The 50,915-nt window shown below is 38.8% G+C and overlaps 2 protein-coding genes across 5 annotated transcripts; one reads left to right on the top strand and one right to left on the bottom strand.

Moving 5' to 3' along the window:
* Positions 1-210: 210 nt before the first annotated feature.
* LOC111565870 (vascular endothelial zinc finger 1-like) lies at positions 211-41,549 on the top strand. Of its 4 annotated transcripts, XM_023266163.3 has the most exons (7): positions 211-344; positions 16,849-17,603; positions 30,681-30,750; positions 31,375-31,543; positions 34,951-34,992; positions 35,662-35,727; positions 35,907-41,549. In XM_023266163.3, exons 1-7 carry the CDS (start codon positions 312-314, stop codon positions 36,269-36,271), a joined length of 1,500 nt encoding a protein of 499 aa, XP_023121931.1. In that variant the 5' UTR covers positions 211-311; the 3' UTR covers positions 36,272-41,549. The 4 variants fall into 4 exon arrangements, with proteins under 4 accessions (XP_023121931.1, XP_054868107.1, XP_023121933.1 ...); XM_055012132.1 differs by lacking the exon at positions 34,951-34,992; XM_023266165.3 differs by lacking the exon at positions 35,662-35,727.
* Positions 20,235-20,690, bottom strand: LOC111565866 (WD repeat-containing protein 20-like). Its single transcript, XM_035946395.2, has 2 exons — positions 20,347-20,690; positions 20,235-20,242 (listed from the first exon to the last, which is right to left on the bottom strand). Exons 1-2 carry the CDS (start codon positions 20,672-20,674, stop codon positions 20,235-20,237), a joined length of 336 nt encoding a protein of 111 aa, XP_035802288.1. The 5' UTR covers positions 20,675-20,690.
* Positions 41,550-50,915: the final 9,366 nt, after the last annotated feature.

Below are 50,915 nucleotides of genomic sequence, written 5' to 3'. Positions count from 1 at the left end.
TATATGTGTGTGTGTGTGTGTGTATATATATATATATATATATGCATATATATATAGATAGATAGATAGATAGATAGATAGATAGATAGATAGATAGATAGATAGATAGATAGATAGATAGATAGATAGATAGAGAGAGAGAGAGAGAGAGAGAGAGAGATAGAGAGATAGAATGCTTAACTATTCAAAATAAGTGTCCGCTGGACTTGGTTCAGCCCTGGGGGTTACAGGAAGTTGTCGCTGCCATGTTTAGCTGCTTTGTTGTAGATTCCTTGTAGGCTTCCTGCAGATTTTAGCGTTTAAGTGTTGCAATGGAACCGAGCTGGAGTACGTTTTTATTCCAAGTAAGTGGCACTACATAGCAGTAGTCTGGGAAATTGCTTAAGCGTTTTCAAAACAGTGTTGCCATTTTTCCTCAAATCCTATATATCACTTTATGAAACGAATCAGAGTTGGCCAAGCAAAACAAAGGTGTTAGCAATAGCTTGCTAGGTAGCTTCGCTATGTGGGTTCCTGTAGCAAACTGCTAAGCTGCTTTATCGAACCCGAGACCAAGACCGCCGGCTCTGTCGAGTCTACCGATCTACAGAGACTCCACAGAGCCACTATCTTGGAGTAGTTTAAATGGTCTGAACTCTGTTTTACATCACAATTATGGATTTGTATCAGTTGGCACGATAAGTTGCAGGGAAGCTGATTTTTGGTTCCATCGTTGTTGCTGCGCGCGCGCTAGCAAGTTAGCTAGCAAGTCGAGCTTTTGCTGTTACATATAGGTATGCTATGGTAAGCTAATTGGCTAACAGGTTAGCTAACTAGTTACTTTTCTCGTCCGCGCCACAGCAATCATCGCCGCAGTGCAGATAACAGTAACAGGTAAGCAGTGCTTTATCGTGAGTTCCAGACTCAACATTGTGTGAATCAAAGCAGCTGCAGAGATTTTAACCCATTTACCTGCCCGTTAACGTGAAGTTGCTAACATTGTAAATAGGACGGTACCTAGCACGCGGACAGAAGCAATTAAATCACACAGATGCAAAAAACTTTCCTCATGTACCACAGATTTGTAGCTGCAGATAGCAAACAAGAATAGAAATTAGGCGAATCGTCATTTACTGTGGACCCGACACTCCTTTACGCTTGCTATAATTTAATTTGAAAACTAAATGTGATCTTTTGTTTTGCAAAGCATAATATAGCATCGGCAATTTGTTTTCAAAATCACGAGCAGGCACACATCAGTTTGACTGCATCCTGTAAACAAACGTTAAGTGAAATGTTACAGATATGGCCCGGCATTGCAATGTGTCTGCAAAAGCTGTGTAAAGTATTTCAGGAATACAAAGCGGTGGTGAAGTGTTGATCTACTAAACTATGGGCAGGGTCAAACGACTTAAAGTAAATAAAAATTCCGTAACGTCAAGTACATCTTACTTTAGTCACCATTTGCTTTAATGGCGTTTTGGTAGAAATACTGCCTCTGACATAGGCCAGCTGCTTGTGTGACTGAAAACTTTACAAACTGTTTAATTGCATATTGACAATAGAGTGTAACTTGCTACATATAAGGCGTTTGGGCAGTCCAAGTGCGTCTCTTGTTCTGTCACTGATTGAGAAATTTGCCTCCAATTTAGTTAATTAATGAATTGCATAGTATTGTACAAATGTAGCAATTTATTTCTAGCACTGAATGTAAACTTGTTTGAAAGTCGTTGAATTTCCCAGAAACATCTAATGGTAAAAATAGCATTACCTGCTTCCTGATGTGTAAGAAAATAAAATGATAATAGTTGTGAATTTACTTTAATTGGAAACAGTAATATTAACAGAGAGTATGCCATCTTTATTATAGTATATTAGTAGATTATGTCAGGTCCTTTGGCTGTACAATATTGTGTACTGTTCTTGAAAACTTGATTCAATCTCTTTACATTTTATAAGATCCAAAATAATGAAATCCTCATTAAACTCTGATTAAAGCATAGCTGAACCATAGCCTGATGTGCACCTCCCCAGAAGTGTAACTTCAGGCACCAGAGTCACTTAACTTTTCTACAATCATTCCAGAATTCTTTAGAATAATTCAAGAATTTTAACTATTAGGCTGAATGTTCATTATGTTTCTGTGTAATAATTGAAATTCTTGAATTCATCCAGTGAATTGTACAAAACATCCCACATAGATTAACTTCAGTGGTGGCTTAACATGGAAGAATGTCAAGCTGTGTGATTAGGGTTGTGCTGTTCAGAAATTGTAGGTTATTTCTTTCCTGAAGTTGATTTATATACAGTCTTGAGCCTGACCTTGGTTTCAGATATGGTTAAGGATTACAACAGACATAACTGCTCTTAATAGGCTAATATTTAAAGAATATATGCATCTTCTGTTTCTATGTGTTGATAGGTTTTAGTGGGGTAAAAATATCACTTGCATTGCTATTTCTGAAAAAAACTCTGTCAACAAACCTTTTAATAACCAGATTGCCACATGTTTGTACATACTTAACCAGTGAAGTTTCTTGTTGCTTCAAGTCTTCATATTACTGTCTATTAAAAATCAAGAATATGTTATTATATGGTAATGCAGAAAGTGAAAGTATATTTTAAACTGAAATTGAAATTCTGTTTTCACTCTTCAGACTGTTAATCTGACTACAAAACACAGGCCTGTAGACTCCCATGACTGTAATTTCATGAAGTTTCAGTTGCCACTGCATTTGTGGTACTTATGTGGCAAGGCTTGCCATGTGTAGGCTGCTGCTTTCCTCCACTGTTACGAAGATGCAGCTGTTAGTGGTTAGCATTTGTGTTGTGACAGCTTGGTTTCATGGCAGGCTCGGCCAGAATACCTGGAGCTGGCGTGTAGAAAACTAATAGACTTATTATTTCAGGTCCAGTTCATGTGATAATACATTTAATGAGCTGGTAGTCTAACAAGACAGTATCTGACAGTGTAATTCAGATTTGTAGACATAGTATTCTGTCAAAGGGGACTGCTATGGTGAATTCAAAGCCATCAGCTACAAATGCAATGTCTTAGTTTCATTAGGGTCCAAGCACCAACAGTGCGAGAACCCTCTTGGAATGCAAGAAATTCTTCTTAATATACTTTTTTGGCGGGCAAAACAATCTGAATTTAGAAGGCCTAAAAATCCACGTGAAAATTGGCACATATGTCAGGGCTGACGAAAAATTTTATATTTTAGGGGAATTGCACACACGTGTAAAATGGCTCGAGTGCCTGCTGGAAACAATCAAACATTTACTACAGCCAGTACATGTCAACTACAGCGATAAAAATGGAAGGAAGTGCTGTCTAACCAGCCTGTACACGCTCCAGTTTGCATCAAACTTTACATATGTGATTGGAGTCCAGCCCTCATCACATCCATAGGCCGCTATACATTTACAGTCATAGTGCCAGCTGGTGGACATGCTTGAATTAGCTGACCAGCAAGAATGCGAGGACCCGATTAATGCTACTTGAGGCTTTAATTTGTGTTTGTTATTTTCCATTCCCCTAACTCTTTCAGCACTTAGAAGCATCTTAGAAGTAACATCACCTTTACAAATCATCAAAAGCTGCTTTCCCTGTATTTGCTGTGAAAGACAGAGCACAGTTGACTGTGTCAGACTTCCATACACTAAGAAAAATGCTATTTGCAATAGTGATTGTAGTCTGAGAATTGCCATAGTGTGGCAGGTATAAAAGCGAGTCGACAAACTGTGAAGGCCCCCATCTTTCTCCACCACACTAAAACACACAGCGTGGCCCCACCCCTCCTCCTTCTTCTAGTCCTCCTGCTCCTCTCCAAAACCAAAGGCCATCAGTGCTTGGATTTTGTTGTTCATAGAAGAACACTGAATAAAGCAGCGCTGGGAATCCTGGCCCCCTCAGCTCCTTCGCCCCCCTCCTGACTGACCGAGTTGGGATGCTTGGCTGAACCTGAAAAGCCATGGGTCAGGTCTTTAACCCTGCCCAGTAGTGAGTACAGAAAGGAACAAGGCTGTCTCAATCACCACATCACTAGGCTGACCTGTTGCAAAGCTTCTGGTTACAATGTGAATCTCTGCATTCTCTGTAGCTGATATATTCCCCCTTGCCCTCCCTCTCTCTGTTCATCCTATTCCACTGGGGATCAGCCATGACCAATTGGACAATGCCTGCCAGCAGCTGCAGACTTAAGATGTCTTCTGTACAGTTTTTTTTAAACTGCTGTTGGCTGCATTCTGTTCCAGTCATTTCTCTTTTTTTATCTACAGAACTTTGTAGAGATTTGCTGAGGTGGTTTGTGCTAAGATCAGGCTATACAAGTTGGAAACTGCATTGTAAAACTTAGTTTTGAAATGAGAGTACAGTATTGCATATTCTTTTATTTCTGTTGTCAGAGAATGGAACAAGTATTAAATAGTCACTGACGTGACTCACTGAGAACACATCTTAACCCTTCCCTTCATAGGCAATTTCCATACTGGTGAATTGTTGTTTTCATAAACAGAAAGTAGTCTGACAAAATCATCATACACGAAGCTTAAAACCAAAGCTCAGCTATATTTACTTGTCTTTAAAAATCATATTTGGGAAAATATCTCCATCACTGGTAGAAGATTTAGTTTGAGATATTATTTTGAGCAGGGCTAAATTGTTGATGGTTTAACACAGAGGGAGTCAGGAAGTATTACTAATGAAGGTTGGTTGGCATTTTGATTTAGTTGCAATTTGAGACGGAATGGTCTTTATTTTTCCAGTAACTTAAGTAGATATTTCTCTGCCATGTCGTTGTCTGGTGCAAGATCTGTACATGGTTGAGCATATAGGGTGGTATTTAATTCACTAAATAAAACATTTGGATTAAAACTTTTTAAAATATTATCTCTGAAAAATATCCTTATCTTTCATCATTTACTGCTTTCTGGTAGCATTTCGTATATTTCTTAAAAGTATTTTGGGTAGTTGCGTTCCTTGTTTCCATTTCTGTTGTAGTTTTCAACATTTTTGTTTCAAGTGTGATCATTTAGTGAGGGAAGGCTGTTGGACCTACTTGTCTAATATTGAGTTGGGCAATACGGTCAAGAATAGAGAGATGGCAACTTCCAGTGGCACGACAATGAAGATGGCAATCTAAAGTTTCAGCTCCTGACTGAACCACCATGAAGAAGATGCAGGCTGTAGCGACCAGGCTATGCTAGCAGAAACGGTCACGTGAGCCTCCATTCGTAACACCGTAAACGTAACCATGGCCAAAGCCATGTCTGGATTACACAATATTATTTCCAAACAGTAAGAGCACCAGATCATCTTCCAAGAGGATATTACAAAACAGTTTGTCAAGATGAGAACAGACATCCACCAGAAGTTGGAGGAAACTGCAGGGAAAATAGAGGCTACTTTACAGAGACTCAGCAAAGCCAAGCAGCGCATCGGAGAGGTGGAAACATTTGGTGTGGAGATACAGGAGTTTTAACCCAGATACAGAAAATCCCCATATACACACGTCACAATAATATTCAGATGCTTGGTATCAAAGAAGGAGCTAAGGGAACCTCAGTGGTTCGCTTCATGGAGAACTTTGTAAACCTTGAACTGGGTGAGTGTACCAGCTTGAACAAACTCAACATTGAACATGCACACAGGGCAGCTGAACCTAAACCTGCTGAGACTGCTCCTCCGAGATGGACGGTAGTGAGGTTTCTGAAATACATCACCAAGGAGAAGACAATGTGCACGGCGTGAAGGAAAAAAATCATCCTGGACAGAATAAGGGTGCTAGAGGACTGCACAGCAGGTGTGATGGAAAAAAGGAGGGAGTACATATCAATCAAAGAAGTGCTGAATGAAGACACAATAAGAGTCCAAACACCAATGACTAAAATGCATGTTTTCCTGGTGTCAGGAACAGTCACGTATAAGAGTGCAGACCAAACTGCCAAGGATCTACGAGCAAGAGGCCTTCTGATACCACCGACCCGCAAGGGCAGATGGAAAGAAGCACTGCCAACGAACCCCTGCTGGGAAAAGGTGAAGAGCAACCAGCACAGAGTCGGAGGTGAATATCAGCAAAGGATCCGAGACAAGCTTGTTGGTTCAGCCGACTAGCCAAAACAGACAAGGCCTGTCAATTAATTTTTTTTATTTGTTTACCTGAAACGGCAGTGATAGTAAGCTGCATCATATGACAAAGGTATCCGAATCCTTCCTTATTGTATTTCCATCTTTAACCCAAACTGTTAACATTGTTTGAACACTGCTAGGATTCAGAGGAATTTTACTGATTAACTCTGGCGTATTTTAATTTAGGAACAAGGTAGTCAGCCTACAGAATTTGAATAACAGCCACCCACACAAACAACCTAAAGGGCCCCACCACCCCGTGGCTGGAACGACCCCTTATACAAGAGGCCCACAGACAGCCTCTTTGATGGAATCCCAGTTTTTATTTACTGACCTTTTTCACTGTTGCAGCTGTTTTGTGCTCATTGTTCATAGAAATTGTTCATTGTTTTTGGATTGTGAGCATGTTTGAGAGAAGTCAGGTTAACACATGCATAACAAGGAATGTAAGGTTATCATTCTTAATGTTAATGGTTTGACTAGAGCCATCAAGAGGAATAAAATGCTATCTAAGGTACACAGAGAGAAGGCACAAATTATATTCTGGCAAGAAACTCACTTAACAAGCTAAGAGTGTGAAAGATAAAGAAAATGGGTTTTAAACACGCTTACCGTATTTTCGTGACCATAAGGCGCACCGTATGAAAAGGTGCAGTCTCAGTTACGGGTGCTATTTCTGTATTTAACACATACATAAGGCGCACCGGATTATAGAGCGCGGGCATGGTAAAACATACCGGTATGCTAGCTTAAAACATGCATGCTAGCGTGTGTTTTAAAAAAGGCAGCGGAAGCAAAACTGAGTTCAGTTGTACTTTATTGAAGTATTTAGCAATGTTTTCACATTGTTTTTTGATCAATCCTCATTCACAAATCCATCAAAGTCCTCATCTTCTGTATCCGAAATGAACAGCTGGGCTAGTTCTCCATCGAACACGCCAGGTTCCCGCTCGTCATTGTCAGAGTCAGTCTTGTTGCCGTGCGGCTCCTCATAAATGATGCCGGCTTTTGCGAGAGCTCGAACAACAGTGCAAGCAGACACATTAGCCCTAGCATCCGCAATCCATTCACAAATTGTGGCGTAACTCGCCCGGCGCTGCCTCCCAGTCTTAGTAAAACTGTGTTCGCCATCTGTCATCCATCGCTCCCACGCCGTTCGCAACTTCACTTTGAACGCCCTGTTTACACCGATGTCCAGCGGTTGGAGTTCCTTCGTCAAGCCTCCCGGAATGATAGCAAGCTCCGAGTTCATTTGCTGCACTTGGTTTTTCACAGCGGCTGTGAGATGGACGCGCATGGAGTCACAGATCAACGGGGACGGTGACGTGTGGAAAAAACCATCTGGTCTCTTTACGTACACCTCACTCAGCCACTCTTTCATTTTCTCTCGTCCATCCAGCCCTTTTGATTGGCCTTAACGATGACTCCGCTCTCAATCAGTCAAGCGGAGCGCTCATCAAAGTCACACAACAACATTTACAGATTTTGGAACTCGGTGCACACGTAAGGCGCACCGCATTATAAGGCGCTCCGTCCATTTTGGAGAAAATTTAAGACTTTTAAGTGCGCCTTATGGTCGCGAAAATACGGTACTAGTCAACTTTAAAACAGGATTCAGAAGGGGTCTATCTGTCCTTCTGAGCTTCTGCCAGAAACCAAAGATAAAGAGGGTAGGATCATTATGGTGAAGATGATAAAGAGGTGATTTAGCTAAGTGTCTATGTGTGTCCAGGTAGCAACAGTGTGTACCTTCAGAAATATTCTAAATAATTGCATTTAAAACTGCTGAAGTTTTGATTGGCACACGCAACTTTAACATGATTTCAAGTCCAAAACTGGGCGTGACAAATCAAAAAAAGGAAAACCACTAACATTGAACGATAGTTTAAAGTCAAGGATCTTGGTTTGATAAATGTCTGGAGAGACTTTCAAAACCAATTATACATTTTTGTCAAATCGACATTATGCCTATTCAAGGATTGACTATTTATTTATGCGTAAGTCAAAGAGCCATAGGTTAAAAGAATGTGAAAAAGTCATTGAGACATATCAGATCACTTCCCCGTCCACTTAAAATTACACTGAAATAGTGGATAGAAAACAACAACATGGAGATTAAATATTAGTATGCTAAATAACCCTGGCTTCAATGAAAAAATCAAGAATGAACTAAAAGCATAATCACAAGATGTGACAAAGTGGAGAAAAACTTAAACATACATTATGAGGCAGGCTCTAAAGCCTCTAAGATATTAGCCTGGGGGCTGAGAAAAAAGCAAACGCACAATACAGTCTATAAAATTAAAGATCCTAATACTAAAAAGGTAACATAAAAATTAGAAGGGATACAAAAAGCATTTGAGAAATTTTACCAGGCTTTGGACACTGAACCTACAACATTTGAGGCATGCAAACCTGAAGAATTCCTAAGCCAGTTGGACCAGCCCTCTCTGTGTAAAATTCAAAATGACAAATTTAATACCTTGTGGAAAAATTGATAAGGTTATCTCCTCCCTCAAGTCCTGCATGTCTCCTGGGACTGACGCATCACTCAGGGAGGAACTAATACCATTATTACAAGAGTTTCAATTACACTTTGAAGGAGGGAGATATTTCCCCATCTTGGAGGGAGGCCACTGTCTCAGTAATTCCAAAAGAAGGTAAGGACTTAAGAGAATTCAGAGTGTATAGACCCGTCAGTGTCCTGAAACCTAGTGCTCTTTAACATATTTATCTAGCCACCATTAGGCAAAACCTAGGTCTAGAAGGTATCATAATGGAGTACAAAATATGCCTTCGTACGTATGACGTTTTGGTCAGCCTCAAGAACCCAAGTCTGGACCTCCTAGCTAAATGGATTTGTTACAGACATATGGAACCTTGTCAGGCTATGCTCTTAATATTGGTAAGATGAAGGCTTTTGTGTTTAATTTTACTCCATCACCAGATCTTAAAAAGAGTATAACTTTAACTGAGATTCTGGTTCTTTTAAATATTTAGTGTAACATTCACAAAGGACATATCCTGAAAAGGATTTGCATAGTAATACATACAGTCAGGTCCATAAATATTTGGACATTGACACAATTTTCTGCATTTTGTCTGTACACCACCACAATGGATTTGAAATGAAACAATCAGAAAGAAAGAATGCACTGGTGAGCTCAACAACATCAAAAGACTTGGAAGACCACAGAAAACAACTGGTGAATGACAGAAGGATCCTTCCCCTGGTCAAGAAAAACCCCTCACAACAGCTGGCCAGATCAAGAGCACTCTCCATGAGGTAGGGGTATCTGTGCCAAAGTCAACAATTAAGAGAAGACTTCAGCAGAGCGAATACAGAGGGTTCACCACAAGATGTAAACCATTGGTGAGCCTCAAAGACAGGAGGGCCAGATTAGAGTTTGCCAAGAATTGTCTACAAGAGCCTGTGCAGTTCTTGAACAACATCCTGTGGACAGATGAGACAAAGATCAACTTGTACCAGAATGATGGGAAGAGAAGAGTTTGGAGAGGGAAAGGAACTGTTCAAGATCCAAGGCATACCTGCTAATCTGTGAAGCATGGTGGTGGTAGTGTAATGGCATGGGCGTGTATGGCTGCCAATGGAACTAGTTCTGTTATATTTATTGATGATGTGACTGATGACAAAAGCAGGCAAATTAATTTTGAAGTGTTTCGGAAACTATTATTTTCTCATATTGAGCCAGATGCTTCAGAACTCATTGGACGGTGCTTCACAGTGACACAAAGCAGCTGTGAAAGCAACCAAAGAGTTTTTTTTAAGGCAAAGAAATGGAATGTTCTGCAGCGGCCAAGTCAATCACCTCACCTGAATCCAGCTGAGCTGCATTTCACTTGCTGAAGACAAAACTGAAGGGAAAATGCACCAAGAACAAGGAGGAACTGAAGACGGCAGCCGTAGAGGCCTGGCAGAGCATCATCAGGGACCAAACCCAGCATCTGGTGATGTCTATAGGTTCCAGACTTCAGACTGTCATAAGGATTTGCAACCATATATTAGAAATCACAATTTGATTCATGATTATGTTAGTTTGTCCAATTACTTTTGGTCCCTTCAAAAGGTGGAGGGCACATATAAAATGTGTTGAAATTCCTCCACCTAAATACCCTCAAATTAAAGCTGAAAGTCTGCACTTGAAGCAAATCTGGATTGTTACATTTCAAATCCGTTGTGGTGTACAGAGCTGAAATGCTGAAAATTGTGTCAATTTTCAAATATTTATGGACCTGACTGTATATAAAAGAGGACCTTGATAGGTGGGCCTTTCTGTCCCTGGAACTTAGTATCAGAATAATGATGACAAAAACAAATATTTTACCCAGAGTGCTTTACTTGTTTCAGTCCTTACCCATTCATATCCCAGACAATCAGTTTAGAGAATGGGACAAGGTGATTTATCAGTCCATCTGGAACGGTAAAGCTCTTAGAGTCAGATACAAAAATTTGCAGTTGCCAAAACCTAGTGGAGGGATGAAAAGATTATTGGAGAACATACAGGTATATAGTTGACATAAGAAGCCACTCAAATTATGTAAAGGCAAAATGGGAAAAAGAATGGTGGATTGTGATTGCCCCTGAAAAATGGACACACATCATTAATACACAAATCACAACTGCAGCTTCTCGTACATGGAGGGATTCTCATGGAAAAACTGTATTAGATATTCTGTAACTCCACAACAAAAGTCCAAACAGACTGGTACTCAATCCAGATGCTGGAGAGGATGTGGCCATTGTGAAGTAGACCACCCACATATTCTGGGTATGCTCTATTCTTAAACTGTTCTAGGACAGTGTTCATGAAACTGTCTGACAAGTCCTGTGTTACCATATTGAATTCGCTTGGATGTCATATTATTATGACAAACTTATCCAAAAGTGACAAGGTACCTCCTAAAAATCTTTATGGCAGTGAGTAGAAAGGCTGTAACAAGGCAATGGCTCTGTAGGGAACATCCTACTGTCAACTAATGGGCAGCCACAATGACATATCCAGTGTACAGAATGTATGACTTTCAGTTTAAGACTACAAAAGGACAAATGCGTTCCTGTCTGGGAAAAATGAGACACGTACCTCACAAAAAGAGGTGATAACCTGCTTTGTTTTTGATCTATGGTCTTTGAAAACAGTATTGTCATTTTATTGACTCTGTTGGTAGGCTCCTATCATCTCAACTGTTGCTGTTTATAATATTGCTATCTACTTTGTAAATGTGTGAATTTGTGCTTTGTTTTGATATAATGATGCAGTATATATATATATATATATATATATATATATATATATATATATATATAAAAATAAAATTAGTACACAATTCTATCACTATTTAAGTAATAATTTTCCTATTGTGTAAAAACAGTCTCCTTGGAAAAATAAAGTTTAAATTACAAAAAAAGACTGGAGAGACAGTGAACAATTCATCTGAATTCTGGGGAGACGTAACGGGAAAAGATCACCCAGAAAAACTTTGCTGAATTCCGTTGTAGAGGCAAACATGTCAGACCATGTGATGCATGATGGAATGAAGTTTTAAAGCAGAAGAGGGAAGTGGAGCTCTGAATATCACAGCTTTGTGGCCCAATACGTGGACATCAACAAACAAAAGGTTGTCTGGTCAGTAGCCCGAATAACCACATAGAGAGTATAACCTAAACTCTTAAACGTTGTGGTAATAGAGAAGTTGATATCCCTTAATGCGTATTGAATGTTGAAACTATGACTGCTTAGACACTGTGTGTGTGTGTGTGTGTGTGTGTGTGTGTGTGTGTGTGTGTGTGTGTGTGTGTGTGTGTGTGTGTGTGTGTGTGTGTGTGTGTGTGTGTGTGTGTGTGTGTGTATATATATACACAAACATACATGAGTTAAATTTGGCCTCTATCCCCTTTGAAGTAATTTTATTTTGCAATGATACATTGGTTGCTTAGGAACACTCTCTGAAGCTCCTGTTGTGTAGCATATGTATGCACAAGTGTGCAGAATCGCCTCTATTGTGTCAAAATGCTGACCCTTACACTTGAATGTAATTTTCAGTAAATGGTTGCATCAAACCAAATCTGACAAGTTGGTCAGCTGGAAAGAGACAACTGTGTTCATGTTGCCAACAAGCCTGAGCATTTTTAATATGCTGTGAGGCATGCATTGCAGCTCTAGACTAACTTTTTAAACTGGTAGCACTGGTGCAGGTTGTGGTAGACGCTGCAAGGTGGCTTCAGTACTCTCAAACAGGTATGTGAGCAGATACTACTTTGAAAAGATTAAAATAAGGTTTTGTTAAGCAAGATGAAACCCAGTGATTTTTAACTACATGTGCTGTTTTTATGAGACAAGTTTTTTTTTTTTTAAATCAGCAGAATGCGTTTTAAATGTACATACCGCAGTTGATTGTGTTCATATGATAGTGGAAGGCCCAAATCATGATTGTTAAAAATATTCATTTAATTTTGCAGCCCTACCACTACGTTAGTCATTGTAATTGAATGTATTATTTTTTCCTGCACTGGTTTAATATCTTCCTGCCTGCACCTGCTCTCTGATCATCAGTTGTTTCTGTTTCGGACCTCCCCCTCTCTGCCTCCTCTCCACACAACAGCTCAACTAGCTTGTTTTATACATCAGGCAGGGAAGACTACAGAGCCATGGAAGAAATAAAAGTTGTACTTTCCACTACTGTGGTTAACGTAGTCGCTACCCACAATGGTTAGAGTGACACCAAAACAGCTTAATGATCATCATTTTCTCACCCGAATAAGACCACTTGAATTCTTAACTTGCACGCTCAGAAAAAGAGGCACATATGCGACCACCTTGGTCGCAGTCTGAAGCCCTACGCTGGCACAATGGGACGTGCCACAGTTTCGGTTGCTTGCTCTTATGGTATGTATCCACAGGATCTCTCTAACGCTTTCCTTCATTGTCTTCATGAAATGCCCCGCATTGCATTCTGGTAGTGGTGTGTTGCATTTCAAATGACAGGGGTCATTTGACTATTCGGATCTCAAATATTCGGATACCACCGTAACAACTGAATATTCGGATGTTTGGGTCCAGCTCTAATTAGAAAGCAAATCTCATCAGTCTAAAAAAAATTTACATTATGTCCTTCACAATTTTGCTTTTGTTGTATAAATTTGGCAGATTATATTCTTTTTGTATTGGCCACATACAGATATTCCCCGTTCCTCACTGCAAAGGTATTTCCAATCGTTAATTTCAGTATTTACATTTCCTCGTGTTCTGGAGCTACACATTACACAGTCTGAAGTTGGCCTTCATTATATTTGTAAAATAGTATGTATTGTTTTGTATGTGTGTGTGGAGAGCATGGGGCTGGGTGATATAGCTTAAATGTTTTACATCTGTCAATATATTCGAGAATCATCGATAACTTTTAAATCACCCGTTTTTCATAATGGGTAGGAGAGTTTTGTTTTTTTTAATTTTAAGCACTTCATCCTATTAAGTTACACAAGTTAGGACTGGGTGATATAAATGAAAAGTGTAGGAAAGAGTGTTTCATTTCAATAGCAGCATATTCTTATCAATTCAGTAGCAACTGCATGGGTTATGTCCTTGTACCATTTGGATGTTTGTCATATGGTATTGTTGGTGAGTACGTCTCCGTAATGGATTACATGTGGGATGTTTCTTGAAATGTGTGTCATGTCTGGTAGCATTTTGCGTACTCCAAAGGGTAGAAGCAGTTAGGATGATCAGTAAGTTTGTTGTAGTCCTGCTTGGGATAATTATCATAAAGATTTGTACAAACGATCGTATTACTCTTACCAATGTGAATTTCCCCTGGCGTGGGGAGCAGTAAAGGATTATCTTATCTTAGTACTTCTTATTGATGTGGTACTTTCATGGTATTTTTCTTGCTTGCATTTGATAAACATCATGATAAAGAAAGATTTAAGATTGCTTTAATTTCTCGTAGGTGCTGCTGTTTATCAGTTAACATTTGTGAGCTCTACAACTGCATTATTTTGAACAAATCACTAGTATATTCTAAAATGCGGTCACTGACATGTCAAACAACATCATTATTTACAGCAGGTTTTTGTAAATACTAATTCAATTTCAATTCAATTCAATTCAATTCAATTCAATTTTATTTATATAGCGCCAATTACAGTCAAATTGTCTCGAGACGCTTTACAGAACCCATATGCCTGACCTCCAGAGCAAGCCAAAAGGCGACAGTGGCAAGGAAAACACCCTTTTAACAGGGAAAAAAACCTCGAGCAGAACCCGGCTCTAATGTGGGGGGACCCAGCTGCCTGCTGGCCGGGCGGGTTGAGAGGGACAGAAGAGGTAGAAAGGTAGAGATAGAGGGGTAGAGGTAGAGATAGAGGGATACAGATAGAGGGGTAGAGATAGAGAGGTGGGGGGGTGGGACACAAGGACCATAAAACACAGCCACACATCTGAAGCATCCAGCATCCAGCTCTGGGACCAGGGAAACTTGGAGAAAGGACACAGAAAGAAACAGAGTGAATGTAATGTAATAATGGTATATATAGTAAATACATAGGTAGTTAGAGAAGGGCTCAGTGCATCAAGAGAGGTTCCCCAGCAGTCTAGGCCTATAGCAGCATAACTAGGGGCAAACTAAAGGGACGTCAAGAGGGGAAGTCAGTTTTGCAAATGAAAACACCAGCTCACCCCGTCAGGATCACCCAGTCAGCCCTAACTATAAGCTTTGTCGAAAAGGAAGGTTTTAAGCCTGGTCTTAAAAATAGAGAGGGTGTCCGCCTCCCGAACCCAAACTGGGAGCTGGTTCCACAGGAGAGGTGCCTGATAACTGAAGGCTCTGCCTCCCATTCTACTTTTAGAGATTCTAGGAACAACAAGTAAGCCTGCAGTCTGAGAGCGAAGAGTTCTGCTAGGATAATATGGTACTATCAGGTCTTTAAGATATGATGGAGATTGGTTGTTAAGAGCTTTATATGTCAGAAGAAGGATTTTGAATTCTATTCTAGATTTAACAGGAAGCCAATGAAGAGAAACCAATATAGGAGAAATATGATCTCTCTTGCTAACTCCCGTCAGTACTCTGGCTGCAGCGTTTTGGATCAGCTGTAGATATTTCAGAGAGCTATTGGGACAACCTGATAATAAGGAATTACAGTAGTCAAGCCTAGAAGTAACAAATGCATGGACTAGTTTTTCTGCATCACTCTGAGACAGGATGTTCCTGATTTTCACAATATTTCTCAGGTGGAAAAAGGAAGTCCTACAGATTTGTTTTATGTGCGAGTTAAAGGACATGTCCTGGTCAAAGATAACACCGAGGTTCCTCACAGTAGTACTGGAGGCCAATGTAATGCCATCCAGAGTAACTATATGCTTTGAAAGCAATTCTCTAAGATGTTTGGGGCCAAATACAATGACTTCAGTCTTGTCTGAATTTAGTAGTAAGAAAGTATAGGTCATCCTGGTCTTTATGTCCTTAAGACAAACTTGCAGTCTAGCTAGCTGGTTAGTTTCATTTGGCTTCATAGATAAATACAATTGAGTGTCGTCAGCATAACAATGGAAATTAATACAGTGCTTCCTAATAATGTTGCCTAAGGGAAGCATGTATAATGTGAACAGTATTGGTCCTAAGACAGAACCCTGAGGAACGCCATGATTAACCCTAGTATGCTCAGAAGAGTCATTGTTGACATGCACAAACTGGAACCTGTCATGTCATGGTGATGGTAATGTCAGAGCACCATGGACAGGTTTTGCTCCCAAAATAAAACCTTATGCATTGCATTTGATAAAATTGTCCAGCATTATACCTATGATGTAGGTGTAATGCCATAATTAAAAGCTTAGGCTTAGTTTAGGGTTTCAGCGATAAACTTTCAAGCTAATCTTTCAAACTGCATTTCTTCACCTGTCTGTGTCATACAATGTGTAACAGATCGCTCATGTTTCTCCTCTTACATGCAAATGACTTGTTATACTTGGAGCAACGAACATTGTCTGCGTAATTGCACTTTTGAACATTTACTTCAGAATCTCTGTGGACTACATCAAGCTGCAGATGTGTAACAGAGCTGCTCTGCCCTGCAGACACAAAGCCCTCCTCTGAATTTCGAAAGTGAAAATGCATCATAGATGAAGACTGATTGTGCAGCATAATATTCCTCTTAATTTCTGAAATACCAACAGCAGGACTGTTAATGTCCGTGCTTATTGGTTGTCAGGTAAAATTTAGCTCTGTTGCTCGTTTGATACAGGGGTTTTGTACTCATCCCTAACCCCCACCCTTGGTCTGAACAATTTTCGTTCAGTTTCCGTTCAGTTTCCACATAGCAGTGTTTTAATCTCAGTTAGACTTTAAAAACAATAACAACAGACATACTGGCGAGTTGACACGCCTCTGCTCCTGTCTCACATGCTGATAGTGCAACTGACAAACTACTTGTTTAATGATAGACTGTTATCAATAATATGATCTGCTGTATAGGAGGCAAGTAGGGAGCACGCATCGAGCTTGTTTATGCAACTGAACTTGCATACATTTTGTTGTAGTTTATTCCCCAGTCTCAGAAGAGAGTATCTCTTAAAAGTAGTATTCCTCCTGTCCTGATGATCAGTCTTTGACTTTTAAGGGCGCACACTTAATCTTTCCAACTCTATTGGTCCAATCTTTCTTTTTTAATATGAGGGTGTGTAATAACATCATTTTACATGCCACCATCTTTGTCATTACAGCAGGCCAATGAGGCCCTACATCACCAGCACCAAGTAGGTGGAAACAGCCTATTGCCATTGCTCAATTCTGGGTCAGAGCCACCTGATCAGAAACCAGTGCTCCCTATCCCCTTGGACCAGAAACCACCTGTCACTGCTGCAGAGCTTCTCAAAGACAATGTCACCAGTGGGAATGGGGGAGGAAATAGTGGAGGGCCACCAGTTGCTGTGGTCAAAAAGGAGGCAAAATCAAAAACACCCTTCATCTGTGGCTACTGCAACAAGGCTTTCCGGGACAGCTACCACTTGCGACGACATGAGTCTTGTCACACTGGCATTAAGATGGTTTCACGGCCTAAGAAGACACAAACAGCCCCTACCATGGTGCCGCTTATATCTACTGTACCACGTGAAAATAGTGGAAATCCTTCATACATTACTACTGTAGCTGGTATCCTGACTACAGCCACGACATCAACATCCACAGGCACTAGCATCATGACCCCATTGCAACACCAACAGCAGCAGACCATCCCCAAGAAGCCCCCCAAGCAGGTGAAAAAGAATCATGGCTGTGACATGTGCGGTAAGGCCTTCAGAGATGTGTACCATCTCAACCGCCACAAGCTGTCACACTCTGATGAAAAGCCGTTTGAGTGTCCCATCTGCCAACAGAGGTTCAAGAGGAAGGATCGCATGACATACCATGTCCGCTCCCATGATGGTGGAGTTCACAAGCCTTACATCTGCTCTGTCTGTGGGAAGGGCTTCTCCAGGTATGTTTGTCTTTTCTCTGAACTTGCGCGTGGAAATGCAGTTGTTGTGTTACACAGGATATATTAAGGTTTGGCAGCATCTATTTTTCATATCTTGATGCCTTCACTAGAGTATGCCGTATTTATTGGTATTTATTTTCAAAAGAAAAACACACAAAAGCCATTGTAACACATGTAGCCTGCATGTTTAATATCAGTTAGACTTGGACAAAGCTCACTGGGATTACATGCTTTCAAGTTATTGCTTTTGATTAAATGCTTTGAGTTCAGGTAAAATCCATTAAGATTGCAAAAAAAGATAATTTGTACCTCCAAATAATTCTTGTTCCTGTTATAATGAATTGGTTTTATTTCCATTGATGAGATCATTGTCATTGGCATTAATCAAAAATTTGTACACACCTACTCATTCATTCATTTTTTTCCCCCATTTGTTTCTATGAAGATATACAAATGTGGAATACCTTTCATGGGATTATATAGCCAACAAAGAAAAATGTTTGAGTTTAAAATTATTTAAAGTAGCCACCTTTTGTTTTGAGAACAGTTTAGCACAGGATTGCACTTCCTCTGTTCAGTAGGCATCACTTTAAGTTTTCTGACATTCTGCTGGAATTCTGATGGGGGATTGGGCCATTTGAGATTCAGAAAAAGATATTTACATGCAATCATGAGTAAAAGTTTACATACACACATATCATGCGTATCATAACTGTCTTGAATTTCCAGTAACTCATATAACTCTTAATTTTCTGTGATGGAATCAGTGAAGCACGTGTCTTTGTCAAGAAAACTATCTTACAATTTAGGGCTTTCATAAATTCATTATAGTTCTTCTGGAAATATGGCAAAATCTACTGGGTCATATATATATATATATATATATATATATATATATATATATATATATATATATATATATATATATATATATATATATATATATATATATATATATATATACATACATATATATATATATATATATGTATATATAGCAACTTGAATTATCTGATTTGGTGATGTAGAAAGCTGTGTTTTCTTGGTGGTCTGGCCTATTAACTTCTTGTGAGTGATTATTATTACTACAGCAGGTGACTCCTCTGAGCCATTTCTAATAGGGCCCATTTGGTACATTAACCAAACTCAGCCACAATTATTAAAGTGGGAAAGTTTGAGGAGCTCAGCAAACATCTGAAAAATCTAATCATTGACTTGAGATCCCCTGGAGCCATTTTAAAGCTGCTACAGATCCAACAATAATCAGTGCAAATTTATTTGTAAGTAAAATGCATGGTACATTTGTGTCATTGCCATGATCAGGAAGAAAGCACAAGCTGTCACCTGCTTAGAGAAAATTAGTCAGGATGGTTAAGAGTCAACCAAGAATCACTAAAAAATGAATCTGCAATGAATTAGAAGCTGTTGTAACAGTCCCAGTAAAAGTCCCATTTCTGAGCTCAATCCCCCCCCCCCAAAAAAAAAAAAAAAAAATTGAATGCAAAAGTCAACTTGCCCTATTTTCCGAACCACATGTAGCTGTGTGTCACAGTGACACACACCATGTTTATTCCTTCTATTATGAAAATTTGGTCAAAAAATGGGGGGAAAAAATGATTAGAACTGAGCAGGTTTGACAAGTTGTACCACAGTAACAAAAGTATTGGTTAATAGTCTTATCCAAGTAGAACAGAATTCTCAAATTAAAATAACCATGACCAAATATATAGGTCTATTTAGACCTATATCTATTTTGATATTGAGATTTTTCTAATGGCAGATTTTCATGCCTTGACATATATTTAATAGCAATCTGATATGTTTATGTGAACAAGATTTAAGTGATAACTTTATTTTTGTGATAATAGAAAATAAGTGGAAAATTTCAGGCTTTTATCATGATAGTTTCTGAGATTTTGGCATTCAAACCACCTCAAATTTCAATGTGAGAAAAAAACACTACTGAAACTGGGTCTACAGTCCACTCAAAAAATTCTAAGAAAGTATTTGACATATTAAGCTAATGTTTCACACAACTAAATATCCATAGTTTATAAGAAAAAAGTTTCAAGCCAGTTGGAGATGGCCCCTAATGATTTGAAATGGAATTACACTGTTGAAAAACCTCAATATATGATTACAACATAAATGGACCATTGTTGCATTCTTGACATTTGTCTTTCAGGTGTTTGTAACACAGGCTATAACTTGTCTGAAAATAATACTGATGTTCTTGCTTGTAACTATTTCTCAGTAGCAATTATGCAGCAATGTCCTAGTTCTCACTGGCTCCAGTAAGGAAGACTCTTTTGGTGAGGAAAGATGTCCTTTGACTTCTTACTGTAGATTTTTGTAGTCAGAAGTTGTCTTACAGTGAAGTGCTTCTGATTCTTTGACCGTTTTTTCCACAAAGAAAGAAACTGTTCACAAAACTGAACAGTAGCACTAAAAATGTCACAGCTGAAGGACTGAGATTCAGTTCCCGGGTTAACTGCACCTCTTAAAGCTGCCATCTGTCTTCAGTCAGTGGACATTCTGTGTCTGGAACAATGGTGCTTGAGTGGTCATCATGTGGAAATCCACTATTTTCCCATTCAATATCAGGGACAAAATTGTGAATTTAATGCAGTATTATTTATCTGGATAGAAAAACACTTTTAAATGATAGGTTTTCTTGCCTTCTAATATAATCGATAAAACACAAGAATCAATGTTTTCATTAAAATCACATATTTGCATGTACCTCTGTGTTTTCTGGTACACATCACCCAAATGCACTTGTCTATGGGCTTGCTCAAGTCCGCAGCCTTTCTAACGCCTTTGTAGATGTAGAAGTAGAGCTCACGGCCCACATTGAAACAGATCCTGTCGCCGTTGCCCGACTGGTCGTTGACGTTCACGAAGGAGACCTTGACGGGGTTGGAGCCTTGCGAGTTGAAAGGCACCCTGTTGGGACGGTTGTATTCGGAGTGAGTGAGGAGTTTGTAGACACCTTCCCGAGTGGTGAACTGAGTTTTAATTTCGTTCATCTCCTTCCCTCCTCCCTCCGCCGCCATCTTTGAAATTAACATTCATCCCTTTCCCTCAGGCCGGATCTAACCCACAGCTGGTTAGATGTCATGTGGCTTTACGTTCTTATTGGATGACCATGATACTGTGAAAAGTATCAAGGTCATCCTGCAGGCGTGGCAGGAACACTTAGTGGAAACAAAATAGGTGTGCCATGTTGACAATGCTGAGGAATCCCTCTTCTTCAAGATAGTGGAGAACATCATAGTAGGTGCTCGTTACCGCTACCCACAGGTCTCTCTACAGCCGTTCATTCCTGGAAAATTTTAAAATTACTTAAAAAAATATTTTAGCTTCATATAAAAAATTGACTTACACTCAACTTCTCACACGACTAATTAAACAATTAAAAGGCAACATCATTAAGGTGTCTTTTATAAAGCGTTTTTCATCAACAAGTACACAAAATGGACTTTTAATCTGATGTTTCACACATTTTGGGTGTGTTTCGGCTGCCAAATTTGCAATTGTAAATGCGACAGAAAAAAATATAATAATAAATCCATGGGTTTCAACAGGGTCTTTGCACCTTTGGTGCTCAGACCCTAATTACCGGATTAGTTTATGTCAATATGGTGTATAGTAGCTCTGATGCAGTTGTACCTTTAGTCCTCTGGTTTCCAGAACTACCCAGCTGCTGAATGTGTTGTCAATGTGGCCTTATTACTGTTTTGCTCAGTCAAACTTTAACATAAACTCAGATTCAGTGCCTCTGTGCTCTCACTGTACAATAAACTTACTTATAACATTCGCACAACTTTAGCCGCGCTCGCAAAACTGTAACCAACGGCATGTTGTTAAAAGCTCCTCGCGAATATTATCCAAAAAATCCTGTTCTTAAGAAACATGTCATGCATTACTGGTTATTGAGTCTCCCAAAAACAAACGACATAGAATGCAAATAAAGGGTTTAATACACTTACCGAAGTGCCGCCATCACCGCTGGTTGCCATGGCCGACCACGGTCCTGTGCCGTCAACAGTCGGTGTCACATGAACAGAGGAGCGTCACTTGATTTGCTGGCCATTGGTTCGATTTAGGCCAGGATCGATTATTTACGCCTAAGTCCCCGGATGTGCAGTGAATTTTTTGACGTCGAATTTTGAACACATTGCGTTTTTAATTAGTTTTTAAAATTTTGATGAGCTAAATTCAGGCATAAAAAAATCACGTACATAATTTCGATGCAAAAAATTCAAACTTAGAAATTCAGCTCAGCTTTTGAAATTAAAAATCTGATGAGTCTGATTTTTTTCCATATTAGCGTTGCTGTATGATGACTTTTGACCAAATAGATTTTTTGTCACATTTCCAGAAGACTTGTAATAAATCTACAAAAGAACCAAAATTCTAAATTATTTTTATTGTGACAAAGACGCGGGTTTCGGTGATTCTTCGTAATAAAATTCATAGGTATAGGAGTCATTGGAAACTCAAGACTGCCATGATACACATTGTCTTTACAACTGTATGCAAACTTTTGTTCACAGCTACGTGTTTTGAAAATATTCTTGCATATTTTTTAACTGTTGTACAGAATTATTACAACTGTATTTACACACGTGGACAAAATTGTTGGTACCCCTCGATTAATCAAAGAAAAACCCACAATGGTCACAGAAATAATTTGAATCTGACAAAAGTTATAATAAACAAAAATTCTATGAAAATTAACCAATGAAAATCAGACATTGCTTTTGAACCGTGATTTAGCAAAATTATTTTAAAAAATAAACTCATGAAACACGCCTTGACAAAAATGATGGTGCCCTTAACTAAATATTTTGTTGCACAACCTTTTGAGGCAATCACTGCAATCAAACAATTTCTGTAACTGTCATTGAGATTTCTGCACCTCAGCAGTAATTTTGGCCCACTCCTCACGAGCAGACTGCTCCAGTTGTCTCAGGTTTGAAGGGTGCCTTCTCCAGACGGCATGTTTCAGCTCCTTCCACAGATTTTCAATAGGATTTAGATCAGGGCTCATAGAAGGCCACTTGAGAATAATCCAATGTTTTCCTCTTAGCCATTCTTGGCTGTTTTTAGCTGTGTGTTTTGGGTCTTTATCCTGTTACAAGACCCATGACCTGCGACTGAGACCAAGCTTTCTGACACTGGGCAGCACATTTCTCTCTAGAATACCTTGATAGTCATGAGATTTCATTGTACCCTGCACAGATTCAAGACACCCTGTGCCAGATGCAGCAAAGCAGCCCCAGAACATAACAGAGCCTCATCCATGTTTCACAGTAGGGACAGTGTTCTTTTCTTGATATGCTTCATTTTTGCGTCTGTGAACATAGAGCTGATGTGCCTTGCCAAAAAGTTCCAGTTTTGTCTCGTCTGTCCACTTTGGCTCAAAAAACAACAGATGGTGCGATCTGACACTGATGTACCTTGACCTTGGAGTTTACCTTTAATGTCTTTAGAGGTTGTTCTGGGATCTTTTGTTACCATTCGTATTATCCGTCTCTTCCATTTGTCATCAATTTTCCTCCTGTGGCCACGTCCAAGGAGTTTGGCTACAGTCCCATGGATCTTAGATTTCTGAATAATATGTGCAACTGTAGTCACAAAACATAGAGCTGCTTGGAGATGGTCTTATAGCCTTTACCTTTAACATGCTTGTCTATAATTTTTTTCTTCATCTCCTGAGACAACTCTCTCCTTCGCTTCCTCTGGTCCATGTTTAGTGTGGCACACACCATGTCACCAAACAGCACAGTGACTACTTGTAACCCTATAAATAGGCCGACTGACTGATTACAAGTTTGTAGACACCTGTGATGCTAATTAGAGGACACACCTTGATTGAACATGTCCCTATGGTCACATTATTTTCAGTCTTTTCTAGGGGTACCATCATTTTTGTCCAGGCCTGTTTTATGAGTTTATTTTTGAAAATAATTCTGTTGAACCATGGTTCAAAAACAAGGTCTGATTTTCATTGGTTAATTTTCATAGAATTTTTGTTTATTATTACTTTTGTCAGATTCGAATTATTTCTGTGACCATTGTGGGTTTTTCTTTCATTAACCGAGGGGTACCAACAATTTTGTCCATGTGTGTATGTATAAAGTCATGAGCAGTCCAAAAATCTACCTCAAGTAGAACTTATTTTTAAAAACCTTTCTTTCCACTGTAGCTCAATGAAGTGTCCGCTCAACACGTACAATACAAATGTGCGTATTGGATTTTCGTTGTCGGTGTGAAAGACTGATACATTACCACACTCAGGTTTCTGACTGAGAAAAGGATGAGCAATTGCATTTTCCATAATGTTGAATTTTCAGGTTTGCTTGAAGGTTCTGGATTATTCAGCTATGGGTGTGCTCATAAATTTAGTCTGTAATGGTCAGATTCAGTTTCAGATCACTCACAGCAGGGGGATTTAGTAATTTGAGGGCTGCAGGCAAACTCTCTTGGTTTTTCACCTTTTCTTGTAACTGAATGTTGGTGTTTTCAATGGTAGTAAAAGTACTCTGTTTTCTTACATAAAACTGCAAATACTGCACAGTAAAATTAATTTCAAAGCAAAAATTCCTGCATTTGATTTTTTTCTAGCGATGTTAATTCTTATTGTTCTTCTTATTTAGTTTTGAACCGTTAAGGAGTACTGTTAAAATACTGCTTTTATAAGCAGTATCAGAAAAAAGTACCACCAAACTACCCATAGTATCTTCCATTTGTGCTTTGTTGTTAATGTATTTGTTGTTGTGCTTTGTGATTGTTATTTTTATCAGTTGTGGTCAGGTTTCAGTTACTTTTCTGGTTTCGTGACCACCGTCTGTGCATTTCCTTGCATTTGCCATTAGGGGGCAGAGTCTATACATTATGCATTGAATCATGGAGACAAAACAATGCTGTGTGGAAGCCAGGCAATAGTATGTGTCTGCAGTGCTGGAGGCTGCACTCTCAAGACTGCAACTGCACTTCTAGGGATGCACATTTAGAGACTTTTTTTTCTAAGACAGTGCCACCTACCACATTGAATGGTCACTAAAGTGAGCAACTTAGGGTTTTAAAGGATGATGTCACTCAAAATATAGTCAGAATTTTAAAAGGTTTATTGAAGGAGTATCGTCCATCATGGCGGTAAATGCTGTCATCAACACAACAGGCGACACAAACACCAGGATCCTAGAAGTGTTGTCCTATCGATGCGGTCTTGAAAGTGCAGCCTCCAGGTCTGCAGACACACCCTACTCAAACCAGGTGCAGTCCCCTGCAATTGGCACATGCTACTTCATCTTAACATTATGACTTAAGTTTTAAACAACTTGCTCTCACACTGATCAGACAACATTTTGACCACCTGCCTAATATTGTGTTGGTCCTCTTTTTGCTGCTAAAACTCCTCTGACCCAATGGGGCATGAACACAGGACCTCTGGGGATGTCCTGTGGCACCTGGATGGTGGCAGTGAATTCTGTGGGTCCTGTGGGTTGCAGGGTGGGACCTACTTAGATCAGGCCTATCCTGCCACATCCTACAGATGCTCGTGTTCCCCAGGCCACACCTGAGCATAGTTGCTGTGTGTGGGGGTGCATTGTCCTGCTGAGGGTGGCAACTGGTATCAAGGACTGCTGTTGCCATGGGGGGTTGGGGGGGGGGGGTGTTTGGAGGATTGCTTGACCTGCAATGTTTAGGTGGGTGGTACATGTCAAACATCCACATGAATGTCAGGACTCAAGTTGTGACCCAGAAGAACGTTGTATTGTAAGTAGATGAGCGATATTGTTCACTTCACCTGTTAGTGGTCAGAATGTTGTGGCTGATCGGTGTATCTACAACTGCCTCTCAAAAATTCTGTGAAATTTTTTTTTCTTCATATGATTTAAAAAGGTACACACTCAAATAGTCTATATTCATTGCTTGTAAATGGATTTGTTTCATTTGATGATTATGGCTTATAGCTTATCAAAATCAGAAATCATTTTTTAAAAAAAATCTAATTATTACAGTATTTCCTAAGATCAACCAAAGAAAAGATTTATAATACAGAAATGCTGAAAAATATGTTCATTTATACACTCAATACTTGGTTGGGGGTCATTTACCATGAAATACTGCATGAATGCAGCATGGCATGGAGGTGATCAGCTTGTGGCACTGCTGAGGTGTTACTGAAGTAGTTCACTTGATAGCAGCCTTCAGCTCGTCTGTATTTTTGGATCGAGTCTTTCTCATCTTCCTCTTGACAATATCTCACATGGGGTTCTATAGGGTTCAGGTCAGGTGAGTCAGCTGGCCAATCAAGCATAGTAATATCATAGTCAACAAATCATTTGGTAGTTGTTCTGGTTCTGTGGGCAGGTACTAAGTCCTGCTTGAAAAGGAAAGTTGCATCTACACAGAGATTGTCAGTAGATGGAAGCATTAAATTCTCTAAAATTCTCTGGTAGATGCTGTGTTGACTTTGTACTTGATAAAATACTGTGGACCAACACCAGCAGATGACATGACACCCCAAATAATCACAAACTGAGAAAACTTTAAACACCTTAGATTCTGTGCCACTCCACTAACCCTAAGCCTTTGTCAAGACCTTGATTTCCAAATGAAATGCAAAATTTAATCATTTTGTCTGAGAAGAGGACTTTGTGCCAGTGAGCAATAGTGCTGTTGTTTTTCGCCTTAACCCAGGTTAGAAGCTTCTGACGTGGTCTCTGGTTCAGGAGTGTCTTGATATTAGGAATGTGACAAATGTTTCTTTCCTGAAGATGTCTGTAGTTGGTGGCTCTTGATACACCGACACCAGTCTTAGTCCTTGTGAAGCTCTCCAAGCTCTTGAATCGACTTTTCTTGACAATCCTCCTGAGGTTGTTCTCATCATTGTTGCTTTGTGCATCTTTTCCCTTACTTTCTTCGAGTCATTACTATGCTTCTATACAGCACTCTGCCAACAGCCAGCCTTTTCAATGATGATTTTTTTTTGTGGCCTATTGTCCTTATAGAGAGTGTCAATGATAATCTTCTGGACAACTGGTCAGCAGCCTTCCCAATGATTGGGGTTGTGTGTACTGAACTAGATAAAGGGATATGCTGTATTTATGCTGTTTATAAACAAATGTACTCAAACTCAAAATGAAATATTCTATTATTGTGAGACCCTGGATTTCTTATTTTAATGAGCGGTAATTATCAGTAAAGATTAGTAAATTGAAATACAGTGGTCCCTCGCCATATCGCAGTTCCCTTTTCGCCATCTCACTGTTTCATGGATTTTTAAATTTCATTTGGTTTTGCGAATTTTTCACTGTTTCACGGAATTTTATAGTTAATGTGATGAGCTGGGTTGAAGAACGACGCTGGAGAATGAATCCAGCGTCCTGACCTAAATATGTAGCGGGCAGCGGGAATTGATGGGACTTGGAAACACCCCCACAATTTAATCAGTTGCACTTTATGCACTATGCAACTGCCAGATGCTTTTAATTCGAAACAGACATATCAGCAATATTAAAAATATGGCAGGAAGTCATCAAACGCACTATACTTCACATTCACGGTCCTGACAACATTTAACCAAACTAACTAGGCTGACTAAACCACAGAAACACAATAAAACACAAACACTAATAACACTGGAACACTAACATCAGCCACAATAATGACATTTAAACCCCCAACACCCCAAACTCCCATCGTGCATTGCAGCACAGCAGTTCAGTCATAGCTACTGGCTCGCTACATTATTTTAATTATTTTTGTGGTAAAATAAGCATTTTCAAGCCTAAAAAATGGAAATATTAAAAATATATAAAAAAATAAGAATTAAAGCATATTAAAAGAATCTTTAATTGAAATAAAATGCGTAGCGTACAGCGCTGGGCACTGATTGGCTCAGCGACCACAGCATCAGGCTCCTCTGTCCCCCGTGTATAGCATGCGTTAAGCATCTGGCCTTGTCCATTTCACACAGACTTCTGATCGCTGCACATAGTGTTGCTCTGCGGTGATGTGCAGTGTGTGGGGAGGGTTTATAAAGCCTTGAAATATATGTCAACGAGAGAAGCACTCGGAGAGCACAGTACCCCACCAAGACTGTTCGTTCCCTGACCTCGCGCTGAACACAGGCATGTGTTATGCATGTGTCCGTTATGTACGTATACTGAATTGTCTGACCTAAATATATAGCAGGCAACGGGAATTGATGGGACTTGAAAACACCCCACAATTTAATCAATTGTTCCTTGTATCATTTCCGATCAAGTCGGCAGCAGTGGATTTGTAGTAGGATCACAATCATGTGATCGTCAGCGGGCAGATGACACAGCGTTCACATGTCATAGTTACAGTGACGCCGTGCCAGCTGCTCTGTTGCAATGGAAATCCTTAACAAATCCGTGGATCCAGACAATAAACACGAAGATGCTGACCAAAGAATTCAAACTTAAACTTGTTCGTTAGACTTGTTTGGGTGTTTGAAGGCCTCAATAATGGCTTCTTAGCAGCTATTCTTCCCATCTGCTCATGGTAATTCTGGAGACTTTCTCAGATTCTGATCTAGAAGCATTAATCTCTGCCTGAAGATAAGCAATTTTCTTCCTTCTAGTACTTTAAATCTTGAGGTGTCTGACATCTGCTTCAGTTAGCTTTTGTTTTCGTCCTCTTCCATGGTGTATTTTGTAAGTACCAGTCTCTGGAATCAAGTCCAAGGTATACTGACCACATTGTGAGAACACTTTTTGTCTTGCCCTATTTGTCTCAAAAGACCGTCCAACATCATGAAGTGTTTTAATTCAGGATAACGTTATTTCTTTTACACAGACAAATCAAAGATAAGATGGTTTTACCTTAGCTGACATGTTTCAACTGCAACTGCAGTCTTCTTCAGAGCATCATCCAATGTGTGCTGACGTGTCCTTTTTTTATCAGGTGACCGGTCTTGCATGTCAGCTAAGGTAAAACCATCTTATCTTTGATTTGTCGGTGTAAAAGAAATAATGTTATCCTATGATAGTCAACGACAAAATGAACATTATCCAAATGTTTTAATACAGACTCTGTCTTTCTCAATGAGTTCCCTACGCTACCCATTTTCAACAGGAGTGAGGAATTTCAAACAGAATTCATGTTTTTATACCCAAATTTGCTCCAGCACACTGGAATTCTCTGAGAAGTCAGAAATTGATCAAGAATAACATACAACCACTAAAACAACATTTTTTGCCCAGAAATGCAAACAATTAACTGTAATTTGGCATCTCAATAAAAAAAATAACAATGTGCTTTACTATATTTTTCTGCTTTTTTGTTAAACAGTAAATTTGAAAATTCACGGATAACAACAATAATTGTATTTTAGCATTAAAAATATTATTTTGATTAAAGAGCTTGCACATATGTTCAGATTAGCCATTACAGAAACATAAAAAATATTTTGGTAACCAGCAATACTCTTAATTTAGGGCAGCAGTGGCAAACACTTTACACTGGGGGCAGTCTCATAAATTTGTTAAGCACTGTATATGGAAAGTGTTTGCATCATCTGAACAAAAACTAAAACAATGCAACTGAAATCATTTAGTTTGCTGCACATAGTATGGTACCATCAAGACATGAGTTAGTTGTATCTCCCTACCCCTTTCTTTAGTACAGCATGGTAATAATGGACCTTGCATGTTGACACAGTTGTCTCAGTTTGAATACCTTGGTTATGCATTGATTTGCACTGAAAGACTGAAAATGACATCCATCCATCCATCCATCCATCCATCCATCCATCCATCCATCCATCCATCAATCATCATCATCATCATCTATATACCGCTTAATCCTCATTAGGGTCGCGGCGGGGGGGGGGGGGGGGGGGGGGGGGGGTGGGCTGGGGCTGGGGGCTGGAGCCTCTCACAACTGACTTGGGGCAAAGGCATGAAACAACCTGGACAGGTCTTGAAAACTACATGCAATACCAAATATTTTAATGAGAAAATATTTTCATGGTGTCACCTACCTCAGGTTATGTTACTACTTTAAGCTGAGCACAGGCTAAACACATAATTTGCTGAACATCTATGTAGAGATTGTAGAGAGTGTTTAGGGAACGACAATGAACTATAATTCATTGGTATTCCCTAAACACCTCACATGCAGGCTGCGATAGATACTGCTAGGGCACTACAGCATACTCAGAAAGGTGTTTGGCCAAAAATTACTTTGAAAAGAGTGGCACAAGTCATTATAATGTCAGATTTACGAAAGGTGAAAATAAACAATTTTATCTTTATCTATTTTTAAATGTCAGTGCTGCAGTCGATCTTGATGTAATTGTGGGAAACCAAGATGATGTGATTAAAATTCAATTTTTTAGGCCTAGCACTATCTTAGCCATTTTAATTGAATGTCCTGCTATTCCTACTTCACTGAGTCAGTTGGTCGGTAAATCTACCTGCCTGCACCTGCACTCTTTTAGCATAGGTGTATCTGAGTCAGACCTCTCCAGCTCCACCAACCTCCTCCTCTCGCCTCCCATTCTCGTTCCCCATTTTTTATTTTGAATTATCAGCTACAGATCACTTTATGAAATGCACAACCGTTTACTTGAACAACAGAACAGCTTTTTCATACATCAGACAGGGACAAACTGACAGAGCCATTCAAGGAGAAAAAGTACGACTTTCACCGCTGCTACCCAAGCCAGTCAGAGAGACACTAAAACAGCCTAATCGTCATCATGCACTTGTATGAATGAGACCAATTGAAATTTTAACTTGAATTAATTGGAAAATTTGAGAATCAATGGCCTAAAGATCTCCCTGAATAGAGGAGGCTTTTTAACAAACAGTACTCACAGCAAAGGACGCAAAAATTTAGACAAAGTAATTAATATGCAAGACGCACACTGCTCCTACATCTGTGTTTCCAGTGGAGACACATGCATTAATGTGTGCTACCTGTCTACCAAATCAAATGGTCAAGGTCATGACTGCTATCTGTATTATAACATTCTACCATATTACCCAGCTCTAATCTTTTATGTCTTGTCTTCATCACACTCTGCAGACCTGATCACCTAAGCTGTCACGTCAAGCATGTCCATTCCTCCGAGAGGCCATTTAAGTGCCAAGTTACGGTAAGAGTCATGACTGGGTCTTCTATGCATAGTGCTTTTATGAATATTCTAAGTTTAGATTTGTGTCATATTTCAGCAGCAACACCATTGCATACTCCAAAGGCCAGATTTGGTTAGACTGGAGCTGCCACCCTGAAACTACTGCTTAGACAGCCTTTTCATCATGTGTACAGGTGTTTTAGTTGTTTATTTTACATCACACTTTTTGCTAGTTTCACAGTACAGACCTCTAGTCAGTGGAAATTATTCAGTGATCCATGCTTCACAAGAAGAATTGCTGTAATGTAGCTTGGTCTGTCGTGGCCAAGTCAGTCCATAGAACATAGCTGTCTGATCACTCACAATCCTCGTGAACTTGACAATAATGAACTTCACTTTGATCACAGAAAAGAAGCAGCAAAGCAGGATGACCCTGAAATGTACTGTCCACCTAGCTGCATTTTGGCCAAGCAGATCTTTTCCTGTGTGTGCCTTAGTTTATGTCAAAGGATAATTGTGTTACATTTTTTTGCATAGAAGGAACTTTCGAATGTCCTTTTCTTGATTAAGTCAAACTGGAATCGCAATCACATGGTCATTTTCCCCAGATGTTTGAAAAAAAATTTCACTGGTTGCTTTTCTCAGGCTTGTACCTCTGCTTTTGCTACCAAAGACCGTCTGCGCTCCCACATGATCAGACATGAAGGCAAAGTGACCTGCAACATCTGTGGCAAAATGCTAAGCGCTGCCTACATTACAAGTCATCTCAAGACACATGGCCAGGCCAGCTTCAACAACCCATGTAACAATAAAGGTAGGTCACATCTTTCATTCCCATTTCTTCTCTTAAAGCTTCTCCATACTTGGCTCCTTCTCATTAACACTTAAGCAGTAACAACAAGGATTCAAGGTTCCTTGTTGTCATACCAGCATACATATTCATATTCGATGGCACGAAATTAGTACTCGAGTCTTGGCTTTAAGCAATAGAAAAAAATATAGAAAAATAAGGAAAATTACAAAGCACTATAAAAACAATACACACAAGTGTGGTAAACAGATACGTACACATGTGAAACTATGCTTGAATCAGTAACAAAAACACTTTAGTCACATATCTGTGAATTTGCCATAATGTGTTTTACAGATTCTGAACATGGTTTGTCATTACATTATAAGTAGAGATGCTGATGGGCTACCTGTCAATACTTAACTAATTCAGCTGTGATGTGATGTACGGTGGAACTAAACTACAGAAAGTGGAACAAATGTGAGAGTAAGTATAAATTAATAAAAAAATGAACAGTAAACTTCACAAAATTAAGACAAAATAATTTCATGTGATAACTACAATTATCGTAGTTTTTGTTTGTTTGTTTTATTGTTTTGTGGAAGGTTGAAATTCGATTTTTTTTTTACATCGACAAATAAATTCTGTGGTAATGGAATTGTTTTGCTCAATCTAAATATTGCAAAATAAGCAAGATGTGGGTAATTATTCGCAAATAAATTAAGATTCTAAAAATTAAATGCTAGTTTGTGCCAGCATGAAAATCTAAATCAAACGATTTGTTCGTCGTCATGCTAATAATCACAACAATATAGCCCCTTTCAGACATGCAACATGGAACATTTGTGGGTTATTCAGTCCGTTAAAGTGACAACATTCTGTCATTAAAACCTTATTCACACATAAATGTTCCTCACGGCTACATTCACACATACCCACCAGAGTACCGAACTATGCCTTGGCACACGTGATATTTATTTTTCACGTGAGACTAGTCAATACATCAAGTGATGTATGGTACACAATAATGCAGTAACAGACTAAAATTAAACTAATAGCAGCTGATCCCGTTCCAGATAACTAACAGTGCAGTTTATTTCAGATGAAAACGGAAACTCAAAGTTTAAGACTCAGCCTGCGAATGGCCGCGATGTGACAAAATATTAAACTGCAGCTGATAAATTGTGACTCTGTGTGACAGCTCACCTGTCCCTTTGTCCATGTTTTGATATTTTGCAGTTAAACCTAATTAATAAAGTTACTACTGTTGCCCTATGCATAAAATCACAAAGCTCTGTCTCTCTTTGGAGATACTCTTAGATCTTACTGCTGTCTGATGCCGCACGTTTGTAATAAACTATGAAGAAACTGTTCTAAACTGCCTTGTGACCTGCTGTCAGATCCTGGTCTGGACTGATCCGTGCTTGGCAACAGTTAATAATTATAAGAATTTAATTAGCTATTGGTGCTGTTGTTTAGTGTGCTTTTAAGAGAGTGCGTTTAGTGTTTAATTCGCTCTCTTAAGCAGGTATTAAACAAACTTAGAGCCAATAATTCCAGACACACTTCAGCTCCTCTTAACATTTTGTGCAGAGAAATACCTGGATTCAGTTCAATATTGGTGAGTATTGTTTTAGCTGTTGCTGTGCGTTTTCATCACAGTGAAATTTTATTATTGTGGACATTTTATTTTGTTGCCTAACAGATGTAAAATTGTTGTGCAATGTGCATGGAAAATAAGTGTTGTGATTTTGGCGCACAAACTGTGTATTAAACACCTCTGTGATGTTTTTCGATGAATCCTGATGCTAAAATGTTGAAAAGATCCTTAAAATAAGTCATAACTCAGAGTACTGCTGTCTGTGCGTGTCTATCCATTAATTTAACAGCTTAGTTCACACTTGTGCCATGTTGAAAGCTATATGGAAATGTTACTTGGTTCGACCTAATAAATTGCCGGCGTGACTTCTGTGGTTAAGCAACCAGTGTGCGCATTTACACATGCGGCTGACCTGTTCAGTTGCTGTCTGATTAACCTAATACAGTGCATATGTGAAAGGCTTTTATGTCTATCTGTACTTAAATTAAAAAGCCCCAGATGTTACCCTGAGGGAAGACCACTGGCAGGAACGTACAGTGCTGAGGGAGTTGGGAGCAGAAAGAAAGTTTTCACTGATTTAGGATTTTTCATGGGGCTGCGTGAACTGTTTCCAGTGCATCAGTTTCTAGCACAGCTGTTGATTTGCAACACAAAGACTGCAAGAGATAAAACAGCTTGTTTGATTTGCACATAGGGACAACAGCCTGCTGCTTGATGCATACATTTTAATCAGTAAATCTGCTGTGCATTATCATGGCTTGACAGTAAGCAAGATCATTTTAGTTAAACTATTAAATTGAACGGAACTTGTCATCGTCAAGAGACTCAAGGCCTACAATGTAGTCTACCTAAATGTTGTGAATTAGCAGAGCTGGTAGGAATCCCTCATTAATCTTTATTTTACATGTCTGGCATTAATACAGTAATGCTTACGACTGCATGAACACGTCAGCTGGTTAAAAAACTAAAATAAATGAATAAAACCATAGTTGACACAAACACTGGAGTCCCCCCACTTTGGCAAACTGTGTCTTCAATGTAGTCAAAGAAGTAGCATCAGCTAAAATTGAGCCCCATGTGCTTTACATTTCTTCATTAGTTACTTGTAATATTTTCCATTGGAAAATGAAGACGATTTTCTGGTGGGGGATTGACTATCCATTGTTACTCTTACAACTACTTTCTTTTGGCATTCTTATGAAATAATAAACTGTGCAGAACCTCAGGATTGAGTATTTGTATCATCATTGCTTTTGGCAGTGCTGTTGATTTGATCAAATTTAAATATTAAAAGTACTCTTTGTGCGCAATGTGCTTTTTGAACACCCTTCACAGTCTCCCTCATTGTGCACACTGCTCTTCCCTGACAGAAAACACTAGCAGTCCCAAATTACAAAGAAGTCTGAGAGTCAAATAAAACAAATGTAAAGCCATCTTTAATTTCCCATCATAATACACTAGAGCATAGTTACTCAGTGGTGCTTATGAGGATAGTTGTATAATATCCTCTGTGGCTCTGGAGAATCATTGTAAAGTCATAATGAGCTCTTAGACGATGCAACGCAACAGAAAACCACAAGGGTAAAGCAGTTAGCTTGAGTGACATTCTGTGTTTGTGTTTGGTATACCCTCCATTGGATGTAACTAAACCAGTCTCCCCACTTTTGAGTAGCTACTGTAATAGTAGTTTTGCTTGACTCCATTAAAAGCAGAGAAGCCCTGTAAATGTTTATACCTCGTCCCCTCATACACACAACTTAAGTGACCCCGAGATGATAGTGCTGCTGCCCTGTGCTTATGTAACCCCATATGTGTCTGTATTTCTGAATAGGCATAAGTGACTGGCAGTGGAACCACTCAGGGCCACGAAAAGGTAATCCAGTAGCTAGTAGCAAAGACCCCTGAACACTCAATTATCAAGCGTCTGCAAAACACAAGTGGCCAGTTTTTCTTCATGTTATAACATGTTAGTTAAGTACAGAGGCTTTTTTTCCCTCTGAGGACTGGTGCAATTAAGGTTTTTCTGTTTTCAAATATAGAATTTTGCTAATGTAAGGTTAAATTTCATGAAGCAGGATCAGTAGATCATTTAAATTAACCACAAACTGGACCATAACACTCAGGCTTGATGCACACTACCAGACTGTTGATCACAGGTCATCTTGTATTCCCAAACCGCATTTTATGTGTTGACTTTGACCAGATTGCTAAATTGAGTCACTGTTCATAAATACCAGCTATAACTACAAACATTTGAATCAAAGTTGCAATTTTTCAGTAGAGACCATATCACAAATGACCCAGCAACAAACTGTCCATCCCACTGTATCAGCAAGAGAGAAGTAGTCACAATGAGCCCAAGCTCATCTGAGATGGTCATGTTGTGAGTCCTACAGTGTAGTGTGCTTCCAACCTTAGGCTTACACCGAACTTGAGATGTCGTTGATAATGTGTCACTGTTTAAAGTAAACATTTTGAATTAGCACAATTAGACAGTTAGCTGGTTAGTCTATTGATCCTGCTTTTTGAATTTACCCCTCAGGTGAGTTGACGGTAGGAGAGATTTTAAATAACTCCTTCCAAGTCCTAATTGACAACTCTCACAAAGGTAGGTTTCTTCAACAATATTACCACATCATGTATTAATGACATACTGACATTTTCAGTCACCCAGCTAAACAGCCAAGAAGCTGGGAAGGGCTGCTGGCTTTCCTTGTTTTGGAGGGGTAGTATGTCTGTACATGATTGGCCTGCCCTAAATGTGCTCCTCTGTCCTTTTTAACACAGATACCAACAACGTGCACAACTCGGCCACTGCAACACCAGTAACTAACTCCGCAGCCATCACCTCCACTGTGAACCGTGGTGGCAATGCCAGCAATCCTGTCACCATCGCTGCTCAGATGAACATTGCCACCAGCACAGTCAACATTACATCACCAGTTAACCTGCAGCACCCTGTCACCATCACCGGCCCTGTCAACCTGGCCTCTGTCAACATCCCTACAACGGCACACATGAATATCGCCCACCCAGTAGCTATCACGACTCCCATGCCTATGAATATCACCGGGCCACTCAACATTGCCATGAGGCCCATGGAGAGCATGCCTTTTCTATCACAGGTTCTGCCATCTTCCCCTCCTTGGTAGAGCATTTTGAGCTGATGTAACAGCCAGTAATGTTTTAACTGCCTAATAACAGCTGGGGCCATCAAATCTTAGAAAATGCCCTTGTAAGTGGGTTGATACTGTGTCATACTTGAAAAAGTGAACTACTTTCATACAGCCATGTAGATAATAATCAATGACGTTACTTACAGGAGTCATGATTACAGCATAATTGGACAATTAAAATTTTTATTTGCATTTATAGTAGATCGATGTTTTAAATACCCCAAATCATAATAAGAAATTATTTGGTTTTCTTACCGTTACTCATTGATGAGTGCTAGTGTTTACATAGCATATAAGATAAAGTTTGCTAGCTTCCACAGGAGGGTTTGTGAGAAGAGTGGCCCACTGTATGAATGGGCAGTATCAATATACTCTTCTATCTTAGATTTTTTTTTTTTACTTCATGTATTGTAATATAGGGAATAAAAATAAATTTAATAGAGAACTGTTTTACTGATTTGGAATTTCAGTTTTGGCTAACCCAGTGAATTAACTACCTGAAAAATCTGCCTTTGCCTCTAACCACTAGATGGCTGCCCTCCCTTGAGCCTGGTTCTGCTAGAGGTTTCTTCCAGGGAAAGAGTGTTTATCTTCCCACTGTCACCAAGTGCTGCTCAAAGAGAATCATTTGATTTGTTGGATTTCTTTCAACAATATATTATTGTAAGGCCTTGACCTTGCTATGTGAAATACCCTGAGGTTACTTGAATTTACCATATATAATTAAAATTGAATTGGAAAAAAAACATGGTACATCATCATATTGAGCAAAAAATATATATCTGCAGTTTCAGTATTACCTACTAATTTCCTATTGGTTCCTAATTGAAATTGGAAAAAAATAAGTCTATTACTCATTGCGTTTCAGAGCACAGATCCAGTGTCCACATAAGCTGTTTAATCTTGACTTTAAGTTACTTTTTTCATCGCTATTAACCACATGTCATTATCAGCAGGTGAAAGTTGGCCACTGGCAACAGGAACCTGCATGTTTCTAAGGTCAGAATGAACTTTTAAGCTTAGATAAACTGCAGTTTGTTGTTTTCACTTGACGGCTTAAATTAGTGATGTCAAAGGCTGCAGAACATCTGTCTTCTACCTGCTAACGTGACATGACCCTATAATGTGGTGTAGGTGGAAATTACAATAATGATCAGTTTAAGCCAAAGATTTTCTAAGTATTGTGTTGCACCGTGAATGACTTATTTTGAAAGACAAGGGGCATACATTCAAACAGCATTTAGACCGTCAAGGGACTGCATTCGCAGTAGATGACAACATGCCCTGGTGTTTGCCAAGTTATGCTCAAATGTTTCTCATATTATTGAAATACAAATGCTACCTTTTGCATAATTTTAATATCTGATAGTGTGTATATTAATGTTAAATTACCCAGTTAATTGCTTGCATTACTGGTGGTTCATCCCGTGAACAGATTACATTATACTTTCAAACAGAAAAGAAATTTCTTCTACTTCATTTAACGTTGTTTAAAATTATTGGGCAGTTATTACATTTCCAGCTGCTGCATGTTTACCAGTTTTTTTGTGTGCGTTTATTCCTTGCTTACCTCTTTTACAAACTTGAGGAATTTATTTTATTATGACAAATAACTGACAGTGAGCCAACTCATTACAGGAAGGCATACCATTTCAAGGCCTTTTTTCAAGCCCTTTGATTTATATTTATCCCCAGAAAAAACGCTGTTAGTCTGGTAAAAGTGACCAGTTGAAAATTATTTCTTCAACTGGGAATCTGACTTGAAACGTAGGTGATGTGTGATACATTGCTGTTTTTTCTGCATTGTCTAACAGCTCCTTAAACTGGTTAGTATTGACAGTTCTTAAATGCTTCGGCTTAGGTAAAGTGAGTTCTTTTCTTCGTATCAATATTTAATAGTTAATGTTTTTTAAAGTAAATGAAACAAAAAAAAGCATAGCCTCCATTTGGGGGGAGGATGAGAAATACTGTGGATTTTACTGATGGTTCAGCGGTTGTTTAGATCAATAAGCTATCAACTCCCCCCATTTCTGTATTTTAAAGTTTCTGGAAACCAGTCACTCCTCACTGCTGGACACTCTCCATAAGTTTTTCTATAACATCAGTTTGGGAATTTCTGTCTTTACTTACATCAGGACTTGACAGTTAAAGGTACAGCAAAGAGGAAATACGCCATACTGAAAACATGTCCCCTGGCTGTTGCCCTTAGAATGGCAGTGTTATTAAAGGTCAACATTTGGATTACTGAGAATTTTCTAACTGTAGAGGTCAAGAAAGCTATTGAGTAGTTAATTAGTCCCAAAAGTAACATTTTGGTGTGTTCAGTCAGTAGATGCTTTACTTTAGCACATCTAGGATTCCATCACTGTCAGTCTAACTCAGGAAGGTTACTGAGAATAGTCTTTTAAAGCGATATTCAACATTTGACACACTGACCATTTTTTGTAAATATTAAACACTATTTTATTGCCTTTATCTGTGAGAGAGGAACCTTCTCTGCTTCCCACAGAGTAGCAATGCAAGAATTATATCACCACTGATGTGGCCGTCTATCCTGAAAAGGAGAGACATAAGCAGAGACTAAAGCATAAGACTGGTGTCTCTCTTTATTGTTAACAAAGCCCAAAAACAGCAATTAATCCTCCTAACAAATATGTGTTGCTGCAGCTAGATATAGCTTAATCCTTTCAGGAGCCAGTATACTGACTTTGCTGACATAAATTTTAACTGAAATAAATGCTATGGGTAGTTTATTTAACTCAGATTTTCAAACTAGTAATGCAGTGAAATCTTACAATTTGTATGTCATCTTCTACACATGGTGCTCCAAATGAATCAGCTCAACTCTTTTCAAATAAGCACTTTTCAGGTTATTCTCACTGGAGGAACATACCACCAAGTGCATCAGCAAGGAGACACTTTTCATGAGTTCTGTGGTACAGTGGTGCAAATCAAACTGCAGTTTCACAGATCATACCTGTCAGCAGGAAAACCTTGTTATGACTTAATAGTTTCTTCAAGGAAATTATTGGTTGGTATAAAGAGAAGAGACAAATAAACTCCCGCCTTATTTCTTTTGAGCTAAATTTTCTCTGTAGGTCTCACTTGCATAGCATGGTGTGTTGTTTATTTTTAATTACTTGTTGGATTTTTATTTATTTTTTTTATATCCTAGTAGTCTACCTTTATTGGAAGATTGAGGCTGTGACCACAAAAGAGACCCACTCAAAGCCCAGGTGTAGTTGAATGAGCAGGTCATAAGATGGGAGCAGCATTGCTGATGTTGCAAAGCAACACAAGCGTTGACAACTCACAGCCATGTGTAGCCACTGTTTGGTTCATCCCACACTTCTCTCTTTAAGACTATTTGCAGAGATTTTGCTACATAAAATACTGAGTTCAGGAATTCCACGATAATTGATTTAACTCCATCGTCCACTTACCGAGGACGGCAAAAAATTGCTGCAAAAGAATATCTTAAAAAAGCTTTACTTAGCTTTACTACGAGGATTACGATGTGACTGAAGTGGAGTTTTTTTTTTTAGTGTGCACAAAAGCAGAACAGATTAACAGAGCACATTAGGTTAAGAATTCTACCAGAACAGGCCGACAATGTGCACCTGTCACAACCAAGCCAATGAGTGAGTGACAAGTTGTTTTGTGATCTCAGCCTCAACAGTTCCTGCACCAGGCTTACATATTGTCCTACAGTTTCTCACTGTGTGTATCTTAAGAAGCATAAGAGAATCTGTTTGTGGTTCAGACTTTTTCAGTGCAGGAACTCTGGAGCACATGTACTCAACTGTGGGATATGTACACTACAAAAGAATGGTACTTACAGGGCATTTCAACAAGCTGGAAGGAGAAAATGATTGTGGTTTGTTATACAGTACACCACTCATGTTTTTTCATCACAATTTTTGTTTTGACCATTAATTTCATTGTATTCATGCCACCAGTGTCCACCAAAAATAATTGCTCTCGTGGAATGGCATTATTTGTTAGAAATCATTTTCCATCTTTCTTTTCAACTTTTTCCAATGTTGCATGTGGATGACTGTGCTTCTCCAGTAAAGGTTTAAGTTCAATCCCCACTATTAGAAGGCTAGAGACTTCTTATGAAACAAAACACTAAAAAAAAAAAAGATGACAGGAAGCATGTGGTGACTTTGCAAGACTTTTCTACACATTGATGCTTCCTCCACTAGATTTGCTGTGTGATGGAATAATTTTTTTTCAGGAAGCTTTCACCAATTCAGACAGCCAAGGGCCCCACATGTCTGGCAACCAAATTACGTTATTAGCTTTATTTATTTCCTTTTTTTTTTTTTTTTTTTTTTTAAAGCTAATGATTGTGAAGTTGTCATTGTCTGCTTCAGGAGCAACCTAGACACACAAATTTGCTCTATCTTACTTTGAGCAAGCTCATGTAAATGTATCGGTGGCATTTGACCATGTGGTTTCACTTTTTAATTTGACCCCAACCTAATGTGAAAACCATTTGTTTTGCCAAATAATGATTTCGAAGATTTTTATTTTCTATGAAGCTTGTATGTTGAATTTGGCAGATGTGAAGGCAAATGAATGTATATCTTTGTACAAACCATTTAGTTCAGAGGACATGTTAGTTATGACAGACAAATGCAAGAAAAAACATAGCCTTTTATAAATCTTTTTGTATTAGAACATTAACAATGGTAATTTTTGTATATACGAAGGTTAGGCTTTCTGATTAGCAGAAAGGTAAAACATTCCTACATTTTTTTAAATGTATGTCCATTGAGAATAATTATGTAAGCATATGCGCAGTGTTTTATATGCCTTTTATTTGGGTTTGTCTAAATAAAAGAAAACAGTAAAACATGATTGTGGACTGTCCATGTTGAGTCCCACAGAGGAAATTCAATACTGTCCATCTCAGCTGAATCTCTGGACTGACCCACCTGCTCATGAGACACTCCCCTAGATTGGGAGAAATGTATTCCTTTCTCGTTTTAGTTTTCCTTAGCTTTAGTTGAGGTATCTGTGAGGCTGAGATGGTTGCTGAAGTCCCCAGTCTGTTTGGATGTTTCCTCAGTGTCTTCACTGGCTCACTGGCTCACAGTTGGCCTGCTCACAATGTAAGTGCCTCTGTGACTTTGTTTATCGGAGTGGATTGTGGGGGATTTTGTGCCAAATCATAGTCTGTATGTGAGAACAAATCCTTTTGGTATTTTTTTTTTCATTCTTTAACTATTAAACTTGGAAAATGTGACAGGTTGCGTGAAATGTGTCTTTGTTGAAAATTCAGGGGTTATTAAAGTTCCGTTTTTGAAAATAAGTATGCAACTTGAGAGAGAGTGTTCCTGTTTCAATCTAATAGTGCTGTCACACACAAAACTAGCCTCATGAAGAAATAGTGTTCCCATGCTGGTGTGGAAGAGCTTGACTGATCCTTGGCTTACATGAGCACCGTTGGGCTAACCCAAATTGAGACTGCTAGCCAGCCTTTCACCCACTACCTGTTGTCAGACTTTAAATTCACAGTTGCACAAAATCTCAAAAATTATCCTCCTTTTAGGTTTTTAAAGAGATCTCATCAAGCTCTCATAATTTTTAGACGGCACGTCTGTCTAGCAGAGACACAGCCTTAAACACTAAACAAGAAGCACAGCCATCTCCACATCAGGACATTAGCTGCTCTCACAGTGGTTAAGGCTACACTAACGGCTAGCAGCAGGTTAGACTACAGCCACAGATGACCCCAAAATAGTGTGTGGAAAACAATAATTAATATTTCTCTCAGATCTGGGCTTTAGTGGGCAATAAAAATGATAGAACAAAAAAAAAAACACAAGAACAGCAACTGCAAGAGACAAACTCTTATTGTCTGAATTAGTCAGTGCAACAGTAAACAGGACAGCATTGAGCATCTTGTGAGGCTCAAATATCTCCACTCCTGTTTCTCTATTTGTACGCATTCAGTTACAGCAATTTTCACCAATAAAGAGTAGTTATGAATGACATGTTTCCTGATCTCACATGCTGTTAATATATAATATTTCATCTGTTTATGTATAAATTCAGCAATAGTAATCGCTATTACTGAGCAAACCCACTTAGGAATGACAGGTTCCCTGCCATCACAAGCTTTTAATAAATAACTTAATGTATATTAGTTCCAAATATTGGTTATCTGGCTTTCTCAGTCACCAATAATTAATATCGAGATTGGCAACAAGGAACCTTATCAATCAATCTATAATTCCAGTGATTTCTATTAATCTTCAGTTTCTATGAAGGAATGATTGGAACACATTGGTCACAAAAAAGAGTCATGCATTTTAGTTCTTTCATAGATTTATTATTGGTCTCCTGGAAGAATGGCAACATGTGCTGAGCCAAAAATATACATATATCAATTTGAATTATCGGCTTTGGTGATGTAGAAAGTCGTGTTAATCAAATTACAGTGATTACAATTGACTACTGGTGCTGAATTTTCTAAGTCAATTAAAATAGGTCCCATTCCATACACTCATCAGATTTAACAACAAACACTGCAAAGGGAAAGTCTGAGGAGGTCAGCACGGCACAAGTGCATGGCACAATTGTATCCCTGCAACGATAAGGAAGAAAACACTACAGTCTCCCTCTGCTGAGAGACAATTGTTCAGGATGGTCAAGAGTGAAACAAGAATCACCAAAAAGCAGGTCTGCAATGAATTAGAAGCTGATGGAACATTGGTGTCAGTGTCCACAGTCAAGCATGTTTTAAATCTCCATAGGCTGAGAGGCTACCATGCAAGAAGGTAGCCCTTCCTCTAAAAGCAGCACCTTAAAGCTAAACCGAAGAAAAGGCCTTCTAGGGACCAAACATGAAACAAAATAGAGCTATTTGGCCACAATGACTAGAAATAAGTTTGAAGAAGAGAAGATGAGGCCTTTCATCCCAAGAACACCAAACCTGCTATCAAGCATGATGGTAGTAGTATTTTGCTCTGGGGCTGTTTTGGTGCCATTGGAACTAGGGCCTTACACAAAGTAAATGTAAAACATTTACTTTATAACTCCACATTCTTCAGAAAAAAACTGAAATCATCAGCCTGAGGTTGGATCTTGGATGCAGTTGGATGTTCAAACAAGACAATGACCAGAAGCACACTTCAAGAGTGGTAAAGACATGGCTTAATCAGGCTACAGTTAAGATTTCAAACTGGCCTCCCTACAGTCTGGATTTAAACCCCATCCAAAATCTGTGGACTGTGTTCAAGAAATAAGTCAGTTTCAGAAAGCCAATAAATTTTGTCAAATTGCACCAGTTCTAAAAATAATTTTGGACAGATAACAAAAGCACCTAACTGATGTAAAAATGGCCAAGGGACATTTAGGCAAATACTAGTATTTTCTGTATATTTATTTTTGATCCTGCAGAATTTTTCAAAATTTCAGACACACACAACTGTCTGTGTGCAGGTATGCATGTGTATGTGTTTGTGTTTGTATGTACAACGCCGTACAAAAGAATTTGCACAGAAATCTTCTATTTTTGCATTTTTGTCACACTTAAATGTTCCAGATCATCATACTAATATTTATATTTATTAAGTATTCTATAGAGATAACACACAACACAAACTATTTTTCAATTATGGTTTATTGAAGAATTCTGCAAAAAGTATATCACCCCGTGAAAAAGTATTTGCCCCCTCACAGATATCTTCTATTTGATATTAGATATTCTATTTGCATACATAAATGTTTCAGATCATCAAACTCATGTTAAAGTTTTTCTCAGTTGCTTGGGTACATTTTTCAAATCATCCTCGACATCTGCAAAATAGTAAGTGCATTTCTCAAAATAATTTGTACAAATAGCAAAACACCATGGATTACCTGCATAGATTATCTTGCTCAAAAATCTTAGTTCATCTCTCAAAAGTAAATATCTGTGTCAATAAACATGTCAGTGTCATCGGAATGACAAGTCCTTGTGTCATTATGTGGATAAGACAGTCAAACTGCTTAGTCATGCTGTCATTTTAACTGTTCTCTGGAGGGATGTTCTGATGTAAACTATGGCTAAAGTTTTGATGACAATTATTGTAAACTGTAAGTTACACCGTAGTGCATGTGGGAGATTGATTGCAAGAGACTGGACAAGATTCACATTTACGCTTTTACTGTTTGTATTGTAATTTGTTGACAGACAATGTCATTGCAATACAGAAAGGAAAAAACAGCACTGCATAGCACAGTGAAAAAAAACTAAAGTAGAAATGTGAACATAGGACAATCTCCTTAGCGAAAACTGTACATGCAGTGCTGTAGGAATTACAGTGCTGTCTTCCCACACCTCATGACGTTTCTGTCTGTTGGGGCACAAACTCTGATCCACATCACAACGAATATCTTCTCTTGCCATGCAGAGTGGAAAGAATCTTTTAGAGTGTCTTATCCAGCCTCTGCAGGCATCTGCTGTGATGTCATCACACGCTGCATCCATGGCAGCCAGAAGGGTCATCTTTGTATGTGGCTGGTGATCATATACTTTCCATCTCTATGCTGAGACAAATTCCTCACTGGGGTTAAGGAATGGGGAGCAGGGTGAGAGGAACTCCGTCAGCATCCTGTTGTTGGTGGCAAACCTTTGCCTGATGATGTTGGAGCGATGGAAACTGACATTGTCCCAAATCATCACGTACTTTGGCAAGCCATCTCCAATCTGACCCCTCTCTTGCTCAGGGATGAGGTCCCTGTAGAGAGTGTCTAAAAAGGTGACAAGACGCTCATTATTGTATGGCCCAATAATATGCATTAGCACACCATTCTCAGAGATAGCAGCATCCATGGTTATGTTCCGTTGGTTTGGAATATCATCTGTAGCCCTGTGGCCTTCTGCGTTTTGTTAGGTTGAAGCCAGCCTCATCCATGTAGATGAAGTTGTGCGGTGGTTCACCTTCTTCCAGTTTCATTTTTCGCTATATCCAGGAAACACAAAATGAGTTTTCTGAATTACATGCATTTTCATTTTGGACAAGATACAGTTATATCAAATGTATAGAGCACATATTGCATCTTCTTTTCTACAGCCATAGCAAATGTGTAAAGGTCACATTTACTGTATATCACTATACCATGTTGTAGTGTTTACTGTGAGGTAAAGTTACTGCATGCTTACTCGTTTTTCCCTGTACATGCTGGTAGCGCAGCTCCTTCACTCTTTCACCATTTCTTTCAAATGGAACAGTGTACAACTGCTTCATATTGATTTGTTCTCTTTTCAGCACCCTGTCAGTGGTTGAGGTTGATGTTTTAAAAGATGTTGTTGTGCTCTGTAATGGCACTCTTTATCTCCCTTAGTCTTATGACAGGACATGATGGCAGCAGGGTCACCAGAAGCTCCACCTTCAACAGATGCACTACATTTGGACAGACAGCCTTTTCAATCAAAAGCTGTCACATCTGGAATGCATTACCAAATGAAATTAATATGTTAGCAGATTTAAAAACATTTACAGTAAGAGCTAAGTATTGGCTGAAAGAAAAAAAAAGAATGTACCCACCTATGACATTAGAAGGTCTGACTGTGGATTGTGTCATTGTGTGTGTGTGCGTGTGTGTGTGTGTGTGTGTGTGTGTGTGTGTGTGTGTGTGTGTGTGTGTGTGTGTGTGTGTGTGTGTGTGTGTGTGTGTGTGTGTGTGTGTGTGTGTGTGTGTGTGTGTGTGTAATGTAGTTTATAATGTTGTCTGAACTGTTTTTATCGGTGTTATTGGTCCTCTGTCTACTTTTACTGAAAAACCCAAACAGGGACAGGAATTGAAAATTAACTTAATGCTGTGCACTCTATATGCAAGACATCAGATGTTTTCTATGTTAATTGCATGGTCCCTGATCAAATAAATAATAATAATAATATGGCATTGTTTTCTACAACCATGGTGCACATACCCTCCTCCTGTTCAGGTGTGAAAAGAGGCCCTCTGCTATCCCAGTGAAGTTGTCTTGCAGTCCTATATGGAAAAAGTACAGTAATGCAAACACAAAACTGAGTAAGATAAAATGTCACTGTATAACATGTACTGACTGTATATTGTAAAATTCAAATTTAATACTGTAATATTGTATGAAGCATTACAGAAAGTACACAGTATTGCAGTACAGTGCCTATTGTCAGATTACATACCTGTTAACGAAAAGTTTGAATAATTGAGGACACAGTTGTTCTCCTAACATCTGGCTGCACCCTTCGACCAGCCTCGGCCATTGGAAGCCCATGACTGAGAACGCAGTCTACAAGTGTGGCTCTCATCTCATCAGGAACGTGCCTCTGTCCTCGGCCTCTTCTGCCTTTTCCTCTGTTTTGCCTCCCAACTCCTCCGCCATGCAGTCTCACTCCTCTTCTTCTTCTCTCTAGCTGTTGACTCCGTCAAATTCCTTGTACTTCCATTGTCAGACATTGTAACATTGTGTTGTGCTACGGCTATATATATATATATATATATACTTGTTAGCTTTTTTGATGTGCACGAGTGACACAATGAAGTGAAGATTGAGGAGGGTTAATACGATGTTAGTTACTTGTGAGAGTACAGCCTTGAAACTGACGTTCACATCAAACACCTAGGCACCAGGTCAGAGAGTCAGAGGAGTGTCGTTTTGGAAAATAGGGCAGCGACTTACCAGAGAAAAGGTAGACTTATTAGCTTAATATAACTCAAATTAGATTTTAAAAGAGAAACATTCACTATATATATATATATATATGTATATATATATATATATACATATATATATACATATATATATATATACATATACATACATACATATACATACATACATATACATACATACATATACATACATACATATATATATATATACATATATATATATATATATATATATATATATATATATATATATATATATATATATTGACCCTAAATGGGTAGAAAAAAATTGCCGGTTCCACACATGGCTCTACCACACTGATAACGGTGTACCTTTGTTCTTTTTTGCCCTTTAATATCTTATTTTCTAAGTCTTTATTTAATGTCTACTGTTGCACGAAGAGAGAGTAATGAAATTTCGATTCTTGGTATGTCATGTACATATTGAAGAATTGACAATAAAGCTGACTTTGACTGACTTTGACTTTGACAAAAAAATCTGTTGAACTAACATAATAAAATGATTGAAAGTGGTTGCACTAAATATAGTTATGTTTTGGCAACAAAAAAAATCATGTGCATGTTTCATGATCTGCATACGGTACACTCACATGACTTTTTCATGCTTGTTAGGGCTGTGGCCGTATTTTGTAATATTTTGTTTGTAGTTTTGAACTGTTTTGTTGTCTGGGAGTGGGTGTTCTGTGTTTGTCTGTAGATCTTTGTCTCGTCCTTGTTTTCTGTGTAAGTGGTCTGTTTCGTCCTGTTGGTTTGTAGTGGGTGCTCTGTGTTTGTCTGTAGATCTTTGTGTACAGGAGCTGTGATTGGTGGCAAAGGTGGCAAGGCGGACCCAGCGCTGATTGGCTGTTCACCATTTTAAATCTTGGCAGCCGGCAGTGATGGAGGAGCCTCTCTGCAAACAGCACCCTTTGTTTTTCCCAGACTCCAACCTTTGGCTTGATATCCGTGTTTTTTTGTCAGATTAAGATAGTGTGGTTTTTGTTTGTTAGACTTAGGTTTCTTTTTGTAGTAGTTGTGGTTTTGTTGGATAGGATCTTTTTCGTTTGAGTGCTAAAACGCCTCTTTAGTTTGTATCCAGTTCTTTTGTTGCTTGAATGAATAGCCCATGTGGTGGCCTCTTTTATTTGTAAAATATTGTAAATAAATCTTTTGTAATTTTTCTAAGAACTTGTTCATTGTTTTTGGGGACTGGGAAAATACTCCACCTTATTTTTTTCAACAAACATTATGCTACGCACCTTCCCCCTAGACGGGTGCGTAACAATGCTCTTTTAACATAATAAAGTTTTGTTAAATATTTTTACTTTGCTTATGTTAATTGAACAGAAATCTATCATATTAAACAACAAAAATGTCATCATTTTAATTGGACTAAATTTCCAAATGATTAACTAAAATAATGATTTTATACTTTAAAAGTTACCTCTTTTTGCCCACTAGTTTGACAAAGACTGCAATCAAATCCACATCTTTCTTGTGCCACCTAAACAAAGCACATCTTTCAGAGAATAAAGTGAAGAAAACAAAATATCTTTAACCACTTTTAATCTAAAGATGGATTACAGAATTCAAAACAGTCAAAAACACTTTGACATGTTGATGTTCAACACTAAACTATTACAAAGCAGCTGTAGTTTAGAACATTTTTCATGTACCTCCCAAAAAACTGCACATCAAAAAAATTGCAATACCTTGCAAACAGGTCTTTACGTTAAAAAAAAATGTGGATCACAAATATGCAATACTGTGCAAACAAGTCTTGAAGCACTAAAAATTGCACATCAAAAAAATGCAGTACTGTGCAAACAGACGCATAAAACTGAACATCAAAAATATACAGCACTGTGCAAACACATATCACAGCACATGACATATTTAAAGCATTTCCAACACTGAGGAAAACAAAGTTTTTTCTGAACACTTTGAAATCATCAACAGCACTGTTCTTGAATTCTTGAGCCGTCTTGCAGAGCATGGTGCCTTCAGCTTTACACAAAACATTACAAACAAGCTCCAGTAGTGAAAAAAGACTCTGTAGCTGCAAGAATGAAACAAATACTATTTTCATATTGAAAATATGTAGTAACTGTACAAAATTTCAAACACTGAGGAATACCTAACTTTTCTCTGTAAACAATTAGAAAATCTGCCTTGACAGATAAAACACTCATTCAGAGTCTGTTCTTGAGCATTTGAGCTTTTTTGGAAAGAGTGGTGCCCTCCAGCTCCATGATGTTTTTTGGAGCACCTCAAATATATATTTGAGGTCACGAGGGTAGTCGAGGTTCAATGTGTAAATCAAGCCAAAAAACATGGCAACAGCTAACAGAAAGTTGTTCAGCTCCTGCAAGACCACCTGGCCTTCAATCACTATGCCGATGTCATCTGGTTTTGAGTTGCAGTCTTCTTTCAGGACGTAAATGCCAACAGTGGTATCCTCGATGGATCTTTCATTGGTTTCGTCTGCGCCCTTAGAAACACATATTGTCAAAATCAGGTTCAACATACCCCTGGACAATCCTCAAGAAATATTAGTAAAAACAATTACAGTACCTTACAGAAGTGATCATCCCTTCTAGGATTTTTCACCGTCATGTTATAGCCTTATGCTAAAATCAGTTATATAATTTTGCCTTATCAATCTAGACTAGTAATTCTATGAGTAATTCATTTGTTTTGGTATTTGTCTATTCGTTTGTGTGCCCCTCAGACCAGCAGGTGACGTTTTTTTGGTTTGGTATTCAATTGACTGACTATTTAAAGAAAGTAAAGGTGAGCTGACAGGTGCTGCTGACGAGGAGGAAAGCACAAATGAATAAAAAAAAATCAGTTGGACAACCAGGACTCTTCTTATAGCTGGATGCTAGGCCAAACTGAGCAATCGGTGAAGAAGAACATTTGTGACAGAGATAACACCGAGGCTCTTTACCAATGGCTCAATTTGGCCTTAAGTACTGACTGTAGATTGATGAGGATAGACATTAATATAATTGATTTCAGCATAAGGCTGAAACATGACAAAAGGTGAAAAATCTAAGAGAGGATGAACACATTTTCAAGTCATTACTAAATAATTTAACAATTTACATATCAATATATTTCTAAATGCGTGGCTTCATAAAACAAACAAACCATTATAACACTTATAACACTCACCACATACTCTTTGACTAAATTTCCTGGTTCCTCACTGAGGTGCACACACAGTCCTTTGATGATACAACCTCAACTGAGGTCAACATCGTCATCCTGGCCAAAGGTGGCAAGATTACCAACTTATTTTTAAAAAGTATCACATACTGAACTAAAATTGATAATGCATTCATATTTGTTTCTTACCTGAGCCATGGGTGCCACAATATCTTTAAGCATTCTCCCCATCTGTCCACCTCTTCGCTCAAACAGCCTCAGGAGTTTGCTGGACAGCACGTCTATCCGAGATAAAAACCTTGACTGTAGCGGAATGGTGGTGATGCGTTTGAACTCTAAATTTATCTGGTTTAAAAATAAGAAAAGTAAAAGAGAGACAAATTTGAGAAGAACATATAATACCATGGGGCTGCACAGTGGTGTAGTGGTTAGCACTTTCGCCTTGCAGCGAGAAGGTCCCTGGTTCGCGTCCCGGCTTTCCTGGGATCTTTCTGCATGGAGTTTGCATGTTCCCCCTGTGCATGCGTGGGTTTTCTCCGGGTACTCCGGCTTCCTCCCACAGTCCAAAACTATGCTGAGGTTAATTGATTACTCTAAATTGCCCGTAGGTGTGAATGTGAGAGTGATTGTTTGTCTTTGTATGTCGCCCTGCGACAGACTGGCGACCTGTCTAGGGTGTCCCCTGCCTTCGCCCGAGTCAGCTGGGATAGGCTCCAGCCCCCCCCCCGCGACACTAATGAGGATTAAGCGGTGTATAGATAATGGATGGATGGATATAATACCATTAAAATAT

The sequence above is a fragment of the Amphiprion ocellaris genome, chromosome 7 (assembly GCF_022539595.1).
Source record: "Amphiprion ocellaris isolate individual 3 ecotype Okinawa chromosome 7, ASM2253959v1, whole genome shotgun sequence".
Classification (NCBI taxonomy): domain Eukaryota; kingdom Metazoa; phylum Chordata; class Actinopteri; family Pomacentridae; genus Amphiprion; species Amphiprion ocellaris.
The sequence above is the reverse complement of the archived record's forward strand: the minus strand, read 5'-3'. Positions and strand labels throughout refer to the sequence as shown.

Bases quoted from the DNA above. Each gene is read 5' to 3' on its own strand.
- LOC111565870 (XM_023266163.3), top strand. From the start codon at position 312: ATGGAACCGAGCTGGAGTACGTTTTTATTCCAA. The intron at 345-16,848 runs GTAAGTGGCACT...TTGTCATTACAG, and splicing joins GGAGTACGTTTTTATTCCAA to CAGGCCAATGAGGCCCTACA. The intron at 35,728-35,906 runs GTAGGTTTCTTC...TTTTTAACACAG, and splicing joins AATTGACAACTCTCACAAAG to ATACCAACAACGTGCACAAC.
- LOC111565866 (XM_035946395.2), bottom strand. From the start codon at position 20,674: ATGTTAATTTCAAAGATGGCGGCGGAGGGAGGAGGGAAGGAGATGAAC.